Source organism: Apodemus sylvaticus, chromosome 2 (assembly GCF_947179515.1).
Source record: "Apodemus sylvaticus chromosome 2, mApoSyl1.1, whole genome shotgun sequence".
Lineage (NCBI taxonomy): Eukaryota > Metazoa > Chordata > Mammalia > Rodentia > Muridae > Apodemus > Apodemus sylvaticus.
This window is the reverse complement of record NC_067473.1, coordinates 80,117,770-80,188,819: the sequence shown is the minus strand read 5'-3', so window position 1 is coordinate 80,188,819 and position 71,050 is coordinate 80,117,770. Positions and strand designations below refer to the sequence as shown.

General features: G+C 50.6%; 1 protein-coding gene across 4 annotated transcripts; it reads left to right on the top strand.

The window, feature by feature from the left end:
• The first annotated feature begins 27,037 nt into the window (after positions 1-27,037).
• Positions 27,038-70,193, top strand: Crhr2 (corticotropin releasing hormone receptor 2). 4 transcript variants are annotated; one of them, XM_052172541.1, is made up of 13 exons: positions 27,038-27,109; positions 36,301-36,391; positions 42,659-42,784; positions 56,414-56,499; positions 57,950-58,056; positions 58,338-58,455; positions 60,905-61,058; positions 61,451-61,511; positions 62,245-62,317; positions 68,186-68,271; positions 68,452-68,587; positions 69,214-69,255; positions 70,053-70,193. In XM_052172541.1, the coding sequence occupies exons 1-13, from the start codon at positions 27,038-27,040 to the stop codon at positions 70,191-70,193; spliced, it is 1,293 nt and encodes a 430-aa protein (XP_052028501.1). The 4 variants fall into 4 exon arrangements, with proteins under 4 accessions (XP_052028501.1, XP_052028500.1, XP_052028504.1 ...); XM_052172540.1 differs by having other exon boundaries at positions 57,947-58,056; XM_052172544.1 differs by lacking the exons at positions 27,038-27,109; positions 36,301-36,391 and adding an exon at positions 42,433-42,535.
• The last annotated feature ends 857 nt before the right edge of the window (positions 70,194-71,050 follow it).

The window sequence follows — 71,050 nt, the reverse complement described above, 5'->3', positions numbered from 1 at the left end:
CCCCCTCCCTCACCTCCCGCCAAGAATCATATGGCTTTATGCACAGGGGAAAGCCAGGCAAATGGCCGTTTCTGAAGATAGACGTTTAAGTGACTTCAGCTGGCAATAATCACCTTCAGCCTGTTTTAAGAAGGTACACGTCCACCTCCTACCAGCTTGCAGGGTCATTATTTCACCCTCTTTGCCACCTCTACACGACTTTCCCCGCCCTCCCTATGTGTCCCACCCCTGCCGTGTCTCTGTCTTATATTCTGTCTCTTACATGATCCACCCTAATAATGTAAGAATATCTATGCCTCACATTACAAAGATCCCACTGACAAAGAATGCCATCCTCTGAGAGTCCAGAGAAAGAGATCTGGGTGTCGGATTTCCTCACATCTCAGGGACATGTTCCAGAAATTACCAACACTGGTAGGTAAGATTCAGTCCCTTTGGGCTCGACTCCTCTTGACACTGTCCTCTGCCCCTTCCCTGCTGCTCTGCATGGGAAGGACAGACTCTGACGTGAATCTTACCTTCCAACATTCATAGCCAACGTTCAACAAATACTTTTCTTTTTTGCAGGATTCAGATTGAACTTAGGGTATCTTCTATGCTAGGCAAGTGTTTGGCCACTGAATACACCTCCAGCCAACAAGCATATCCTAGATAGATCAATGAGTATGCGAACATGGAGTAGATCCAACACTGGCCAGCAAACCCAAGTCCTCTTGTGTGAGCCTCCTCCATTTCCTAAAGTCCTTGACCTCAAGAGTACATTGGCCCTATAAAAGTCTTTCTTTTGGAGGGGGGAGATATTAGAGACAGGGTTTCTCCGTGTAGCCTTGGCCATCTGAAACTTGCTCTGTAGACAAGGCTGGCCTTGAACTCACAGGGATCTGCCTGTCTCTGCCTTGCAAATGCTGGGATTAAAGGCACATGTCACCAACACCCTGCTCGGCCTTATAATATTCTTGCTCAGTCTAGTCACAAGGAAGTATCAGACTGCTCTTTGGTGGGAGTTTCTCCAGAATAGAGATTACAGCTGAGCGAAAGCATTGGTCATGGCAGAGAAGAGAATACCAAGAAACAACAGCCCCGATTGAAATGGCATGACAACTAGATGTCTGACCTCAGACAAGAGACAAGCTGACAGAAAGTGCACTCTCAGGACAACTGATGAATACAGGACACGCAGATGAGCCAGTGGTAATGCTGGTGTTGCAGTTGTAGTTACTGGCTTTAGTCACTGCCACAAACAGCCTTGCCAACCCTGTCAGCACAGGCCTTGCAATCCCAGCCCTCCTCAGGCAGAGACAGGAGCATAAGAGTTCAAGGACAACTTGGGCTACATAGCAACAACTGTCTAAAAAAGGCACATGTATGCACACAAACACACACACACACACACACACACATACATACAAACACATTTTAGAAACTATTTTAAACCCTGAAGTATCCAAGGTATAAAATACATGACATACAGATCTATATGAGTGTGAGATACACAGAGAGAATGATTGATACTTTCAATATGGCAAAATGATACTGATTGATTAACCTGAGTAAAAGCCAGCTTTTCTACATCTTTTTTTTTTTTCCGAGACAGGGTTTCTCTGTGTAGCCCTTGCTGTCCTGGAACTCAGTCTGTAGACCAGGCTGGCCTCGAACTCAGAAATCCGCCTGCCTCTGCCTCCCAAGTGCTGGGATTACAGGCGTGCACCACCACCGCCCAGCTCGCTTTTCTACATCCTGAAATTATTTTTAAGTGACATTAAACTTAAATAGGTTGCATGTGCATCTGAAACAAAATTCAAAATGTAGAAGAGAGGTTGGGTTGTTGTTCAGTTCAGCGGTAGAGCACTTGCCTTGCATGTTGTGAGACCCTAGGTTCAACCCCCAGCACTGCAGTAAAACAAACAAGAATGGAAGAGCTTTGGACATTCCAAGGTAACCCTTGGTGCCTGGCTCTTGAGTCTCCTTGAGCCCCTCTTGCTCTTCTCCTTTTGTCTGAAGTCTTCCTCAGTCGACCACCCAGGACACAAACTCTCATGCAGAGCAGCAGGGAAGGGGCAGAGGACAGTGTCAAGACTGAGTAGAGTAGAGCCCAAAGGGAGATGACAGACTCCTCCTGCTTCAGAGCCAGCTTCCTTGGGCTTGCCTGGCCTGAGTAGAGGAATAAATTATGCCCCTTTCAGGCACAGGTGAATGGCATTTGCATGGCCCCAGGGCGAGCCTCAGTGGGCGCTGAGGCAACACCTCAGCAGGACTGGTTTTTATCTCTCTCTCTCTCTCTCTCTCTCTCTCTCTCTCTGTTTTGTTTTTTGTTTTTTGGATTTGGTTTTGTTCCCCCTCCCCCCCCCCCCCACAGGGTTTCTCTGTATAGCCCTGGCTATCCTGGAACTCAGTAGACCAGGCTGGCCTCGAACTCAGAAATCCACCTGCCCCTGCCTCCCAGAGTGCTGGGATTACAGGCGTGCACCACCACTGCCCGGCTTAGCAGGACTGGTTTTTATGCGCTGGCCTCAGTCCCCATCTAGCATCACACAAACAAGGTGGTGAGAAAGAGGAGTATGGTTCCTTACACAAAGGGCAGGGCAAGAGCTCGGCACTGAACACAAATGACTGTTGGGGATTGGCTCTAATGCTTTGTCTTAATTCAGCTCCCAAAGGCACACTTTTGGAATCTGCATGTCCAGACGTTGAGGGTCCGTGTCCCTGGTTGATTTTTGATTGATGATTAAAGAGCCAATGGCCAATGACTGGGCAGGGTGAAGGAGGCAGGACTTTTAGAACCCTCCACCCACTCCGCAAGAAATGAACAGAGTCACCTTGATGGGGAAAGAGAGGGATCAGATTTCAGAACTGCAGGAGAGGAATCACCCAGCAATGCAGGTGCAAAGAGAAAGCAGCATAGCCCATAGGAGGGCTGCCCAGAAGGAAACAGGGCAGCAAAGAAAATATGATTTTTAAATTGTTAACTCAGGAATACCAGAGGGGAGTGTGGGCTAGCCTCAGCAAGATTTGCAAGTGCCCATCCATTGAGCTAGTCAAGGCAAAATATAAAGGTTGTGTGTGTTATGTCTTTTCATTCAGGAATCCAGAGAACTCTGGCAGGTGACAAGAAGTGCGATCACCCACAGGGAGCTCAGGGCAGATTAACAATTCACCACTACAAATGGCCACCTCCTTTCTAAGCTTCCAGGAGATTGGATCCTACCTATAAACAACAAGACAACACAGCTCACCTGCCCCATGAGCATGTCCCACAGCCAGGAACTTCAGATAGCACTGGCAGCTATTAAGCTAAGAGACAGTAAAGACACTGAGGTGCAGAGAAATTGCAGGACTGGACATAGCAGAGCTCTGGAATCAGAGGCTGCTCTCTGGCTTCTTTCACATTGGTTGCCATGTGAAAGAAATGGAAAATAGTGGCAGAAACAGCTGGGTCTTTTATTCAGCACAGTAGAGTATACAGGCCCCCATGAATGCTAAGTGCAGATGACTGGGTTTCTAGGAGACACAGGGGTGGAGGGGAGGGAATGAAGTGTCTTGGCAGGTAAGTGTGTGGGGAGATGTGGGGGGGATGTATTGATAAATGGATGGAGGGATAAGTGGGTAGATGGATGGGGGATATTTAGGTACATGGATAGAGGATATGTGGGTATATGAAAGATTGGTAGAGGGGTAAAAGAAAGATGGATGGATGGGTGGTTGGATAGTTAAGCAAAAAGTGGATGGATAAGTGGATGAATGGGTAGATACACAACACTCATCTTCCTATGAAGCTGGCCCATGCAGTACACTGTCATATCTTTGACTAAATGAGAATATTGAGAACATTTATCCATTAATTCAAGATAGTATAAGAGATGGTCTAGAGTACAACCTTAGGATTCAGTCTGCCTGGACTCCTATTCAAATTCCTATTCTATGACTATTCATTACTTTTCTGTTACTGTGATGAAATATCATAGCTAAAGGAAACTTTGTGAAGAAAGGATTTATTTTGGCTTACTGCTCCAAAGAAACAGAGTCCAGCAAGGCAGGGATGTGGCAGGAGCATGAAGACAGCCTTCAGTCAGGAGGCAGAGAGATCACAGAGAAATAAGAAGTGGGGTGAGGATATGAATCCTTACCATACCCCCTCCCCCCACCCACCCACCCCACCCCACCCCCTGTGATGTACTTCCTCTATAAAAGTCTCTGTCTCCTAAAGGCTTTGTAAGCTCACTCAACTACCAACTAGGGACCAAGTGTTCAAATACCTGAGTCTATGGAGGACATTTTTCATTCAAATCACTGCAATTACTTTATAGGTGTGACCTCATAAAAGTTACTAAACTACCCTGAGTCTGAATTTCCTCATGAGAATAATGCACCAACTCAAGAAGTGGCTATAGGATTACAAGTACTTAACACAGTGCTTATCAGAAAGAATTAAAGTTACTAGTAATAACTTCATTTCACGGTTGTTTCTTACACAGTTTTCTTTGTTAATAATAATAATATAACAATGATAACTTCCTCCTCTTAAGTTGCCACATCTCAGTATAAAAGCAAGTGCTCTTACAGTGGCCCTTAAGGTCTCATTTCTTCCTTGCCCTTTCTTATCTCTTCTCCTCTTCCTCCTCCTCCTTCTTCCCCCCCCCCCACCTGATGATGCTATACATAGCTTTGATCCAGGCCAGTCTCTGTCAAGCTTCTCCCCAGAGAACCTCATTTTCATACCTCATTTTCCTTTATCACGAAGATTTGTAAATCTTTGCTCAAATGTCTCCTTCAAGAAAGGCTTCTCCTCCTCTGAAATCGCACCACCCTATGTGTAATAGTTAGCTTTAATTGCCAAGCTGATACAATCTGTAATTACCTGAGCGAATAGTCTTAATAAGGTCTATGTTGAGTTTACATGAGGGCACGCCTATGGGGCATGGCCTTGATTAAGTGAATTGATGTGGGAAGACCCAGCCTACTGTGGGCAGCACCATTCCCTAAGAAAGGGGTCCTGAACTGTATTAGAGAAACTGAGCACAAGCAAACAAACAAACAAATGAGCATGTCTGAACTCATTTCACACTGCTCTTGACTATGGAAGTGATGCCATCAGCTGCTCCAAGCTCCTGACACTGACTTCCCCATAATGATGGCATGGAATTATAAAATGAAATAAACCCTTTCTCTCCTAAATTACTTTTTTGCAGGATATTTTAACACAACACCATTATACTTTAATCTTGCTTCCTTGCATCCTTTTCCCCAACAGCACCTGCCTTTAATGACTCACTGAGTTCTTGACTCACTCAGCTAGATTATCCATTGCCTCCCACAGCAAGGCCTAGGTCTAGGACAGCAATGAGTTTCATGACTTCTAGTCTGTGTACTATGACATCATCTGAGCAGAGCAGACCTTCCACAAAGAATCACCGGTGAATAAATGGTGTGTCACGTGATCATGCTGCCTGGCTCCAAAATTCCAATGATGACGGTTGGGAGGAGAAAGGCATCCAACCAACGGTAGGACCTGGTCACAGGACTGCCCTCCAAAATGGTGTCATGGATACATAAGCCCATAAGCCATAAGGTATTCTTAGGATATACTGAGTGAAGAGGACATTCAAGCTGACCTCACTCAAAGCCCTTTAGAAGAGAAAAGGTCTGGGACCTGCACTGGCAGTCCAGAGCATAACCATCTCAGCCAGACAGCATAGCCCTGTCAAGTGTAGCTTGACTCATTAGAGCCACAGCAAGACATATGTTCCACACCTTGTGGGCACAGAAGCAAGTATCCCTGCCTGCTTGGTTCCATATCAGGCCCCCAAACCTCCAGTTTCCTACCATATGCTGCAAGGAGAACTCAGCAAGGAGGCAGAAAGTCAACAGGCATCATGGAGGCCCTTGGCTGTAGTAATCTTCCCAGGAGCACCGCAGCTCTGCAGGTGAGATGATACTGCTTCTTCCAGCAAGGGGTAGAAGAAAGAAGCTATTTGTCAGGACAAGGCATCTGCAGATCAGCACTGGAAAGCAGCTGGAGCAGAGAGGCAGAGCCTGTCACTGCTCTAGGGAGGCCTAGACAGGAAGTCTCTGGAGTCTGAAGAGCACCGAAACTTGAGACTGGGCTCTCTTCCCTGTCTGTTCAGGGCTTTTGGCAACACCTTCCACGTCTCTGAGCCTCCTTTTCTTCACTAAGGGAGCAACTGGTCCAGACCTGGGCACATTTGGGGTTTGAATTTAGATTCAGAAAAACTTGTGATGGTTGAGAATTTGAGAATTAAGGTGCTTCTCTGGGACAAGCTCACTGAATTCTTAGAAAAGCAAATCAACAAACCATGCTACTACTGAGAGGCAGTGGAACCACTAAGACAGATGGGTTTATGGGGTGCATTCTGGGTCTTTAGAGTGATCTGGGAACCAAGTCTCTCTCTCTCTCTCTCTCTCTCTCTCTCTCTCTCTCTCTCTCTCTCTCTCTCTCTCTCTCTCTCTCTCTCCTCTCTCTCCTCTCTCTCCCTCCACTTCCCTCCCTTCCTCCCTTCCTTCCTTCCTCCTTCCTCCTTCCCCTTCTTTCTCTCTCTTATTCTGTCTCTCTGTCTTTCTGCCTTTCTGTGTCTCTGTCTCTGTCTCTCTGCCCCCAGTGCTCCCACTTCCCAGAATGGAGTTCGAGATTTTGCTCTCCCAAGTGCTTCTGTTGTTGAGCAGGAAGAGAAGGGGGAAGACCAAGAGGGGTCCAGTACTGACCAGCACTGGCCCAGGACGCCAATGCTGGGAGAGGAAACAGGACTTACAGAACATGGTCTAGGGCAAGAGTTCCCAAACTTGCACTCATCAGATGACATTAGGGATGTTTAAAGTGTCACTCCATCCTAGAGGTTCTGACTAGAGACTCTGAAGTGGGCCAGAATGCATAGTTGCTGCTAGTTCCCAGAGTTCTTAGGACCAGGGAGGCCACTCAGCATCCTGGGATGCCTATATCCAAATCTCAACAGAGGGGACTGTACTGGCTACAACTTGACACAGGCTGGAGTTATCACAGAGAAAGGAGCTTCAGTTGGGGAAGTGCCTCCATGAGATCCAGCTGTGGGGCATTTTCTCAATTAGTGATCAAGTGGGGAGGGCCCCTTGTGGATGGTACCACCTTTGGGCTGGTGCTCTTGGGTTCTATAAGAGAGCAGGCTGAGCAAGCCAGGGGAAGCAGGCCAGTAAGAAACATCCCTCCATGGCCTCTGCATCAGCTCCTGCTTCCTGACCTGCTTGAGTTCCAGTCCTGACTTCCTTTGGTGATGAACTGCAACGTGGAAGTATAAGCTCAATAAACCCTTTCCTCCCCAACTTGCTTCTTGGTCATGATGTTTGTGCAGGAATAGAAGCCCTGACTAAGACAGAGAGATTCACGGGTCTACAGGAAGATGCCTGAGAATTCCCAGTCTGTTCCTGTCTTCCTTTGGCTAAAGACGTAGACCCCTCAGTTCCTCCTGCACCATGGCTGCCTGGATGCTGCCATGCTTCTGCCTTGGTGACAATGAACTGAACCTCTGAACCTGTAAGGCAACCCCAATTAAATGTTGTCATTTATAAGACTTGCCTTGATCATGGTGTCTGTTCACAGCAGTAAAACCCTAACTAAGACAATAGGTCTATACAATATAAGCTTCCATTCATTAGACTCGGGCTTACTTTCAACTTCTGTACATTTTTACAGAGAAGTAACCAAAGTACACATGCCAGCATGCCTTCAGACATCCTCTTTGAATGTCTAGCTCCTCTACTTTACCCTTAGGTCTGTCACAAGGCTGACAAGAACAAGCAACATTTACCCCTCCCCCCCCCAACAAGTCAGCTCCCTCCCTTCCCTAGCCACAACCATCAGATCTGGGTGGGCATTAGACCCTGTCCTGGACAAGGGCCAGGGTTGGAGGATTTTCTGGATCATTTCGAAGCAGTGCCTCCGAAAGAGGCTGGTTATTAGGGGCACTGTTTCCCTGTAGTCAGATTCCTGGCTGGAAATTCAGCAATGCTGGGTCTCATTTTAGATCTATACCTAACTAGCCAAGAGGCAAATATTTCTCTTGGAGCCACTTTCCCACTCTGGGAAGAGGGCAGGAAGACTCTCATTCCAACAGAGTCGTCATTGCTGTTCTGAAGACCCGGAAATGCATAGGTCCAAGGACTCAGGCACTAATGGGTGGGCCAGGAGCCATAGTGAGAACTTGAGGTCCCGGGTTAAGCAGGTGCACACAGAAGCCTAATGAGTACATAGGTGGCTGCCATCTCCCCCTTAAATCCACCCTGGCACCTCTGAGCCAAGCCTGCTAACTTGGGATGGAAGCGTCTTTTCCCAGAAGCAGCTATGAATTCCATGACCTTCAGACCTGAGTCACAGGCTTGCAGAAAGAAATGAGCCTGCAGAAATGACCCCGGCAGTGCAGCTGCCCAGTCAGACACATCTAAGCCAGCCTTCCATAGGTACTCACGGGCTAGCAAGATGACACCACAGGGAAATGTGCTCGCTGCCCAACCTGACAGTCTGAGTTCTATCCCTGGGACCCTCCTGTTGGAAGGAGAGAAGTGACTCCCAGAAGCTGTCCTCTGATTTCCACATGCACACACTGGTACTTTGCCAAGCATCACTAGGCTTCCGTTACTTGTGTAAACATCCAAGAAAGGCCAATGCCTTTTCTAGCTCAGACCATCAGGAGCAGCTTCCCGGGGTGACCTCTTCAATCCAGGCATTTCCCTCACTTTCCCACTGGTAGCCATAGCAGCAGCAGACTTAGAGGCTGAACCTGGGCCAGGCATCAACCTGACCACCAAGCCTGAATTACCACATGAAATCTTAATGCCAGCCAACAAAGTCGATAAAGCCCCTACCCAACTGTGGATGTCTCTGCTCGTGATGAGGCTTCATGATGATACCAAAGGAGCACACATGTAGTTAGACACCTTGCTGTGACTTTTGAGGGAGGCTCTTCCACAGCTTGGCTATTGAATGGTATGACGCTGCCTTGGGACACTGGGCAGTAAGTAGCAGGAATCGCAGTTACTGGCCAGCTCCAGGGTCACAGAGGAAACTAGCTACACCACAGCCCATGTTGCTAAGCTAGGCAAGTCTACCTGGTCAGGCATACTGATTTTGCATTTTGACTTGTATCAGGTTTATTTGGACATGATCGCTGTTTTGTGATAGACAACATTACCAGCTCCACTCTACATGAAGGAATTGTGACCCAGAGAACTGAAGTCACCCACTTGAGGTTGAGCTAAAAAGCAGCCAGAATGCTCATCGGCAATATGACTCCAATCTGTTTCTATTGAGACCTACTATGTGCTTGTGACAAAAATCACCACACAGAATCAATATTTGGAAACATGTGTGATGGTATTTATGCTATGTTCAAAACCAATGTCCTCTTTTTCCTCAGAAGCCGTTGTGGGTGGGGGGAATGACACAGGACTATTTGAAGCTCTTTTGTCAATATTCTTTATACCTGCCAAAGAGAACATTCTGCGATCATACAAGGAGAAGCTGTTCTCCGCACAATACCTCCTATTACTGCTGAATCAATGACTCCAGGCTTAGGGCAACAGCATTGTGTCTTTTTTAAGGAAGGAAAAAAGCTGAATCCTTTGAGTCTCCTAAGCCTGCTGATTGGGTTTTCAGTCTATTGTAAGGTGTGGCTCCTCCTGCCCCGTTACAATCCTGCATATTACACAGCTGCTATGGACTCAGTGAAAAGAAAGACAGAGCAGCGCCATTGTGAGGTTCTGAGTCCCTCTTCACGGCATTCAGTAAGCGCAGCAAGGGGGCCAGGTGAGCAGGAGTGCCCTGCAGGGAGGGACCATGCTCTCATTTCATAGCAAGCCCTGGGAAGCAAGATTGCTGCTTCTAATGGCACCAAAGCATGCTGTTTTAAAGTGCTGATTCCTGGCCCACAACTTCTGGGGTTCAACTCCTAGGGCCACTAAACATGGGCTCTGTGACCTTAGGTCCATTGTCTAATCTCTCTGCACTTTCTTCCCTGGGTGGTATGAGGAATATAGAAATGTACGCAGTTCATTCACCATCCAGTGCCAGTGAATCCAGGACCTCTGTGAATACTAAAATCCACAGGACTTAAGGTGCCTCACATAAAATGACATAGTATTGACATAACCCGTGCACATCCGGCTGCATACTTCAAATCGTCTTCGGATTACTTATAAAGGACACGGCGTGTTCTGTAAGTAGTTGATACACCGTTCTGTGAGGGATAATACGAGAATACAAGTCTCGCACATTCAGGACAGATATAGTTTTTGTCATTTTGTTTTTCTGGAGCTGGGGCTCCCTTTGTGGATAGTACTGACCTGGGGCTGGTTGATCCCATGGAGGTAGGACCCACAGACACAGGTGGCTTCATAGCTATAGGGACTGGTGTCATACCAGGAAAAGCCAAGGCTTTGTACACCAGCCATCACTACTCCGACTTCAGATCACTCACTAAGCTGGATGTTCAGAAGTGCAGAAGTCATGGAGCAGTGGGGGATTTTACTTCCCCACTAAACATACCAGTTTCTAAAAATGGTGTTGTGGTGGCCTTCGGGGACACAAAGCAGCAAGATGACTCTCGCTTCTCTCAGCCCAATCACATCCATCCTAAGGATCCCTTGGGATCCATGGCCGACTGTTCCAGGATCATAACCTCTGTTGACCAGCCCAGCTGTTCTCTGATGACAGGGAAGCCAGCGTCTCTGAGAACAGAGCCTTGGCTCCTTTTGTCCCAGAACATCCTTCTTCATGATCCCTTCTTTCCCTGGGCTAAGCTGGGCCTACACAGTGGGATGCATGTGGCTACACTTCATCCCCAGAGCAGCTCCGAGGCTTACTCTCCACCATGCTCAGATACCTGCCAGGGTTCTGCAGACACATAACCATAGCTCCTGAGTGACCCCTGCTCTTGCTCCTGCCCCTGCCCCTGCCCCTGCCCCTGCCCCTGCCCCAGCCCCTGCCTCCACTCCCATCCCCACCCCCACTCCCATCCCCGCCCCCACCCCCGCCCCCGCCCCTGCCCCTGCCCCTGCTCTTGCTTCTCTCTCCCAGCATCCCCTTTCCCACCAGGCACTGGGACTCCTGAGAAGCCAGGTGCTCCCTACTCCAAGTTCAGAATTAGCACACTGATCTTATTTTCCCTGGCATCGCTCACCCTCCAGTTTCCAGCTGGGGTGAGGAACCACCTAGGCCTAAGGCTCAGGAGGCCTGTAGGCCTCTCCCTGATAGCCATTATTAAATGTCTGGCCAAGCCCCACCCACCTGGGAGCTGAGGAAAAACTGCAAGCCAAGTCATAGCCAATCTCCCCTCTAAAGATTTCTTTTTTTTAATCTTTAAACAAAATAATTTATGTTAAAATATATAACATGAACCATTAAATTTTGGGACAAAAAAAAAAACCCCTCTAAAGCACAATGAAAAAAGTAATTGATAGTATTAGCTGTTTCTTTCATTATGATGACCAAGTGGCTGGCAAGAAATTTAAACGAGGGTTATTTGGGTTCACATGGTTCAAGGGCACAGCACAATGGGTGGGCATGGCCCAGTCAGTGATGGTTGGAATTTACAGAGGAAGTTGGTTCATATCTTGGCAAATCTGGAAGTAGAATGCTTTATCAGGAAACACAGAGCTTAGCCCAAAGCAGAGTTCAGGCTAGAAGTGGGTCTGGAAGAAGCAGGGCTTGGTATGCTCCCCAAAGTCCAGCCCCGCTGACTCAACTCTACCGTCATAATTCCTGGGGATTCCATAAGCTCTCTAAACAAAATCATCAGGGAGGGACTAAGCGTTCAAATGCTGGGACTAAGCGTTCAAATGCTGGACCTGTGAGGGCACAGCAGAACACAACTGGAGGGCTCCACAGTCCAGAGTTTATTGATAAACACATGAGCTTAAGTCACACAGAAATTAGCCATACATTCCATCTCCAGCTGGTAACACTAAATGTGAAGTCTCGACTCATAATTCAGACACATAGGTCAATGAAGTGGATAGTCATAGAACCTGGTCATGGGAAGCATTATGTAAAGCTGGGAAAGGATGTGGTATCCTTTTGTTTGTCCAAATATCTAATGAGATGCTGCCGTAAAAGTATTATCTGGATGTGACTTATCATCCCAATCAGTCTTTGAAGTGGAAACTTCTAGTTCTTTGAAAAGTTAGTTAGGCCAAATGATGTTTTGCTGGGGTATGCAAATAAAAGGATATCTTGCTAAAACAACACATGAAAGACTGTTTTCCTGAAGTAGACACAGGGGAAAGGATGTTTGGATATAGCAGACATGTGAAAGGACTCTTGATGAAGAAGTATAAATATGACCCCACAGGCAGTGGGAGATGAGCACTGAGCTTTGGTTTGGTTTGGTTTGCTCCGCCTCACTATTCTTCACTAATGACACACATGCATTGGTTCACCTTACATAGTGTTGTTGAGCTCAACTTGTGATAACTCCATCATTGAGAGAAACTCATGCAAGAACTGATCGTGAGGCCCTGTGGCAGCTTGCCGCTTCTCGGGCCTCACCTCAGGCCGGTTGGCAAGCCTGTAGTTCTTCAGGATTGAACTACATCTGCCTGGTGTCTGCTTGCTGAAATGACTGGACTGTAGCTGCTGGTTCATGCCTGGTGTCTGCCTGCCTAGAGGCCTGGTCTACAGCTGCTGAGTCATATTTGGTGTTTGCTGTGGGACTGAACTGCTGCCCAAGAAGATCAAGCTCGCCTCAAAAGAACTCTTGCTGAACAGGTCCACTTCCCGCATATCCTAATAACTTTTCTCTTCTACCATCTCAGCTGGTTAGTGGACTAAAGGAGAAGTTGAACCCTTATTACAAATAGGTTTTAAAAATTTATGCCTATAAGTCTCTTTTAATAAAGCTGATTACTCTTCTTAATGTGGGTGGACTTCATGCAGTCAGTTATAGGGTTAAGAGCAAGCACTGAGGTTTTTCCCAAAGGAGGAAGAATTGGGTCTCAAGACTTCCACATGGAGGTCCTGCTGTTCATCAGCACTCCTGAACAGCATCTTGCCTGCATATTAGCCCCCCCCCCCACATATGAGCTCTTCTGTCCATCAGCCCAACTCTGCATCATCCACGCCAGTGCTATTAGTCCTGCCCACACATTAGACTTCCTGGTCTGTCTGGCATGTCCTGAAAACCTCAGACTCATGATTGCAAGCACAACTCTTAATGAACTCTGCCCTATCCACAGAGTTCAGACTTGCCATATTCTACAACAGCATGAGTTAATCCTTTGAAACATTTATCCATTCATCTATCTACCCACCTATCTACATACCTACATTCCTACCTATATCATCTATCTATCTATCTATCTATCTATCTATCTATCTATCTATCTATCTCTATAGTTTATCTAGCTATCTAGCTGCCCATCTGTCTATCTACCATCTATTTATCTATAATCTCTCTCTTGCTGGTTCTATTTCTCTAGAGAATTCTAAATCTGTGAAGACCAAATGCCAGGGCTGTTCTGATATCCTTTTGTGAAGCAGAGCTCAAAAGAAAAGACAAAGTGACCATATTGCCACAGTTCCACAATGCCACAGTGGCTCTGTCATTTTGGGGCACCCTGTCTACTTTAATAGCTGTCTCACCAGACATTCCTCGCAGCACTCCCCTCACATGGGAACACATTGCAGAGCCCTCTGTGGCTTGCACAGTGGACAATGTGCAGGCCCTAGAGCCTCAGTCCCCCACCCAGAGTAAGTGAGCCCTGTGCCTGGCAGAGGCAAAGCCATGGACGGCAAAGCCTGTGAGGAGAAATGGAGAATCGAATCAGCAGGAAGAGGACGACAGGTCATAGCTAAGCTTTCTCATAGCAAGAGTGGCTGCGCCTGTTTGCTGCTGAGAAGTTGTGGGCTTCAATGCGCAGACTTATATAAGCTGCTGAGAAGAGATACACATGGGATCAAGAAGCTGACATTCTTCTTGGAGGTGACCATGAGAACACAGACTTCCTGGAATATGTGATGGTCTGACCCTCCCCTGGGAGGCAGGATAGCATGCTCACAACAACTTGAGTTAAATCCCAAAGGACAGCCCCCACCACACTCCAAGAGAGTCAAATGGGAGAAGCTAGGAGAAAGAAACTTCATAAAGCAAGAATGGCAGTCCCCTTACGTGAGCCACATCTTGGAAGGCTGGATGCCCTGTAGGCACAGTGCTCTGTCTACTCAGGCCTTTCTTTGAGCTCTGTCCCTAGCTGACTTCAGTATTGTTGATGCCTTTGCCTGTCTCGGGAAGGTAGGCAAGGTGTGTCAGGATGCATTGGCTCCGATCCTCATAACCTCCATATCCCCTAAGTGTACTTTTCAGGACTTTGTCTTATTTCAAGAATCCTAAGGGCTAGGAGAAGAGGGGAGCAGAATGCAAGGAAGGGATTCCCACTCTTCTTCACTGGCATGAGGCTCAGGTCAAGGGGATGAAGTGCAACTTCCAGCAGCCAGTGGAGCATGGCGATGCTCCATGAACCTAAGAGAGGTCATCACCCAGCCCCTAGGCAGAGTGTGGCCAAGTGAAAACCAGAGGGACGCTGGGAATGGAGGCCCAAGCCTTGAGAGTCCCAAATTCTTCAGTCTCTTCTAGCATCCAGGGTTCTACAAGGCAGGCATTGGACAGATGAGAAACTTGAGATTCCTGTGGGTAGAGCCACTTTCCAAGAGCTCCCGGAAAATAAGCTGTTCAATGAGTTGGAATCCTCCATCCAAGCCTATGCTCGAGGCCAGAGACAAACTTCCCAAGCTGCTGGCCCTGTGGCTCCACCCGTACTCAGTCTTGCTGGCTACCAGAACAGCACACTGGTGTGCCGTGCTAGCTCATATCATCTCAGTACCAGACTGGACAGTTTACGATGGTCACTGACATTTTTTTGGCTCTGGGAACTGGACCGTTGGAGGTTGAGGGACTTTCTCCTGTGTTCACATACAGAGGGCATTGCATGGGAGAAAGCAAGGGAATTTGTAAGCTCAGATCTCTGTTCTTCTCATAAAACCTCCAGCCCCACATGAAGGCCTTTCCTCATGACCTTGTCTAACTCTAATGACTTCCCAAAGGCTGCCCTCCAGATACCACAAACACATACATTCATGGACTGCCTTAGCGGCTATTCCTATTGCTGTGATAGGAAGCTATGACCAAAAGCACCTTAAGGGTTTATTTCATCTTACAGCTTGTATTTCCATCATCTGGACAAGTCAAGATAGGAACCTGGAGGCAGAAACTGATACAGAGGCCTTAGAGAAAGTTACTTACTGGCTTGTTCATCATGGCTTCCTAAGTCTGCTTTCATTTAGCAGCCAGCCCCGCCTGCCGAGGGCTGGTACCACTCTCAGCGAGTTGAGCCTGCCCACATCAATCACCAGTCAAGAAAACAGCCCTGCAGACTTGCCTGCAGGCCAATCCTATGAAGGCATTTTCCCCAATTAAGATGCCTTGTTCCAAGATGACCCTAGCTTGTGTCAAGCTGACATGAAAACTAGCCAGCATAATTAAATTTCCAATGCATGAACTTTGGGGTACAGTCAACCCACAGCATGGTTTTCTACAACTCTCTTCTTGTCTTCCCGCCCAAGGAGAAGGCAGCTTTCCAAACACAGGCAACTCCATCAGAAAAGACGGCTCCCTGCCTTGCCGGGAGGATCCTACCTGCCTGTAGTCTTTAATCAACAACTTTCAGAAGTGCTCCTAAGCCTCTGGGCCTGGCATTTGCCCAGTGGAAACCAAACTGAGGCCCTGGCAGCCACGAGGACTCCCACTTCTACTGATCTGAAGACTCTAGTTCCTGCCCTCCAGAGTCCAAGGCCCAGTAAGTCCCCGCACAGCAAAACAGCCTGGCTCACAAATGCTAGGAGGATAAGCCAGTGAGTGGACTCATGGCCATGGAGGCCCCTTCCAGCTCATGCTCCCCGCAGAGTGCCATCTGGATAAGGATTCAGGGTACCAGCAAAACTAATTTACAAGGTTCGTTAAGAGTCCCCTCGCCTCTAGCTGATCCCAGCCTGGTCACACTCCACCATGTTCCTACAATTCCAAATCCAAGACCTCAGCAAGATCACCTTATATAACTGAGTGCCTTGTGGACTTGGCTCTGCCCACCGCCCACTTCACTCATCTTCTGGGTTGAATGTGTCCCCTCCCCCAGTTTACATGGAGAAGTCTTAACTACCAACACAGGGGGCTCACAGGTAGATTCTCTAGAAGATAAAGACATCACGGAGATGGCATCCTCACAAGAGGTTTGGCGACTTTAATGGGCACTTTATGGCTTGTCTACATGTGAAGACACAAGAGAAACAGTCTACCAATCGAGATGTAGGTCCAGAGCCAGGATCTGCTGGAACCTTCATCTTGACTTCTTAGTTCTAAAACTGAGAGCTAAACGTCTGTGGTTTAATCTCAGTGGTGTTTTGATTTGGTGGACCAAACTGACAAAGGCAGCTGCACCCACCCACCCATCTAGGGGGGATCCTTCTCAGGCAAACCAGTCTTGGCCTGTCCCATTGACCCCAGGAAGCCATCCTTCTATCACAACATCCCTCCCACTGCCCTCCCTCACCTCCAAGGAGCAGAGCCACGCCCCTGCTCCCCACCTTCCTGATCCACTGCCTGGTGGTCACTCTCACTTCTTCTTGTGGTCTTAGTCTGGTAACTTGTGTCCGCACCAAGCTGCAACAGTCAGTGTCTTTTTGCTCTCCCTGCACTCTGCACTTAAGAGGAACTCAATAAAAGAGCTAGTATTAAATGTCAATTGTTGGGAGGCTGGAGAGACGGCTCAGTGGTTAAGAACACTGGCTGCTCTTCCAGAGGTCCTGAGTTCAATTCTCGGCAAGCACATGGTGGCTCACAATCATCTGTAATGGGATTTGACGCCCTCTTCTGGAGTGAATGAAAATAGTGTGTGTGTGTGTGTGTGTGTGTGTGTGTGTGTGTGTGTGTGTGTACTCATATACATAAAGAAATCTTTTTTAAAAATTCCAGTGGTGGCTGTCTTCTACTGTCTAAGCTCTTGCAGGAGTCCAGAAAAGGTGGAAGCAGGGGCTAATGTGTGATGACCTCCTGCAGTCTCTCTGTCCCTCACTATCCCATCCCTTGCCTTGAGATTCCCATGCATTCAGGACTCAGCAAACCTGTGCTAAGCACATGCTCTATTCTAAGCACCCATGGCCATACTTTGTATGCAGTCTTAAGTGTAGTAGTTTCTCGTCTTTGTTGTTTTGAAAAGAAAAAAAGGGATAGCCCTGCGTGCAAGTCAAGTAGGGACCATGTGCCAGTGTGTCCCAACTGACACTATAGCCAATTTAGCATACTTTGTCAGGTTTGCACAACAATGAAGTCACCTTGTCACTCATCTCTGAGTATGATCCCACCATGAAGTAACGTGTGAGCATAAATAACCACCCTTCACATTTCTTAGCGCAGGTTCCACCTTGTTCCTCTTAGTGCCCTCCATGAGACAGAGTCCTTTCTTCTGTATGGGTAGGTGATGGGACTGATGTAGGAAAGGGGGGGGGGAACAAACTGAGCATCACAGCGTCACAACAACCAGTGCAGCAGGGCCAGAGGCAGTCCCCACAGAGAGGGCCCTGAAGGCCCTGGACAGGCCACCTCCTCCCAGAGGCCCATAGTGACCTGCCCTGCACTGCCCTTGGGATCCCTTCCACAGGCTTCTGCCAAGCCCTCCTCCTGGGAGGAGCCTACACATGGAACAAGAGGACAACTGTGAAACCACAAACATGACAACTGGAGTCAGGCTTGAGTGCCACTCAGGACCAGAGTACAAACCCGTCCAGAAAACACAAGCCCTGCAGCTGTTCCCAGGCCTGAAGTCCAAGGCTTCTTTGTGAGCTGGCAAAAACCTCGGCCAAGGCTGAATCGATGCTGCTAATCAAAGACAGTGATTGGTTTATCTTAAAAGACAGATGTTGGCAGAATTGCACCATAACTCATGTTTAGAGCCAGTCTTCCTGAACCAGAGTCTGGGGAAAGAGACAGTAATAGTCTGTGGAATCTTTGGGGAAAAAAATAAAAATAAAAATGAGCAAAATCAGCGCCCATTCTGTCATCATTGCAATAGAATTATGTCTGAAATTTCACAGCAAAACACCTGCATGTGAAGTTAAATTTGTGTGATTCCCACTAGCATAACCACTTCACAGAGCTGTGCATGCCTCCTGGCAGCAGGCAGGGCCAAGGTGAGGAGGACTCCCTCTGTGTGACTCAGGGTCTTCCCCTGCCGTGATGTCTGGTCCTAGAGAAGAGATGAACCAGTGTGGTATTTTAAGGGCAGTTGGGGCTTCTGGCCATCACAGGCCCTGCCTTTCCTAAGCCTCATCACTGAGTGGGGAGGATCATCTGGTGTCTTGCCAGAGCTGCCAACCACCCAGTCTCCCTCCTTCACCTCAGACTCTACCTTCAACTCTAGGCCACCCTGAAGCTGAAGAAGATGTCCTGAACACTGTCCCCCACCCTACCCCCTGCTCCAAGGCGTGTGCAACCCAAAGTCCCGAAAGTCCCCCACCCTGTCCAGTTTTCAAAGTCATCTTTTTCTTTTATAGTCACATGCAACGATCCAGTCATGCCCCTATCTTCTTAACAGAAATCCCACGATATCCTAAAAGCACAGTTTCCAAGGCTTGGGGACAGTGTATCTTAACGTCTTCCTGGAAGCCATTTACACTGGATTCTCTAAGCATTCCTCTGCATTGCTCAGAATTCCCTGCAGGATAAGCAGCTAAAACATATACAAAACTACCCCCAGAGACAGGAAAACTCTTTGGAAAGCTCCCTCACTGGGGCAAAGCAGGAAACCAGAGGCTCAAAAGCCACCCCCCATCCCCCACACTAGCTTTTCTACTCATCTTTGTGTAGAGATCCACACTAATGAATCGACTTAGCAACGCAGCCCCTGGTTCTATGTGAGTGGGCAGAGGAATGTACTCTCTCTGGAGCCCCAAGGCAGGACCTCACCAGGCTAATTCATATCAGCTGTCCATCCCCCTGTTCACCAGTTGTGGATTATGGAGTGAAACCATCTCATTGATCCCAGCCAGTCAGTGCACTGAGAGGGCCACCACAAGCCCTCTGCCAGTCAGATGACATGGCTGGAACATGACATGGACATGCACTTCCACTGAGGAGCATGGGTTCTTGGGAAGTGGGACACCTTTAGAATTTATAATAGCCATGCCCCTCCATAACCCAATTTCATGTCAGATTCACAGTGTTATCTGTGGTGTTAAAATATCACAGGGGAAAAGGTAAGAAACAACTGTCTAAGCTGGGCATAGCATACAACCAGACAGCACTTGGGAGTCTCAGGAGTGTGATATTGAAGCCAGTCTGAGTTGCTTATGTGGAAAGGCTCAGTCTCAAAGAGGGAGGAGGAGGAGGAAGAGGCGGAAGGGGAGGAGGAGGAGGAAGAGGAGGAGGAGAAAAGTAGGAGGAAGAGGGAAGAAGAAGAAAAAAAGTAAAAGAAGATAAAAGAAAACCAAAAAAGGCCCCATCTTGGTCCACTCTCTATTGCTGCAACAGAAAACCTGAGTCTGTGTAATTGATGAAGGATGGAAGTTTGTTTTACTAACAGTTCCACAGTCTGGGAAGTCCTGGCAGTGGCATCTAGGGAGGCCTTCCTGATGCACCAGAGGGCACCACATGATGTGCTACTACAGCAGGCCAGACAGTTCATAACAATGAAGCCACCTCTTCCCAGGCATCCTATGCCACAAATCCACATGTGGCTTAGTCTACAGCTTTCTGACCTGATCACCTCCCAGTCTCTACATTGCCACCTCAGTACCAAGCTCCACACATGAAGTTGGGATGGGGGTACAGTCAAAGGACAGCAGGATCTTTATAAGAATAATCTCAAGAAAAGAGCTGTAGTGGAGACCTTCCAGGAAGGCACCATTCTGGGATAAAACAATATGGAATCCAGCCTCCTAGTTCCTTCCTCTGCTGACCTCTTCCAAGCCTGTGTCACCATGACGATCACAGTGAAGTGCTTCTTCCTGGTTCCCCAAGCTCTCCCAACGCAAGCGACTGAGTATCGAGAAGTCGTCTTTAAAACTGAGGGCTGGTGAAGGTCATTGCTCACTCACATGCACTGACCATGGGCATCTGTCCATCTACCCCTCCTTGCACCTTGCATGTGTCTTTAGTACTGTCCCCTATTCTAACATTTTCTCTCTAGAGCACAGACTTCAGGTCAGCACTCTACCCCTTCCCTAATCTAGTCACTTTTGTTGCTTTCTTTATGAAAAAAGTTGAGAAAATGTGGCTAAGAATAGTCAGGAGAACCTTGAAGGTGCATGGTTGTTTGTTTGCTATTGCTGTGACTTGCTTCATTTTAGCATATTCTACATAGGCCAAACCCAGATCTCTCTGCTCTCTGAACATGTAAATTCCCAAGAACCATTCCCCAGATCAGAAACAAGCATTCACATGCCGTGATATGTAAAGGGGGGTGCTTCCAAGAAACACAAGTATGTGGAGAAGCCATTCACAGTAGCCTCAAAGAAATTAAACACCTCGGAATAAACCTAACCAAAGAAGTGGAGGACCTCTATGAGGAAAACTTAGAACTCTGAAGAAAGAGACTTCATCATGCAACACATGGAAACAAATACAGAGACCTACAGCGGTACATTATACAGAGAGACCTTGGAACACACAACTCTAAAGGAGATGTCTTTATCAAACTCCCCTCAGAGGTCAGGGAACTCTACAGAAAGGAGGCAGAAGGAATGGGGGAAACAAAGGAATCAGGGGACACCAGGAAAACAAGGTCCTCTAAAACAAATTGTCAAAGCTTATATGGACTCCTAGAGGCTGGAGCAGCAATCAGAGGGCCTACCAGGGTCTGCACCAGGTCCTCTGTACATGTACTATATAGCTTTCAGTTTAGTACTTTTAGGGAATGCCTGAATGTATTAATTAGTGGGTCTCTGATTCATGCCTAAACTTGACTGTCCTGGAACTTGCTCTGTAGATTGACCTAGAACTCAGAGATCTGCATGCCTCTGTCTCCTGCGTGCTAGGATTAAAGGTGTGTACCACCGCACCTGGACCTACGCTTTTCTTTACCTGAACCTTGGCTCTGTACCAGGTTGGCCTTGAACTCAGAGATCTGTTTGTCTCTGTATCCTGGGAATAAAGGCCTGCACCACCATTCCTGGACCTAAGCTTTTCAAGGCCACCATCTCTCAAGAAGCCTGTGTCTTCCAGCTGCAATATCTAGATCACTCATATACCTTCCAATTCTGATGTAGTTCATTCCAGATATAGTCAAGTTGACAAACAAAAATAGCCATCTCAATCCATCCCTTCTCAATTTGCACACAATAACATCTTCTTATGCCCAAAAGAAAACAATAATCAGGTCATAAAAGCACCTAACATCGGGCTGGAGGGATGGCTCGGTGGTTAAGAGCACTGACTGCAGTTCTGAAGGTCCTGAGTTCAAACCCCAGCAACCACGTGGTGGTTTACAACCATCTGTAATGAGATCTGGCACCCTCTTCTGGTATATCTAAAGACAGCTACAGTGTACTTAACATATAAACAATAAATAAATCTTAAAAAAAAAAAAAGCACCTAACATGATACAATTATCCCTTGCTCAAGTGAAACCCCATAAGCAACAAGCTTACCTGGATCTTCTCCTGAGGTCAACGTTACTTCAATCTCTCCCTCCCTCTCCCTCCCCCTCTCTCCTCCCTCTTTCTCCCCTCCCCCCTCTTCCCCCCTCTCTCTTTGGTTGTGTAGCCCTGGCTGTCCTGGACCTCACTCTGTAGACCAGGTTGGCCTTGAACTCAGAAATCTGCCTCCCTTTCTCTTCCAAGTTCTGGGATTAAAGGCATGCACCACCACTGCCTGGCTACCTTAATTTCTTTATCTCCTTGAAGGTAGGACTTACCTACATTTTACTTCCTGGTGCCCCTTTAATAGCTGAATCATACATTTTCTATTTTTCCTTTCTCAGCTTCCTCATTTTCATCAGAATGTGCTTCATAAGAGTTTAATTTAGTAACCATACAACAGAATTTATACCAGGCTGTTTTGAGATATCCTTTGCTAAAACAACAAATCTAAATCTCTTCACTTTAGCCTTAGGCAGACTCTTTGGACAAGGGCAAAAGCAGCCACATTCTTCACCAAAACATCCCAAGAAACAGTCTCAAATCCACATACTAACATTCTTCTTCTTTGAAACCTCTTGAGCCAGCTTCCACAGTTGAAATCACCTTCAGCACAAATGTCTTTCATATTCCTACTAGGATGTCCCATTAATCTAATCTTAAAGAATTCCACTTCTTTCCAAATTCAAAGTCCTAAAATTCACATTCCCCCAAACAAAAGCATAGCCAGGCCTATCACAGAAACACCCCACTCCTGGTACCAACTTCTGTCTTAGGGTTTCATTGCTGTGAAGAGACACTTTAACCAAGGTAACTCTTATAAAGGACAACATTACCTGGGGCTGGCTTATGCCAGCAAGCAGAGCAGCATGGGAGGCAAGTGGGTATCTATGGCCAACCTGTGCATTGCACTGGAAGGCAGGACTGTGGGTGGGATGCAGTCTGTCTTCCTCCTACCCACTTGCCTCCATGCCATGCAGTGAAGATGGAGGATGCTACACCGGGGCCCACCAGCCACGTGGCCAGCGTGTAGCAGGACCCACCACAGTGTGCGAGTGTGTGGGTCAAATGGGAGAGAAAGAGAAGTGGTGCAGCTTGAGCATTATGAAGAGACATGAAACTGGAGATTTAAGGGTGGAGATGAGTAGCCTGTTGTGGGTAGACAGCCCTGCCACCTGGAGCCATGGTAAAGTCCCAGGCCAAGTTGTCACTGAGGGCCATATTTGAGTCCATGGCTACACAGTGGGAGGGGTCAGTGTTAATTTTGTGGCTCATTTTAGCTCTAGAGAACATGGGGACATCCTTAGTCTGACAGCTGCTTGGATGCCCAGAACTGTCCCTGTCCCTCACTGGCTGCAGTGCTCTGCTGAGCTGGCCAGGCCCCGTTTCTCACTAGCAGCAGCACGTGGGAGGGTGGGCCCTGAGCCTCGCCCAGGAAGCACAGTGGAGCTGGCCCTGCAGTTGAGGGTGTAGGTGTGCCAGCCCCTAAGGTGTGAGTGTGGGAGACCGGACTGGCATTTATCTGCCAAGGAGTGCAGAGCTGATGGTGGCAGGGGTGCTTGCTGGGCAGCCAGCTCAAGGGGGAGAGTGCTGGAGAGCTGGCCATGTCACTGGGCTGCTGTGAGGTGGCATGGGTGTGGGGAAGATGCTCCCTCCTACCCCTCCCACACCTTCAGTACTCGAGAAAGCTAGCCCTAAGGTTGTGAGAGCAGGAGATCTGACCTGCCTTATGCTGTTGGTGGGTGGCATTGGGTCACCTAGCCAGAGCAGCGCTGGAGAGCTTACCCTGGTGGTATCGATAAAGGACTGACATGCTGACCAGCTCAGCTACTATGCAGGCCCAGATCCGGGACTCTGAGTTGAACCACCCCAAAATGTACACATCATCTGTGAACCTTTGGGACTCCGGAAAGGGCTAGGCCTTTTGATTCAAAGCTTCAGGATCTGTATGGCACAGGACAACCTGGAGGAGTCCTGGGGAGGATCTAATATTGATGGTGTCACCTTTGGGACTCCGGAAAGGGCTAGGCCTTTTGATTCAAAGCTTCAGGATCTGTATGGCACAGGACAACCTGGAGGAGTCCTGGGGAGGATCTAATATTGATGGTGTCACAGAAGCCAGAGATCTCGATCCAGACCAATGACTCAGTGTAATGAACATCTGCAAGTAGGGATGTGTGGACAAACAGACCCTGTGACATTCCACAATTTCCATAAGATGTCTTCTACGATTTGGTGTGTGTGTGTGTGTGTGTGTGTGTGTGTGTGTGTGTTATTTTGCGGGGAGGTTGCAAGGATGAAGGGCAGATATAAGAGAACAGGGAGAATAGCAGGGCTGGGGTACATGATGTGAAATTCACAAAGAATCAATAACAAATTTTAAAAATGACATTATGCAGGTTATGCTTACATATTTAAGGATGTATATGTATGTACATATATGTATGTAACAACAATTATGATTCTAAAGGAGAGCAAGATGAGGTATGTGGTGGGGTTTGGAGGGAGGAAGGAGAAAGGGGAAATGCTGTAATTGTAACCTCAAAAAGATGAGAGAGAGAGAGAGAGAGAGAGAGAGAGAGAGAGAGAGAGGACTTCCAACAGAAAAAAACATAGCCTAGTCCCTTAGGAGCTCTGGAGAATCAATGACACCTCTAGACAAAGGGGCTCTTGTCAGTCAGTGACGCTTGGGCTGTCGCTGGAGGACAAACTGCTGGGTACTTGGGCATTTGATCTGGTTTTAAGAAAAAGGAAATCTAGTTTTTTGAATGCAGTTCTTCAAATAGTGCTCCAGGCTGGGTGTGGACATGCATAAGGAAAGGCAGGAAAGCCAAGACTGCAGCACTTCTAACACTAAATGTTTATGCCCCTCCCCCACATTCATGGATTGGCCCTATTCCAAATGGTTTTGATGTGGGGCCTTTGGGACGTTTTCAGGTTAGTTGAAAATGGCCCCAGGAGAAGATTCTTTCTCTTAGAAGAGCAGACCATGAGGAGACACAGGAAGGCCTTCATCTACAAATCAAGAATTCCCTCCCTGAGACTGACAGTGATGGCAGCCACACCTCAGATTTCCCCTGCATGTGGCCTTGCGTTATGGTGGCCAGGCAAACCAGGCAAACCTCCAGGACGGAGAGTGTGTTGAGGACCAACAACCAGCCTGTCTTCCACTCTCTGGGCCCACACCATCCTTACCTCAGCTAGGCTCTGGCTCAGCTCTAGCCGTCCTGGCCTGGCCCAACTCCTCCTGCCTACTGCTCATCTTGAATCCTCCAGCTGACTGGAGCTCTTCCCTTTTCCTAGGTCCTTCAAAGCCTGCCTGTAGCACTTGGTCCAGAAAGCCTCAAACTCACTGCAGGATGGACGGCCTACCGTGGGGACGGCCCACCGCGGGGACAGCCCAGAGCGCCCGCCCGCAATCCCTCCCTTCATCTCTTCTCTTTTCTAGCTCCCCCTTTCTCTTCACACCACTCCCTCCCTTCCCCTTCCCTCCCCTCCCCTCCCCTCCCCTTCTCTTGCAGGCTGTGGTGTTTGTCCTGAAGACACCCTCTTTGCCCACTGTGAGATAGGCACCAGCCATGCTCCACAAAGCCGACTCAACAAAACTGCATACTCTCCTGCTGGTCCAGTCAACTCTCTCAGTGCCTACAACTCCAATACTCTTGCGCCCTTTCCTTCTTCAAGAGCCCTCTCTGATCAGGACCGTTTGCCTGAGTCCAGTAAAGCCACTTCCTGCCTAGGACTTGGGAAAGATGTTCCCTCCCCTAACCCCTGTCATCTCCAAAATGAACAGGAAATCTGGGCCATTATTCCTTAGCTTTTCCCTTGAAAATTCCCTGTACCAACTGTCTTAGTTGGGTTTTATGGCCATGAAGAGATATTGTGACCAGGGCAACTCTTACAAAGAAAAATATTTAATTGAGGCTGGCTTATCAGTTCAGAGACTTAGCTCATCATCATCATCATCATCATGGGAAACACAGCAGGGTGCAGGGAGACGTGGTGCAGGAGGAGAGAGTCCTACTTGATCTGAAGGTAGCCAGGAGGAGACTGGATTTGTTTCACACTGGGTATAGCTTGAGCATTTTAGACCTCAGAACCCCTCCTCCACAGTAATGTAAGTCCTCTAACAAAGCCACACCTCCTAGTAGTGCCACTCCCCATAGGCCAAGCATTTAAACTCATGAATCTATGGGACCAAGCCCATTCGCACCCCCACACCAACCGTGAGGCCAAGTTTTGTGCCAAAAAGGAGGGAAAGGTGAAGAGGAGATGGGGGGGGGGGGCACACTCGTCCAGGCAGGGAAATCAGAGAACAGTTCCTATTGGTTCCCATTGAGGCCCTGAGTTGAGAGAGATAGAGAGAAGAGGAGGAGGAGGAGAAGGAGGAGGAGGAGGAGGAGGAGCCCAGCAGGAGCAGGGGAGAACATTGCCCAGAGAGATGGAGAAGAGGCCCCGGATTCAGGGCAGAAAGACCAGAGGGAACACAGAGCTTCTGCGTTCTCCATAGCCTCTAGTGTATGGCTGTATCTCCAGGAACCGCCTGTACCTCTTAATCACATTCCTAGAATGCCTTCCCCTCAAAGCCAGGGGACAACCACTGCTTAAGCTTTTAACCCCTGCACAATAGGCACACTTGTAGGAGCAATGCCCCGCCCCGTGTGCTCCCAAGATCTGCACCTGTCACCTCGAGAGCAGGGGTGTTCAGCACCCCTGGTTCTAGGACTCCGGATCAGTATCCCAACTCCAATCCCTGGAGCTCCCCTCCCCCATGTGGTCTCACTGCTTTGGGTGTTGTTGTGATTGTTGTTGTTGTTTTGAAAAAAGACAGAAAATCTGCGCAGTGATTGGCTTACACCCACATCCCCTCTGTCCAGGCCTCTCCCATGTGTCCTCCACCAACTGCAGATCTCAGTGCTGCTCTAGGCGTGAGGGCTGGTTTGAAGACTAACTTGGGTAACTGGGACCTCTCAAACAAGAGGGGAGTTCTGATCCGGGTGGCCTCAGCCAACCCCCATGAATCCCCAGGGCCATCCTGCCTCTCTCTTCGCGACTCCTGGCTCTGAGGAGCTCCAGCCCCAGCCATGCTGGCGGGAAGACCATGCACATTAAGCCCTGCTCTGGGAACTGGAGTTTGTCCCCTGTCCGCCTGCAGAAGTTGCTGCCCAGAGCCAGCTATAAATAACCTGGAGGCGGCCGACTGTGGGGTGGTGTCACTGCTACCCTGGGAGAGGCGGGTGAAGAATGCCCTGGTGCCCAGGGCTTTACCAAGGCTGGTAGGTCGGGCAGGGTAGGACAGGCCTGGGGGAGGGGCAGGACAGACCTCCTTCGGGAGCAGCCGCTTCTGGTCCCCATCCCGAGAGGCAGGATCTGGCGTCCATGGGGACCCCAGGCTCTCTTCCTAGTGCACAGCGTCTCCTCTACCTATTTTCTCTGCTCCCACTGCTCCAGGTAAGTGGCTGGGTGGGTGTGCTGAGGGCATCGGATCGGAACGGGAGCTCCCAGGTCTGTGACAGCAGGAAGGAGGGGGGAGTCATGACTTGGTGGCTGAGGAGCACTGGGGATCCACTTCTCTGAAAATGAGACAGTCTCATACCTAGACGGGGCAGGAAGAGAAGCAAAGGGATAACATCAGTTAGGATAAGAGAGGAAGTCCTGTGAGGACCAGCATGGGGACACCATGAGGACCAGCTGAGTGACACCATCCTGTGCAGGGCCTGTCCTTCATGGTTAGCAATATTCTAACAATTGTCTAGAAAGTCTCTGCTGTTACGCCTCCCCTCCCCCACAGCTCCTTCCAGCACAGCTCGCTTCACCCTTTCCCCATCAGATCTGGAGAGAGCACCCCTCACCCGCCACTGCCTGTCTCCACCTCTACTAACCCCCAGTATCAAATGAGCCATGAGCAGAGAGGGCCTGGAGAAAACCTGCCTCTACTGTTCCACTGGTCCTCACCCAGAAGCAAAGACAGAGAGAGAGAGAGAAAGAGAGAGAGAGAGAGAGAGAGAGAGAGATAGATCTGAGAAAGAGGGTGATCCCCAAAATTAGGCATGGAAGCAATCAGCTACCAACTATCTTTTCATTTTACATATGGGGAAACTGAGGCCCTGAGAGCAAAGTTACCTTCCTAAGACTACACTTCTCATAAAAAAACTACATTCAAATCATCCCAAGAGTAACCTCAGGGACAGCATCTTAAACCTCAGTATCCCCAGATGTGCCAGGACTGATTCATTAGACAGCTATTCCAGACATGCCGTGAATGTCTGCTATCTGAGGCAGGATGGTTTTTGCCAGCTTTGACAGGCTCCTCAAACTTACCCAGCCTCAGTTACCTCATCAGGAAAAGGAAAAGGAAGATACTCCCTCGTCAGGGTCAGCCTGAAGAAGAACGGAGATGACATGTCGAGCCTTGAGGAGCTGTGCTTGCATGGAGAAAACTCTAGTTGTGGTGCCAGGTGTGAGGACATGAGGGCCCTGACCTTGAGGCCCAGCTAGGGCCAGGAGGTGGGTATCAGACTGAGGTAGGGGCCCTGAGACTCAACATCCTTCAGGGCCAGCCAGGCCCATCTCTGCTTTCTCTAAGGTCTCCGGCTGGAGACAGAAATTAGCACCTTGCCCAAAGACACTCAGCATATCAGCATCTGGAGAGTAAATACACCTTGGTCTTTCTGATCCCCAAGCCCAACTTCCTCACCCTGGATCTTCTTGGTAATAGGATTGATTTCTGGGTGCTTGGCCAACTATTCTGAGATTTCAGACCTTGGAGAACTGGGAACTGGAGAGTCAGGCAGCAGCGTGGAAGAAATGTAGCAGGAACATGGCGGCTCACCACCTTCTCATTTATCCAAAGGGGACTTAACGCACAGTTAAAAACACAGCTGTGCAAGCCCACCCTGGGTGTCTGCCCTCGTGGCTTCCCAGGCAGAAAGGGCCCTGGCAGAAAGAGCAGCAAAGAAACAGCCTGTGTTTGTGACCTTTATAAATTGGGTATTGGCAGAAAGAGATAAAAAGGTGTGAGAGACCTCAGCGGCAGGAAGTGGAGGATTCTGGGGGGAGGAAGTCAGATCAGCGGTGTGTATGAAAGGAGGGCTGGGCTGTCAAGGGCCAGGCCTAGGGGCCTTGCCTCTGGAAGAGATCTGCACCCCAAGCACGTAGGGAGACCTCTAAACTGGAGTGGGGCTAGGGTTGGTTTCCAGGAGAGAGGTCCAGAGAGGAGAATAGTTCTCCTCCTGCCTACTCCTGCAGACCCTGGAGTGTGTAGCCAGTCTATGTACTAGGACTTCCAGCTTAGCTTCGAGGGCCTCTGGAGGCCTCAGAGAAACAGAGCATCCTGCATGCCAGGGCGTGTGCTAGTTTCCCAGACTAGTGGTCCAGACAGGGTGAGCACACTAGATGACGTATTGCAAGATCCCTAACTTTTTAAGTAAATCTTCATTTTGGATTTCAAATTTTGTCATTGTGGATGTTCCCTTGACTTCAACCAGTGCAGTCCATGTAAATATTCCAAATTCTGGGAAAACTCCCAAATCTGAAACACTTGTAGTCCTGCAAGCAAGCATGTCAAAACAAAACAGTTCACCTGCCTTTCCTCCGGTCAGCTGCACCTCTGGGGAGGCTCCAGGAGCCCAGTCTCCCCCAGCCAATTCCAGCCCCTCTCCTTGGGATGGAGAAAACTTCTCTTGCTGTCTCAGGACCAACCTCCTACAGTCCCTTGCTGGTTTTCATCCAGAGAAGGCCCAGCAAAGGGAGGAGACATAGAGAAGTCTGGCTGCCTTCAAACAGCTGTAGAAAACCGGACTTTACATAATCCACTCCATCCTCTCACAAAATTGAGTTCCTGGACTTTAACATCACCCTTCTGCATACCCCCCCCCACACACACACACACATACTACCCCTTGCCAAGAGTGCAGTAAACCCAGGGCCATTTCCCAGAAGCTCTGTCATCTAATGCCTTTCCACACAAAATTTAACTCCGTTCGAAGTGTTTTCTAACCTAATCAGCTAATTTAGTCTCTTTGGCTTTGCCATTTTGCCAGTGTTTAAGTATTTTTTTTCTGAAGCAATTTGTCTGCAGGACGCTGCCTACTGAGTTCCGCAGAACTCAGATGTCCTGAATTTGCGGCTCTAGAATAACGGCATGGCCCAGCACCCTCCTCATTTCCTTCATCTGATTGGAACCAGTTTGTTTAGTATGACTATTCAGAATTCTAACTTCTGAAGATGGCATCTTAGATCTAAAGAGTCAGAGGATGGCCTGCTCCGCACCCTGACTTGGGTTTTCTGTGCAGCTGGCCTGGGCAGAGCATGCAGGACTCCAGCTAGGGGCCACGTGGTTTCCTGCTTTTAGCTTCAAGACAACACAAGGAGTCCAGACCTTAGAACCTCCATCTGTCAGATGAGGAGGGGGCGAGAGGTCAGGGCTCATGGCCACTGCTCTAGTGAAGGGCGAGGCCATCTAAAAAAGCAGCTACCTTAACAAAACCTTGATTTGTAATGTCAGGCTAACTTTAAGACATTCAGACAGTTGCTGTCTGTCAGAAGGGTGACCACCACTGGGACACTAAATGAGTTGATTAATACGGACAATGCTTATAGGCCAAGTGACCCATGTTAGGGCTTCCTGCTGGCCAGCTCCCTCTAGACAGAGGCAAGGAACTCCTCCCTCCAACCATCACTTCTGGGGTGGGGCCCAGGAAAGAAAGAGAGACAGGATGAAAGAAAACAAATCTCACCAGCTCTCAGAGAAAAAAAGCAGAGTGAGGAGCCCGGAGACAGCCCCTCCCCCCCACACACATACACAGGGCCTATTTAGGTAGATTTGGGACTTGAAAGGAGATATCAGGGCACCTTAGGAAGAAGGGCTCACCCAAGAGACCACTAAAGCAGAACTACAGGTGTGAAAAGCCTACCAGAGGCTCCAATGTCTTGGGGCCCTACTTTGAGGCACCCCATCCTGTAAGTTATATCTGAGCATTGAAAATCTCCCATTAATGCTGCTGGCCCCCGTGCTCTAGGAAGCAGCAGCCTGTCCAATCAAGTAGATATCCTCAAGAGGAATAGCGCCATTACTGTCCCCAGTCCTGAATCCCAATGGGACCCAGATTTGCTTCACTTGTGGTCCCCTTCCTATTCTCCTCCTGAGTCTCCTCTTTCTCCTCTTTGTCCTACCCTCTTCCTCCTCACTTTTCTGTCATTTATCTCTTACCCTGTCTTCCCCCTGACTCCTAGTCTCTCCTCCCCTCCCCCTTCCTTCCACTCTGCCCTCCCCACCCCTCCTATCCTGCTCCCTCGGTTTCTTTTCTTCTCTTCCCTGACCACCTCCCTGAGCAAGGTGAGTGGACACACTGAATGGGGCAGATAGGGGGAGGAGCTCTCCCTCCCAGGTTCCCTTCCTGACCTTGGACAGCAGAAAGAAGAGGCAGGGAGGGGCTGATTCCTGGTCCAGCCTAAGACCCAAGGTTCATAAATCTGCCAGGCTTAGGCAGAGGCCTAAATTTAGAGAAACTTGTCACCAGACCCAGGAGGAGGAGGTCCAGCCAGACCCCCTGGCTCTTGTGAGGTGGCACCTCTGTGCCTGACTGGCCCCCAGGGCACAAGCTTTGCTTGGATAGGGCCCAGGGAGAGGAAGAACAGCTGGAGCCTTGGCTCTGCCCTCCTGTCTCCTTCCCTGCCAGGGCTTCTTCTGCCTTCTTCAGTAAGGGAACATTCTAGGGGCTAGAGACAGGGAATGGCTAACCTCTTAGGGAACATCAAAGCAAAGGCAATCTGAAGAAGAGCAAAAGTTCAGAGCTGGAGTTCCAAGAACAGGGCTTTTCATCCATCCATCCATCCATCCATCCATCCATCCATCCATCCACCCATCCATCCATCCATCCATCCATCCATCCATCCACCCATCCATCCATCCATCCATCCATCCATCCATCCATCCATCCATCCATCCATCCACCCATCCATCCATCCATCCATCCATCTGATTACTCAGCCAGCAAACATTTGTTGAGTACTTGCTGTGTACCAAGCCACGGTCAGGAACTTTGGACACAGATGTGTACCCTGACCTGCAATGGGACTCCTGTGGTAGGGGTGAGGATGAGGGCAGTTGTCTTGTCCAAGGCTATCCAAGGGTAGTGTAGAAGCCAACGTTGGCCAGTCAGAAGAGAGGATGATGGCCAAAGAAAACAAAGGCTGTTCTCTGCACATTACACAGGTCTCTAGTTTCCCGGAGTCCATCTGGACTTCTGCAATTCCATTCTTCCCTGGCACTGCCTCTAGGGAAGTGGTATAGGCCTCTCAGTGAGGGCTTAGCTGGGCCTCTCGGGAACAGTTGTATATACCCAGGTTCCCAGGCTTCAGCCTGTAGGGAACCCAGACCCCATGACCCTTCTCAGAGTCCAGTACTGGATTAGAAGAGCTCAAGACCTCAAGAAAATATCTGGTCTTGATACCAGTTGACGTAGAAGAAGGGAGAAAGGACACAGCTAAGGGAAGGTGGTGAGTGAGAGGAGGTGGGGTAGAGTGGGGTCGCGGGCTTCACAGCCAAACTACAAGTCTCTCAATGCGTCATGGAGACTGCATTGCACAGACAAGACAGACCATTACTACCAGGTTACTAAGGCAGTCTATCTTAGTCAGTGTTTTCTGTGAAGAGACACCATAAACCAAGGCAACTCTTATAAAGAGAAAGCATTTCATTGGGGGCTTGCTTACAGTTTCAGAGGGTTAGTCCATTATCATCATGTCAGGGAGCGTGGCAGAATACATGTCACTGGAGCAGTAGCTGAGAAAGCTGTCCTGATCCACAGGCAGAGAACAAGAGAACTGGCCTAGCATGGGCTTCTGAAACCTCAAAGCCCACCCTCAGTGACACACTTCTTCCAACAAGGACACATAGTTGAATCATGTCAAAGGGTCCCACTCCTGGTGGTTAAGTGTTCAGATACATGGGACTACAAGGGGCCACTCTTAGTCACACTGCCACACAGTCCCCACCATCTCTACCTGGGACAATGTCTGAAAGTCCCACGCTCCTCACCATGACTCCAGGAGCTCTGAGAGCTACCGCGTTAGAAAGAAAGGACACATCTGCCACTCTGAAGATCACAAGGGTTTCAGGAGCTCTGGGTCAGTAGAGCAGGGACCAAGGCCAAATAGAGACTCCATTCTATACCCCAACATCGCAATGTAAATTTCCCATTTCCCTGATTGGACCTCTGACCCACTGGCTGCACCTGCCTTCTGTGACCCAGATCTCTGTGAGGTCTCCTCACCATCCACTTTGCTCTTATGTGGCTGGTGAGGGGCTTCTGGGTGCCACGTATGGGCTGGTGTCCTGTTGGCCTCTGTAAAACTTGCCTTCACATGCTCACCTAAGACCAGCTTTTCCAAGTGTGACAAGACCAGTCAGTCATACACATAGCTCATCAGGTTCTCTGGGCTGGAATCTTGCCCTGGGCTTTTACCTGCTGTGTGGCCTTGGCTCCTGTGAAGTGAGGTTATTCACAGCTCTCTCAGAAGCTGTGGCAGGGAGCAAATGAGCTGTCTTCTGGTCTCAGTTTAGAGCAGTGCCCAGCACACAGTAAGCATTGCACAAGAAACTGTCTATCTCCCACTGCCTCCTACGCTCTCAACAGCCCCCCAAACCAGGGTCTGCTGACCTGTGTCCTCCTCTCACCAGCCTCCTCCCATCCCCCAACAATGGCCCCAAACCAGGGTCTGCTGGCTGCCTTGAGCCTTTGTTAATTTGTTCCACGGGCTCCTTCCTCTTCTTACTGTTCACCCTGATACCTCCCTACCCATCTCCCCTTTGGATCCAGCTCTCAGTTCATGCTTCCCAGAGCCTTGAATGTCTTGACAAGACAAGACAGTCATTCACTATGTATTCCTGAAGGCTGAGCCTGGTTAGGGAGGCAAAGGTCATGTCTGCAGGAGTCCAGTGTCCACTGAAGAGACCAGAAGACTGGCTTCAGAGAGGTTTGGTAGCTTTGTCAAGGCCATGCTGTACAGAAACAACATCCCCTAGAAGGCTGAATGTGAGGCTGTCTGAAGTTCCTGTCATACTACTCACAATGCTGCCCTGTCCCTACCTACCCACTGTCTCAATGGCCCCCAGGGGTTCTGCTCAAAATAGCTACCCAAAGGGTGTGCTGTGTGCTTGAACTAAGTCCAGTGTAATCAGGTAGATTCTGGGTGGATAGGTGGGTGGGTGGGAGGGTGGAGTAAAAGAAGATTCTTGTCTATGCTAACTTTTGGTCCCATGGAAAGAGGAGTTTGGAGAGCCAGAGCCAGAGCCAGAGCAGGGTCTGTGAAGATTCCAAAGCCCACTCTGACCAGCTCTTCTTGCCCAAGATGGAGCAATGCTCCCCTATACTGAGCACAGTGTGGCAACGGTGCTAGAGCTGGCACAGCCTGGGCCCTGGGGCATCTGAGATGGTGTGAGCTTCCACATCAGCCGAGTCCTGAGAACACTGCCCTCCCCCATGGCAGGCAAGTCACCAAAGTCAAAGAGGAGACATCTGGGCCCACAAATATTGTGGTGGTGTCTCTGAGATGCATCTGAAGTGCACAGTCTGGCTAGCCATGAAGCAAGCCTCCAGGTTTTTACTGTCTTAGTCTGGGGTTCCCTGCAAGCCTGCCTCTCCAGGAAGGACTTGCTAGCTGCTCTCTCTCTCTCTCTCTCTCTCTCTCTCTCTCTCTCTCTCTCTCTCTCTCCCTCTCTCTCTCTCTCCACACACACGCACGCACGCATACACACACGCACATGCACACGCACACACCCCCCCACACGCACACGCACACACACCCCCCTACAATGGGATGACAGAGAGGCCGTGCACCCCTCCCTCACCCACTCTGCTGCCTTCCCACTCATCTCCCTATAGGACTGGGCTCTAAGTCCTGGTGCCCCTTAACCTTGACAAGACAGGACACATATTCATCACGTGGTACTGAAGGCCCAGAGAGGGATGCAGAGGCCATGCCTTCAAGAGCCCAGTGTCCACGAAGACAAGCAATGACGACGCAGCAGAGGGTCTGGCCTGAAGTCTCCCTTAGCCCCTTGGCAAGCAGTCCTTCTACTGAGCAAGCAGGGTCTTCGTGGCATCCAGGAAGCTGGTGTAAAGGGCTCCCAGCAGTGTCCGGAGCCTGTGCACAGAGCCCCTGGCCCCTTAGGTCCTGGAGGCATAAAGCAAGAGCTTCAGGTTGACAGCTCAGGATGTCCCTTAGAGTATGTGTGTTTGTGCACGCACATGCATACACAAATGTCCCTGAGCACCCCAGGCTGCCAGTGAAGTTCCAGTAAGCCACGTGGGCACACAAACTCGGCATCTGAGTGATGGGGTTATTAATCAGCAGCTCCAAGCCAGCAGGTGGAGACCGAGTATTCAGCCTCCAGATCTAGCCCAGAAAGTAGACTAAATGTGATGTCTGAGGGCTTCAGCCTGGGGGACATCCTGGGGCAAATGGACCCAGCTGTCCAGGAAAGAAATCCTGACAAGCAAGAGAAAGACAGCTGCCTGCTAAGGGAGCAAAGCCTTCTGCAGCCTCAGAATCAAAAGTGATAGGGCTGAGAAGAACTCAGAAGCACGCGCGCGCGCGTGCACGTACACACACACACACGTACATGCACACCTGCATGCACTCGCACATGCATGCACACATACATGCACACATATATGTGTGCAAGCACACACACTAGCGTGCACATACATGCTATTGCAGAGTGAGAGAAGCATGGTCTTGGGAGGTGCTATAGGCAAGGGTTAGGATTTTAGAGGGCTTTGCTTTGCTCCAATCCAGCCTTATGTCATTTTCCCCTGCCTTTGCAGATGCTATGCTCCCCACTCAGGCAGGGACTCTTATCAGCTAAGCAAGCAAACTCCTACTCACATGTCAAAACCCATTTCATTATGTTCTTTTCCATGTCACTACACCAGAAAATGCCCCCACCCAGGGCTGACATGCTGATACCTGTTTTATCCACTGTGCTCAGCAATCACTCTGAAGACATTCCTGAAAGACGGGGTCCTAGGTGGCTTTGCCTTTGGGTTAGATTGTACTGTCATCTGCTCCTCAGTGAGTGTCTGAGCTGGCACTGTGGTCCTTTCTCTTTTATTCACTCATTCTTTCATCATCATACAACTCCTCCTCTTACAGGAAGCCCTCCAAGACCTGGTTAGTTATCTCCCCCATGTATTAACCTTATGTCTCTCCAATTTATCTGGGACAGGAAATCTGAACGGCAGCCTGCCTTTCTCATCTCTGCTCTCTCTCTAAGCTTAGGACACATCCACCTTGCCTGGGACACTAAGTTACCACAGGACCTAACACACAGAAGGCCATCTGGAAGTATTTGCTGGGAGTTTTAGTGATAGAGGACAGGGCACTAGACTGGTATATTCCACCCAGTGGGGGAAGAAACCACCTTTTGGGGGCTGAGGGAAGGGGTAGACTCCTGTCTCAAAGGGGTTCCCTCCTTGACCACTTCTCCAGCCTTTGTGGGGCTCCAGAAGAGGCAGGCCCACTGCTTTCCAAGGGGGCATAAGCATCTCCCTGTTGAGCTGTCCCTGTCTCTGCAGGAAAGGTAACAGAAGTAAGGGATGAGAGACATAACTGGGTGCCTGTCTCTGCTCCCCTAGGTGGCCCAACCAGGCCAGGCACCCCAGGACCAGCCCCTGTGGACACTGTTGGAGCAGTACTGCCACAGGACCACAACTCGGAATTTTTCAGGTATGCATACTTGCCCTCCCCAACCCCATTCTGCTGGGACCTGAGGGGAGCCCTGGAGTTTGAGCAAAGCAGCACAGTAGGGCAGCGCACGAAGCCCTGGCTCTAAGGCCCAATTTGGTCTCTTCATTGGGGTCCTTGCATAGCATCCTTCTCCATTAGAACCAGGTCTTGATCAATGACAAGAATTTGTCCAGAAAGCCTCTTCTTGCTCACTGTCCCTGCCTGGACACCTGAAAAAAAAATCTGCTAGACTGGTGTGTTTGGGAGCCCGGTGAGAGGATGACCCTTCTGCTTTCAAACTTGGTCAAAAGGCAAGACTAGCAGAAGGTGTAAAAACATCTCTGGTTGCCGTGGCTACAGGCATCACCCCAGTATGGTCCTGTGAAACAGCAGCCAGGCTCTGGGCGCTGACCCTCTGAGGTTACCAGAAGCTGACTCACACAGTGAGGGGAAGTGCTGCCGAACCCTGAACCCCAAACCCCAAGTTGACAGCTCTAGGGAGACATTCCTAGGGCCCCACCCTCTCTCCCACACTTCCAAAGGGCTGGTCCACAGAAACAGCATGGAAAGAGGACTTGGGAGGGTGAGGGTGTCCTGTGACTCAGAGCCTGCCAGGACTCAAGGGGACAGGAGTGCTGGCCAGCCCTGGTCATCCAAACACAACCCAAGGCAGGCATAAAGGAGTTAAATCCCACCGCCTGCACCTCTGCTGTGGGGCTGTCCAGAACTCAGCTCTCAGAGTCGACCAATCTTGTCCCAGCTCCTCCATGTAGCAGCTGAGGGGCTTTGGATAAGATACCTGTCTATGTGAGTTTCCTAGACTACTGTGACAAAGCACTAGTCTTGGGTGGCTTAATAGATCCAAACTCATCTTCTCCCTATTCTGGAGTCTGGAAGGGCATGGCCAAGGGTTGACTGGGGTTGGTTATTCCAAGGCCTCTCTCTGGCCTTTCCTGTCCTCAGGTCTTCCCTCTGAGAGGGTCTGTCCCACCTCCTCTTGTTGGAAGGCTGCTCATGCTATGGTCTGGGTCTGCTGGACAAATTACAGTCACAATATTTGAATCACCTCTGTAAATACTCCAGACCCAATTAAGACCACATTCTAAAGTATTTGGATTTTGCCATTACAGTGTGAGAATTTGGAGGGGCAGCGCTCAGTCTGTGTCTCTGTTTATTCAGCCATTAGCATTAGGGATAGTTTAAGTCTATCTAAGAGGCACACTTAGGCAGAGGGGACAGACAGCATGGGCCATGCCGAGCAGACATAGACAGAACGAGAGGCCCTTTGCTTCAGGAGTGCCATTCTGTCCTGAACTTTGTCATCAGAGGAAACACTGCTGTTCAAGGATACCCTGGCCTCTCCCTGCTCTCCCTGTCCAGCTCTGTTTGAAAGGTGCCACAGATGCCCCATCCCCAACCTGAATTGGGGGAGAAGGTCCTCCTCTTGGGCACCAGTCCTCCCTGCCTAATTTTTAAGGCCTCTGACTGCTGACAAAATGTACCTGTACTTTTTATACAAAATTTGATTGAAAAAATCTTTTTGATTCATCAGATAAACGCTCATCTCACAACACAACAGTTTCGACAGTGCCTTATGTCCCTTAGGAGCTCAAAGTCCAAACAGCCTCACCTTGCTTATTTATTTATTTGTTTGTTTGTTTGTTTGCTGAGATCTTTTGGCTTCTCATTTTATTTTGTTTTCACCAGAAGCGAGCTGTGATTGTGGCCACAGCTTTCTAACCTGTGCTTCTCTAATAATTGAGAGTGAATGTTTCCTTGTGTCATTAAATATTCATCCAGCGTGCCGCTGGTGTTGCTGCCACGCAGCCACTGTGAGGACACATCATCCCTCATTAGCCACGGCCCTGGGGTGGACACAGGACCTGTTAGGATGCCTGCTGGGCTGCAGAAACTGCTTCCATAGTCCCCACATGGGCACGGTCTCTTCTCTTGTGTCCACTAGTTAGGAGAATGTGGACTGACTGAACGGGGCAAAACAAAGCAAAAGCACGCTCAGTGTCATTTTCAGAGAACCTTAGGTGTGGAAAACTGAAAAAAAGAAAAAAGAGTGGGAGAGTGAGAAATGCAACATTTAAGACGGCACCTCCTCTGGGAAGACGCACGTGTGGATAAATATCAGCACTGCCGCTAAAATCTGTTCAGATCGGATGGCCAGCTCACTATGGTCCCTGCTATACAAAAACCTCCATTAAAGAAAAGACTATAAAAAATAAAGTTAGGGTGTGTGTATGTGGGCTGATGATGACAAGGGACTCTAAATCAAAGACTGTGACCAATTGTGCAGTATGCCCCTGTGGTCCAGATAAGTGAAAAAAATCCACATAGTCAGGAGAGCAATTATAACTTCCAGCAAGCCTTTAATGAAATATTCTATTTTATTCATCACACATGCATTTACATATATTTGAAAAATGCTGGGGAAATATTGGGAGGCACATCATTTATTCTATTCAGAGACTGATATAAGGGTCCAAAAGCATCCAAGGAATCTTTTAAGTAACTTTCCAGTCCAAGATGCATGGATGCTCATACAAAAAGACACTCATGTGTGCACACACAGTTAGAGGGGCATACTACTGTCAGTTAGAGGGGCAAGGAGTCTGCCAGGGAGACAGAACCCTGGGTTTTCCTCAGCCCTATGGCTAGGGAACTTGTTTGGGTTTTTCGGGTTTTGGTTTTGGTTTTTCCCACGTGATGGATACCATCTCTGGAACATTCTAATGGGTGTTGGGGACTCTGGGGAAGGTTAATGAACAGGTTTTCCCACCCATGGAGCCTCGGGTAGGGACAGTTGGCTAAGTTCATGTCTGTAGAGCTTTGGTGAGACCTAGAGCAGCCCCTATAAATAGGGAAGCATCTTGAGCAGTTGTGGCAGAAGAGGTTAGACCACAGCTGCATGCTTGCAGGAAGGGAAAAGAGGTTGCGGGACATTCTAAATGGTGGGCAAAGCATGGTTGAAACCCAGAGGGCTCAACCAGCAACAGAATAAAGATAGGGATGGGTTCACCAAGTGTCTTCTTTATAGCTCCAAAGACACTAGCTCCACCCTGGAGAGTATGTGGAGCTATTCATGGACGTGAGATGACATGACCACAATCAGAAAGTCTTCTCATCTTCCCTGTGAAGGAAATGGGAGGCCAGCTGAGGCCCTGCAGAGTTGAGTACAGCTGCGTGGCTGGGACAGGGAACTGGCTCTTCCTCCTCTGCATCCTCCTGCCCATCCGTACAGTGCATGTGTCGGGTGGGATTCTCACTACAGGTCCTCACTACCTGGTCCCACAGTGTGGATTCATTGTTGAGCCTCAGGACACCATGTCACCTCCTCTGTTCTTAGGCAGAGTTGGGGGAGACATGGCCTGGAGCATTCCTCAATGTCATAGTTTAAGAGAGATGCACCATGCCTCACTATAACTTCCAGAAGAAGATCTCATTGCTTGTCCCCAGCCATCCCTGAACAGACTTCCTGTCTGCACTGTGTTATGGAGGATAGATGCTCACTGAAGCACTGGCTGTCCCTATAAACTTTGTCCACTGGACACTTGCATAGCAGAGCTGTAGCTGAGAGGTGCATAGTTTTGTCTGAGCGTGGCACTCTGACAGTGGAGTCTCTGCGGTGCTCTGTAGGTCTGTTTAATGTGCCTGTGCAGTGGATGTTTCTAAGCGGGCCTGACACGACTCATCACCACCACAGCTGTATCAGTGGTGGCCTGAGAAGAGACTCTGAGTAACAGAAATGCATTCCTCACCCAGGCTCCTCATGGCAACAGGGCACTCCCTGGCTCCTGACGCACCTCTCGGAACCCGCTCTCCGATGTTCCTGGCCCCATCTGTCTGCAATGCACATACTTTCCAGATCCTTGTCCTTCATGCCTAGCCTGGGTCTGGGATAGGATGACTGAAAGCCCCAGAACCTATGTCCCTCTTACCTTTTCCTCTTTACTAAACAAACAGCCTTCACCTTGCTTATATAGAGCTGGATCTAATCTAAGGAAAGTGCTCCTTTAAATTTCTTCTTCATTTACCCATTAGCCAGCATGAAAGTGAGCTGTGAAGCCAGTTGCTTTCCCTATGTAACATCTCGAATCGTGTGTCACGTGTGCCTGTATATATGAGATTATGAAGAATTGGTGCCATATCCTGGGGTCCTAGAGATCTTAGGCATTCATACATTGTGGGTGCACAGTAGCTTTTGGTCCTGACAGTGAACTGGTCATGTTCCAGAGGAAAATCTGTTAAGAAGCAAGTCACCCAGACAGATCCCTATTTTGTAAAAATCTGCATGTAAAGGGGCAGGTCACCAGGCTCGCCGGCTCACCGTTCCCTTACTACTCACCGCCCCCTTACTATGGGATGTGTCTTCTGAGCCAGAGCTCTGATCAGGAATGAAGTCACCCTTTGAGCTTGACTTGGTTTCCTTCTTCTCTGCTATGACAGCATATGAAGGGCCATCCTTTGCTAGTGAAGGAGGCAACATCTCCGTGAAGGACTGATGCAGCCAGTCACGCTCTGACCTAAGGCTCTGCCAAGGGCTGGACCAGGGCCTTAACTGTCCATTCAGGAGGCAGAGGACCGATCTATCTGGAACTCTGCAAGTCTCCCTTCCAGTTGGTAGATCCTGGAGAGAGTCCAGGACTCAGCCTGGTCTTACTGCTCGCTCACTCTTTCGCCCGCTCTGCTTGGGAGTGGCCGCATCTTTAATACAGAGGCTGGGAAGATTGCACTAAGGCAATGTCCTGCTCTTTGCCTTTCTCCATCTGGAGCACTGGCCTCTTCAGGGTGGGTTTGGCCTTCGCTAGAACCTGGTCCCCGATGGACGATGCGGGGGTTGGAGGGGACAGGACTGGTTCTAGAGCCTCTTACACCATAGATGCTCTGGACTGGGGAGGAACTCAGAAAACATGCCACTGATAGAGAAAACCCAGCGAGACTCCTGCCTCAGGCAACATGACAGAAAGGAGAGGCACAGCAGAATCCAGGCAGAGAGACATCCTAGGCAGGTTCCTCAGCCCAGGCCCATCCACCTCACAGGCATGAGTTACAGGCCCACCCAGCACTCTGAGCTGGTAAGGTCCATTCAACTAACCCCGGGGCAAGCGTCACGGGGGGTGGGGTAGGGGTGGGGCATCTCTACAGGGATGCTCACTCCTCCATTCCTGCTGGTGGGGGACACTGACTCTGCTCCCCTCCTCAGACGGCCCTACAGAAGCCAGGAGAAAGAGATTCGTTTTCACCTCTCACTCTTTCGGGTGCCCAGGACACTAAAACCTTCAAATCTTCCAGCTCATTTTAATTAATTTCTTCCTAGATATCCTCATCTCGCCACAGGTGGCAAATCTGCCAGTGTGAAATCTGGTGTTGTCACCGGTTCCTGGCTCCTGCTGAGAGCCATCTTCCCTACTCCATATTTTCTCCATCTCTGTTAGACCCTCTCTGGTGACCTCTCTGCAACCCTCCGGGGCCCCTTCAACCCATTTCTTTCCCTAGGGCACAAATCTGCTGCTGGGCTGACTAGTTGCCCCTATCTATCTCTAACGTCCTCCTTTGGGAGAGTACATTTCTAAGTCGAGAGCAAACCAACTTTGGCTGGCGATAGGTGCAGGAGAGTGGCGTGGATCTCCTGAAGCCCCGAGGCCTGCGACCCTCGATCCTCTGGGGGGTTATTCGGCCTCCCCCAGACCCGTTTATCGCCAGCTCTACGGCCATTCTAGATACTTATAGGATCGAGAGGGCACCGAGGGCCGCATGCCCGACGGGGCTGGAGGCAGAGCCCCGCCCCCGACGCCGCCATTGGTCGTGGTCGAGCAGGCGGCCCCTCAGCTCCGTGAACCCCGTGGCTTCTCTTGGCCAAGGTCCTGGACTCGATCGATCAATTGTGGGCCCCCGAAGCTGCCCGGCTGGCCCCGGGTGGGCGGGGAGGAACCTGGACGCTGCACTCTCTGGCCGCTCCGCGTCGCGCCCGCTCCTTCGCAGCCACGCGGGGCGCGCACTCCCACTCCCTCCGCGCGCGGCTCCGGGGCGCAATGGACGCGGCGCTGCTCCTCAGCCTGCTGGAGGCCAACTGCAGCCTGGCACTGGCCGAAGAGCTGCTCCTGGACGGCTGGGGAGCGCCCCCGGACCCCGAAGGTAGGCAGGAGATGAGAAACCGCACATGGGCTTGCTCTGCGGCGTTCTCCTAGCGCAGGTCTGAGTGGCACCCCGCGCCCGGGCCACCACTCTGAGCCTCTCTGCGCTTCCTCCTGTCTCCAGGTCCCTACTCCTACTGCAACACGACCTTGGACCAGATCGGGACCTGCTGGCCCCAGAGTGCGCCCGGAGCCCTAGTGGAGAGACCGTGCCCCGAGTACTTCAATGGGATCAAGTACAACACGACCCGTGAGTGCTCTCTTGTTTGTTGCCTGCTGGCCTTCCAGAAAGGCGGTTTAGGAAGAGGGGAGGGCACTGGATCCTGAATCGGACACCTACTGAGGGCCTCTGTACCCCGAAGCACTTACTTCAGGGACTCTGAAAATGTGGGGGCACATCTTCTGACCCTAACTCTATGGCACTTCTAACCCAGGTTAGGCAGTGGTTTGCCCAGAGTTCTCATGCCTGGAAAGAGCTGAACAAGAGAGTAGGAAATACTTCCTTCCCTTAGTGGCAAGCTCCCCCTGACTGTTTGATTAGGTGCCTGAAGTGATGTCTTCATTTCTGTTCATCCAATCCTCTAACATCTCTAAGGCGACACGGTATATGGATGCTAAGGCCCCAATCCTGTATCCACGTTGTGACTAAGGAGATCAGACCCTACTACTGGAGATGAGAGATCACGAGGGGATAGGATAACGAGATGAGCTCTTATATTGGGGAACATACTGAGCCTAGACTCCAGGAAGTCCTAGGAGATAGGGTATCATCTTTTTCCCTAACCCCTGGAACTTGCTCACTAGCCTGTGAATCTAGAGCCCTGGGCAGCATTATCTCTGTTCAGCCTCAGGTAACTTGTAGTTTTGGATGAGGTCCACACCTCCACCACCCAGGAAGAATAGCCTGCAGCTTCCTTCCTCCTGGCGAGCCCCGGGAGAACTACGCACTACAGGAAAAAGGAGAGGGAAGCAGGGGGTAGGGTGGAGAGACATTCAGTCTGGGGTTTGTGTCAATATACACCTGTCAATATAAATGGAGCCAGGGCATGGGAGCCAGGACAAAGCTCTGTGAGGTTGTGGGTAGCAAGGGCTCTCCCACCGGACACCCTCACCTGTCCGGCTAGCCCTACATGCTGATGAGACACTGTGGCGACCTGTTTGTCTCCAGCCCTTAGCAGCAGTGTCTGAACTGTGATCTTTCTGCTTCATCAACACATACACATGCATGTCCCAGCTCTCCGAAGGCAAGGAGGCCTTCCTTCACCTTATAGGTGCTGAAAGCAAGGCAACAGTGCCTGCCCTTGGGCCAGGTTATGCTCCCTGGGCTCAAGGAGCAGCCCACTCTGGAAAATCTAGGACTGGATGTTTCTAACAAAAAGAAAAATCTATCGAGATAGCAGAACCACTGATGATGGTTTCCCCCGTCACCTGAGAAATGCCTGCTAAGCGTGCTTAAAACAGAGCTCACTGAGAGGTGGTGGGGATCCCGACCCGGGAGGTATGCAAGAAATGCCTTCGCGATCCCTCCCAGGAGTAACTCAGGTACCGAGTTAGAAATACCGAGGCTAAGGGCCATGCGGGGCAGAGGGGAATGACTGCGCCTGAGGACGCTCAGAGCGAGCTCTTAGCCTGTCTCCTCCAACCAGCCTGAAACTCCACCTGCCAGGCTAGGGCCTGACTCTCTCTTTCAGAGCAGAGCCCAGCAAAACGTCATACAACCAATTGCTGAACCCCTACTACACTCCGGTCACAGCAACTGTACTGTATTGAGGCTGCCCTTGCATTTGCAGTAGACAGAAGAGTACCCAGTGAGTGCCCCGCTTCAGGAAAGTCAGGGGGGTTATGGGAAGAAAGAGAGGGAGGGATATCACACACCAGACCCCTCCTATCAAATCAAAGGAGAAACTGAAAAAAAAAAAAAACGGTCAGGATGCCACTGACGTTGGTAAATGTGGTGGCAATCAATTAGCCCTTGGTGTCTAATGAACAATTTTCTTCATTTGGACCAAAGTGCTGCCTGTACCTTCGCTCCTGGGGAACACTGAGCTGGGGGTGGGGTGCTGGCTCAGAGAGATACCTGGAGCAGGGAGGGTGCAGTTGGTCAGCCCTGGCTGAAATAGGGCTCCTGGCAACAGTGCAAATACCTGAGAGCTCTCCTACCTCAGCCCGGCAGCACCTCTGCTGCCTTCAGCTGGCCTTTCCCTTGGGTTCCTTCTTTAAAGAGAGACACCACTCAGTGAGAAGCCTGAGGGAAGAGTTCCCTAATCTCATCACGTTACAGGCGCCACTTTCCCCTCTCCAGTTCCCGGCTTCTCAGAAGGCAGATAGTGCTTGAGGATGGGAAATGCTCTGTGGGGATCGCAGTGCCTGCAGAGGGGCTTGTGGCCTGTTAACTTCCGCTGAGCACAGAAGACCTGGCACAGAACCTCTAGTGCTAATCGCTGCCAGGTGCCAGAGTCATCAGGAGAGCCTAGTACCCACAATTCCACTCCACTCCCTAAAGACCCACACTCTTTTCAGACCCTGGTTTGCAGAGCTCAGGGCTGGAGCACGGCTACCTAGCTAGCTCTTATGTACCAGGCCAGGCAGGAAGCCATGATCCTTGTGCACCAACCTCAAGGCAACTCCACATCTAGGAGAGTTCAGTTTGCAAGGAGGCTCTGAGAAGGCTCAAGCCTCCAAATCTGGAGGGCAGGTGAGGACTTGGTCCTCTGAGCTGCGCTTATGAGGCAGGCTTGGTTCAGCAGGTGGGTATATGACAGGTAGATGAAGGCGTTCCAGTCCAGAAAGAACCATAGGAGGCCTGTGGATGGGCTGTGCTTAGAGCCTGGGAACTATGGAGTGTTGTAGAATATAATAGGACAAAAGTTAATAAGGTCAGAGAGGGGCATGGAGGACTGGAGAGTCTCAGAACTGCAAAGGGCTTTATTGTAGCTATAGTGGGGACCTCGAGCAAGGTTGTGAATAAAGAGGAGCTAAATTGGGGTCCTCTTGGTCTCGGAGTAGGGGGCATGGAGGAGGAGTAGGAACACTGTGATAGCCCTTCAGTGGAAAAGATGCTTTGGGAGCCGAGGAGGGTTTCCATGTAAGTGGCCTCAGATTCTGGAATTAACAGAGAGGGAGAGGAAATGGCAAAGGAGCAGGAATTGCAGAAAATGGGGGAGGGGTTATCCTGGCTTTGAGGCATTAAGGGGACCTTTAAGGAGAGGCATCCAAGAAGCAGCTGTCAGGGTAGCAACAGCCCAGGAGAACCCCAGGGCACCAGGGTGGAGGTGAGGTATGGGGCAGTTGTGGGAATGTGTGGGAGCAGGTGTCAGCACATCAGCGCTGCCACTGGTCTCCTGCATAGAGTGTCACCAGATGCCACAGCTAACAGTGGCCAAAGGCAAGGGACTCAGGCAGGGTCATGCACTGGAGTCCATGGCAGAACCACCTTAGAGCCTGTGTCCCCTCTACTGCCCCGAGCCATGGCACACCTGTCTCTCCAATTTACTTACCGTGTCTAGAGATGGAGACTTGGGGTTATCCTCATGCTACACACATGGAAACAGAGACTTGAAGACCTAAAGTAATGTGTCTCCTAAAGGAGCAAGGATCTTAAACCTACGCTTCCAGGAAATGGCTGCCTGGCTAATCAGAAGGCCTTTGTAGAAGGGGTCTTGGAGGGTTGGGTGTGGTGATGTGTGTTACTAATCCTAGCCCTTGGGAGACATAGGCAGACATATCTCTGAGTTAGAAGCCAGCGTGGTCTACACAGCATGTTCCAGATATGTCTCCCTAAAACAGGATATTGGAAAGAGGCTGGTGAGAAAGTCCAGTCAGCCCACAAACCTAGGGACCAGAGTTTGATCCATCGAACCCACATAAAGGTGGAAGAAGAGATCAGACTCCAGAGTTGTCCTCTGACTTCCACATGTGTGCTGCGGCCTGTGCACTCCTCACCATGCATGTGCATGTATGCAACACACACACATGAACACACATGTACACACACACACATGCACATACACATGCACACACACATGCGCACACACACATACACACACACACACCACACCACACATAATAACCATAAAATTAGGAAAAGGACATTGGACATAATGAAGCCTATTATTTCATACAATTAATATATACCAATTAAAAACAGGGGGTATGGAGAGCTTTTGGAGTCGCTGAATTAAGGAGCTGGATTTGGGGAACGTAGGACCCAGTGGGAAGAGCCCTGCTTTCCCCGGCTGGCAGATGCCACCGTCCCTGACCACCAGCTGGACAATGCCACTGCTGCTCAGTCTGGAGCTCAGCTGTGGTGGTCTCTGGAGGGAGGGACTTTGGTCTACTTTGCGGGCAGGCAGCCTGGTGAGTAGGGAACGTGGTGATTCCTGCTCGCTTGCTCAAGCTCCGACTGCCAGGAATCCTAAGACTCCAATGAGAGGTGGACTGGTCTCCCCTAGACTTTGCAAGCCTAGGTTCAAATCCTGGGCAGCTAAAACCAACTCGAGCATGTCCGTACATGGTATAGTCCAGGGTGAGGCCCCATCCTTCCTGGGTCTCAAGTTCCCACCTATAGGGAGAAAAGAAGTGGGTTTTCAGCAACAGCTTACTGGGGAGATGACACCTAAATTCATATTACTCCACCCCCCCATTCCCAGACCTCTCTGAGCCTGTGGCTCTTGACCCATATCTCCAAGTATTCTCCTTCATTTCCTCTTCTCCCCTCTTCTTTCCTTTCCCCTCCTTCAATCTCTTTGCCTTCTCTTTCCAACCCCTCCTCCTCCTCATTTCTTATCAATCCCTCCCTACCCCTGATCTCTCTGTCCACAGATGACTTGCGTCTTCCTGCTCTCCCTGTCCGGGCCCCTCCTTCCTTCTCAGCCATGGTCCTGTGGCTTCCTCTGAAGTCTCTCTACTTCCCCGGGATACAATGTAGCCCTTCTTCTTCCAGGAGCACTGGTCTCCACCCTGTTCTCCTGTCCCTGGCAAGAGGGAGCGATGGGGCCAATATGTACTGAGGAATTTGTAAGGCAGGGAGAGAGGGGACATCTGCTTTAACTAACCTAAGGAGAAGACTGAAGCCTTGCTTCCCAGAACCCCATTCTAAAATGGAAACACAACCTAAGTGACCCCCAGAGAGAGAAACCTCCCTCCAGGCTGTGTCCTTGGACAGGAATCCCCTCTTCAGCATCACGAGACAGAGGTGTCAAGAAAAGTTGCAAAGCCCTTGGCTTCAGGCCCCCTAGACTGCTTGTAAACCAAACCTGCACAGCCATCAGAGATTGGGATAAGGGGCATCCGTGCTCTGGGCCACGCCTAGCAGACTTCCTGAAGAGCCTCGACTTGTGGCGTTTGTTGAGGCTGCAGGTCTGGGGGTACAAGGCAGACCATAGTCTCTGGGGCAAGGAGTGACAAGCTGCCAAACCAGGAACTAGGCTGCCTCTGTCTTTGGGGACACATGGTCACCCCCAGACTCCTTCATTTTCCACAAGCAGGAAGTTCCCTATGTGTGAGGACTGTTTTCCTCCTGAAAGAGAGAGAGGGTGGGGTAGGTTCCCCCATCACATGAGCTGTGGAAACATAGTGGGGGAGGAGGGGAGAGAGAGCTGGTATGGAGACTCTGGACAGCAGTACCCACAACCGTTCATATGCCTCTAGGCACCTTGCCCTGCCACTCCAGGGAGGAAAAGACCAGCCACGCTCTAACATCCATTCACTTTGTGTGGAAGGATCCCGGAAGACACGGAAGTCTGTCCTGAGGTGAAAGCAATGATGGCTGCCAGAGCCAGTGGGAGGGTGGAGAGTAAGTTGGGCAGGCTTCCTGGAGGAAGGGTTTCGCTGGCGCTGGAAGAACTGAGGCAGTGATGTGTCATGTAGAGAGAGGGTGTGTGAGCAGGAAAGAGGAGGACCACGGGGGTGCTGATGGCCTTCATTCTTGCAAGACCCAAACATGCTGACTATCCACAGCCCTTCGGTGCAGGACTGGGAATTCTAGAAGGATGCTGCTGGATTGTCAGCATGTGTCATCTGAATCTTTGTCCAAGGTCCCTGGGAACCTTGGCTTGTCCTGTTCCTCTCCAGTTACCACTCCTTGTCTTCCCTCTAACTGCCACCAGCAACCGCAGAAGTCTGGAGCCCAGAAGTCCTCCCTAAGGGAGGACACCTACCCTCCAGCACCCCTAAGAGCCTGCTTCTAGCTCTTAGCAATCGAAGTCAGTCACTTGGTCCCTGCTGACCACCTCCAGCCACGCCCCACAGACAGAAAGGTGGTACCTCTGTAGTACTTGCGGAGGCAGGGAGATGCAAGGAGCCGGTTGAGGTGTAGGAGGCAGCCTCAGTGCAGGGCTAGGGTTCCCTGGTGATCGGCTGCCTCCTGACTTTTTGTCTTAGTTCTCTTTCTGTTATTCATTATATTGACTGTTATAATTTCATTAGCACACGCGCGCGTGCATGCGCGCGCGCGTGTGTATGTGCGTGCGCGTGCGCGTGTGTGTGTCTGTGTGTCTGTGTGTCTGTGTGTGTGTCTGTGTGTCTGTGTGTGTATGTGTGTGTGTGCCTGTGTATGTGTGTATCTGTCTGTCTGTGTGTCTGTGTGTGTCTGTCTGTGTATGTGTGTGTGTCTGTCTGTGTATGTGTGTGTCTGTATGTGTATGTGTATGTCTGTGTGTGTATCTGTGTGTATATGTGTGTGTATGTCTGTGTATGTGTGTGTGTGTCTGTGTGTGTATGTGTGTGTATGTGTATGTCTGTGTGTGTATCTGTGTGTATATGTGTGTGTATGTCTGTGTATGTGTGTGTGTGTCTGTGTGTGTATGTGTGTGTGTCTGTCTGTGCGTGTATGTCTGTGTATGTGTATGTGTCTGTCTGTGTATGTATGTCTGTGTATGTGTGTGTATGTGTGTGTCTGTCTGTGTGTGTATGTCTGTGTGTGTATGTCTGTGTATGTGTGTGTATGTGTGTGTGTCTGTGTGTGTATGTCTGTGTATGTGTGTTTGTATGTGTGTGTGTGTGTGTGTGTGAGAGAGAGAGAGAGAGAGAGAGAGATCGAGAGGAGGGAGGTGGGAGCACGTGCCATAGTGCACGTGTGGAGATCAGGGGACAACTTGATGGGTCAGTTCTTTGCATGGATTCCAGAGATCACGTCAGGTGTGCAGGCTGCCTGAGCGAGTGTCTTTATGCTCTGAGCTGTCTTCCTGCCCCAGTATGTTTTCATAAGCATATGCTAGTAGGCTTTTGCTGTTGTTCTTTGGAGGATATAAATAATTAGGTTCTGTTGTTGCCGTTCCTCCTCTCCGCTGCCCACTCTCCTTCCCCCAGCAACTCCTTCCCAATCCCACGTCGTAGCCATCCTTCCTTGGCTGCCCCAGCTCCCACACCTTCCTCAGCATCTCCTTCTCCTGCTCTCCCATATCACTTTACAGTCTGTGCGCACTCTCATAGTCTCTTATTCACACTCACACAAAAATTCACACTCACACAATAAAAAGGATCGAGTGTGACATTTTTGTCTTTCTGAGGCTGGCTTACCTTATTTAATACAATACTTTCCAGACCCATTCATTCTTCACTGAAGCTGGTTTCATTTCCTTGCTATTGTTGATACCGCATTCTTGGTTATCTTATCTGTGTGAAGAGAAAACACTGACTTCATGAAGTCATGTCAAAGTGGAGAAGGAACAGAGACTGTGTCTCCCTGAGTTCTGCAGGGAACGGTCATCGAGGGGCAGGAAGAGAGGGGAGCGGCAGTGATCTGGGGCCTGGAAGGAGGTGTAGCCCTGTCGTAGGCATGAGGGGGACACCTCACACCTCACACCACAGAGGCTTGTCATTCTGGGATGGGATGGTCTCTCTGCGCGTTATTTTGGATGGAAGCAAACTGTCCATCCCACCTGAGTGTGCCTGATGTCCAGAAGCTACTAGGAGGAGGCAGGCTTTCAAAAGGCTGCTCTGTGGTTGGAGCTGGGGCAGGGCCTTGCAGCCACAGGTCCACCTCAGCCATTACTTTGCAAGAGCCTTCGGTTGCGAATCAAGCCTAACTCTTAACATAATGACCACTCATCTTTCCCCTGGCAAGCATATCCACTACGTTGGGCCTCCATTTCCGTGCTTTAGGAGGGTCTCTTTTCCCTTTCATTTCGTGGTTCCAGAATAGCCTGTCGTTCGGGTTCCCAGCTCATGGCCTTTTAGTCCCTTCTCAGGTTAGCATCATGGCAGGCCAACGTCCTGGAACACAGGCCACTCAGCATTGCTAGGGGTGGCTGGAATGAGAAGCAGAGGCTAGGGCTCTCCGATAGGCTCCTCTCCTGAGGAAGCAGTGAAGTCCACGGTGAAGTGGGTCTCACTCACCCCTCCTCACCTTCATGGACCTGGTGTCACCACCATTAAATTTCTCAGTGTCCCCACAACTTAGTTTCCCTGTTGTCTCCTGTAAGTATAGGCGGCTGTCCCCACATTGCTCTCAGCATGGGATGGTAGAACATTATAAGTAAAAAGCCCCATGGAACTAGGAAGCTTTAGGTCCAGTGTAGACAGTTAAAATGCAGACAGTAGTGTCCACACAGCATAGCAGCAGCGGGCTGGGCATTCTCTGGCCCTAGGCGTCATAGGCAAATGACTGTAGTGAGGCCCTTTCCAACCCAGTGTCTGACTTAGGCACTGGCAGATACCCAGACCTTCAGTCTAACGACCTTCCTGACTAGAACAAGTGTGAACAAGAGAGAACATGCTCAGCTTCCCAGTCTCTCATCACCTAAGGGCTATGACAAGACCAAGCAAGATGTGCAAGGGGTCCAAGATCCAGTCCATTCTAACTGCGATGTAGCAGCATTGGGCTGTACAGGCCACTCTCTTGGGGAGGCACACCTCATCTGGGAGGCTCAGAGAACTTTCTGTTGGCATCATGACTAACTCACAACCACCCAGCTCTGGCTATGCCTCCCCAGTGGTCTCTTCAAATTTAGTCACACCATACATCACCATTTTCCCAGGCCAGGAAGTGAAGGCTAGGCCGGGAGAAGTTGGATAGACTTTCTTCTCCTCAGGCAAGAAAATGAGTCAGTCAAGGCCCAATATTTCAGTAAAGGAATGGTTTTACTGGGCTGGAGAGATGGCTCAGTGGTTAAGAGCACCGGTTGCTCGTCCAAAGGACCTGAGTTCAAATCCCAGCAACCACATGGTGGCTCACAACCATCTGTAATGGGATCTGATGCCCTCTTTCGGTGTGTGTGAAGACAACGGTGTACTCATATAATAAATAAATAAATTAAAATTTAAATAAAGTTAAAAAAAAAAGAAATGGTTTTACCTGGAGCAGATGGACTTCAGGCGATAGAGAGATTGGGGTGCGCTATGTGGTCCCTAAGGCATTTTCTTCTCGGAATGCGCTCACTAGGAGTCTTGCACCCTGCAGAGATGGCACAGTTGGTTGCAGGGAGCTTAGGTGCAGTGGGGAAAGCCCCGCCCCTTTCCGGACAACTGGTTCTGTGGCATCTCAGGAGGATGTGTTCCCCAGGGGAGGCCCAACCCTGGGGAACTTACTTTCCCTTTTTATCCCAAATAAACCAAAAGAGGTGAAGCTTTTTTCCCCTCTTAAATTCTCCAGGAGGTGCCCACTGACTCAGTTTCTAATGTGCTCCCCTCAGAGCAGCAAATACTGTGTCTGGAAAGGAAAAGACACTTCCACAAGGCTTGCCATTTGAGACTGATGTCCCCCCCCCCCCCACCCCAGGACAGAGCCTTGGATTTTAGCGACTGAAGTTCCAGCTGTGGGGTTGGCCTGTCATTGGATGTTTGAGAGATTTAGTTGCTGTGTGTGTGTTGCCTCCTATGTGTGTGCTGCTGTGGGGTGTGGTAGGGTTCCAGCATCTAAGGTTGCCAACTGTCCTTTTGGCTTGCGCTGAGTCTATCACACTTTGAGTTCCCCAGTAACCTAGGCAACATCAGCAGCCTCAGTCCATCCCTGTGTATTCAGCTCTGTTAAGCACTTAAGAAGGGACCAGATGAGAGGGAAGGAAATGCAGGCCTCATCTGGAGATCTCTGCCTGGAGATAAAGGTTCTCACTGTAGGCGGCCTGTGGGTTGGCTGAGAAAGAAGGGCCTTTTAAAACAGTCATCAGCAAGAGAACAATCCTAGCCCCGCATGGACCAGGATGAAGTGAACAGCTGGACCCTTGGGCTAACAGCCAGCAGCTGTGCAAACAGCTAGGGGAGCTGGCCTAGGAGCTCTCCAAGGTCTTCCCACCTACAGAGATGGTGATAGGCTTTGGTTTTGCTGTCCGTGGTGCTGAATGCTCCAAGCCACCGACTGACTTCGGTAAATGTCTAGCCTCGTTCTCCCTACCATCACCTGCCTTCCTTATAAGTCTTTCCAAATAGCCAGTGACAACACCTCTCCTCCTCCCAATACAACCTCACTCACTCTTTCTCCTACATCCAACCCGTCTCTTAAATTATTTCCCCAATAATTTGCTTTACACGGTCCCTATCTCATGAGTGAGAGCTTGAGAGATAAAGGTGGTAATAGAGTATTTAGAAGTAGGGATGCTTGGAACCATTCAGCAAGATGCAAAGGCCCACTTAGTAGACAGAGAGCCTACTGAAGACCACAACTGTATCATTGGGAAGCATTAGGAATGACTTTTTTTTTCTGAGAGGGGAAACCAAAGCAAAAGGGGAAAGACTTGGCCATGATCACCTAACCACCCAGAGACAAAATTAGAAATAGATGCTAGGCTCCCGTCTCCCAGTCAGGCTTCTAAACCACCCAGGGTGAGCCTCAGAACAAGAAACCATCGGCAAAGCTTTGGCACCTATACTGGGGACAGTCTGTTGCTCAATAGGCCAGTGCCACTCTGGGGATCCCCACCTGTAGCATCCAGACCCTAATGCCCCTGGAAGGACACACTGCACACCATCAACATTGATTCTCAGCTGGTGCACCTGTGTTGCTGTGGTAACAGATACCCACCGCACTATAGCCAGCTCCACAGTTCCGGCCTGGACATCTGAACTCAGACTGCGTGCGCCCATCCTCCTGTGGTTTAAGTGGGGTAGGGAGCAGGGATTCTCTGCTCTCCTGTCCAAGGCTGTGCCTGAGGGCTTGGTGCCCTCATTAGTTGTAGCAGACAGCTCCCTCAAAGATCAGACACATCTGTCTTCCAGTCTTCTGGTAGCCAGTGTTGATAGCCAGAAACTCATCCCCAGACAGCATCGGGCCCCAGAGGGAAATCCCCTTCACTCCCACATCCCAGACAATGATTTTAGAGATTTAGCAAATCTAAGTCAGTTCGATGCTGTCTGCATGTCCTCAAAGTCCTGCTCCTAAGGGGCACCCAGTCGCTCCGATACAAACTCTACTTGTCTGCCGCCAGGGAGCTTAAGTCCAGTAGCAAAGGAAAGGACTAGATTCAAAGTGACAGAGCCCACCCTGAATCATTGCAAATGCTCTAAAATAGATTTTTGTTTTTCAGACCACAGATTGTGTGACAATAATGGACCATGAAATCGATTTTGTGGGTCTTGACTAGCGTTTATATATGAAACAAATAGATACATTAGCTCAGAGTAGAGCGGCAAACATTACAGCTGTGGTCAAACTAAATTTTGCATTGTGAAACTGGATCCAAGCGCTCATGCACACACAAGCACGTGTGCTCACACAATAATACGAATATGTATGTGTTAATGGAGCCTGAGGGCAAGAAAAGGTGAAGAGCTGTGTTCCGAGAAGCGAGACTCTCTAGAAGAGACACTCAGAGGGAACGGGACGATGGCTTCAGTTCCACAGTGCTGAGCAGGCCCTGAGGAGGAGGGCATGAGGCTCGGCTGAGGGCGAACAGGAGTTTGTTGGAGGGCAGAGTGTCTCAGGGGCTGAAGCACCAATGACATAGGCATGTACTAGGCCCATTAGATTAGATGCCGGCTGTGGTTGGGGTGCTAGGCAACATGGGGTCCAGGGGTAGAGAAATCTTACTATCATGCCTAGGGAGTTGGACGTCAGTCTCGAGAGCAATAAAGAGACACTGTTCATCTTTTAAAGTATGCATGGCATTTAAACATGGCCAGGACCACCTTTCTTATCAACAAACAGTAAGGGAGGAGTCCCCTCAACATGCCAGGTAAGAAACGTCACAGGATAAAGGAACGGAAGTGTCTTAGGAGTCTGGCTTTTTCTACAGAGGGCATCATCCATTTCCCGTGAAAAGATTTTATTGTATCTTAGGAGTATTTTGCCTGCGTGTATATCATGCATGCTTTTGGTCCCCAGAGAGGTCAGAGCAAGGTTCTAGATCTCCCTGGAACCGGACTTAGGGTGGTTGTGGGCCATCATACGGGTATTAAACATAGAGACTGCAGTCCTCTGCAGTGCTCCTAACCACTGAGCCATCCCTCTCTCATTCTTTCTGATGGGGACTGAGCCCTGGAGGCGCTGGGGTCTCTTGTTGAGAGTAACAACCGTTCCAAGGCACCACTGGCTGATGAGTTGGGCCTGGTGCTGATGGCACTGGAGTCGAAGTTTTCCAAACCCTGAATCTGAGAACTCTATGCGTTCAGAGCACTAGATTAAAGAATAATTGAGCTAATAGAATCTCCCCCGTCGTTTCCTGCTCTTCGACAAGCACTCCTTAATAATCTCTTCTCTTTGAGCTCACTGTCAGCTCAATGGAAGTGAGTTTCTAAGTAACTTAATTTTTTTTTTCAGAACTCACTGCTTCCAAAAAAACAATCTAAAGTTTCCCCTCCGGCCCTATGACTCTGTGCTCTGAGCTATTTGTTTTAATTAGCTTTATATTGTATATTTAACATGAGCCACAATAGAAAACCCACGAACAGCTACCCATTAGCCAGTAAGTAGAGCCCTGGTACAAATCACCCCCTAACAATGGACCAATCGGAATTGTAATCAAAGGGGAGGTGAGCTCGCTGTGAGGCAGAGCAGAGACTGGTGAAAGGCTTTGGGGGATCTCAGGGAGAAGACACCCCCCCCCCCGCGCCTGGAGGGTGTTGGTGTGAGCTATGGAGAGAGCGGTTATGACCTCCAGGCTCATAGCTCAGGTTGAAAGCTGAGTCTGGATAGTTTTGGCCTTCATGTTTCACCCTTGATGAAGCCTCAGCTTCTGTTGACTGGACGTGGCTGCTCCAAAATATCCTGTTGGGCATCACATTCTGCTTTGGTGTGGACACTGGTTCTCCACACACATATACTATGATGCAGTGAGTGACCTGGCAGGCAGTCATAGTTCCCAGGCAGCATCCCCAAATGTCTGTATTACCACAGCCAGGTGGCCTACAGGTCAAAAACACAAAATGCAGAGCCACGCCTCGCCATCTTGGTGTTCTCCATTCTCCCAGTGCCTCAGTCTCCTCCCCTACAGGAAAGGGATCAGAACAAAGACTGAATGACAAGCGAATCTTGTCCATTAGACTCAGCGAGAAGAGCATCTGGTTGGCAAGCGCACGCCAGGTAAGTGGCAGCTAGTGTGGAACTGCAAACGCTGCTGTCGGCGCAGAGTATGAAGCACACTCGGAAAATGATGGAAGAAGGAACAGAAATTGTTTGTTGTGCTAAAAGCAGCCAATCTTCAGCCATAACCCAGGACTCACAATTGGGTCCAGTTTTGTAGCTGAGGAATAAAAGAAAGAAGTTGCACAAAGAACTAGTCAGAGAGCTTGTCTGAAATGGGTTTTAGCGCCTTTCAGCCGCTGCAGAAGATAAAGCCCTATGTGTAATTTTCATATAAATGACTCATATTAGCTTTCAGATACGCATTGTGTTTTCAGGTCCCGGGGAACTAAGGATTGTGGACCTTATCCTGCAGGTACCAGGTACCAGGGAGGGCTTTTGAGGCGTGAACGTGACCTGACTCTCAGTGGTTGGCATCTTCTCTAGGGAATGCCTACAGAGAGTGCCTGGAGAACGGGACCTGGGCCTCGAGGGTCAACTACTCAAACTGCGAACCTATTTTGGATGACAAGGTAAGTGGCCTGCGCCCGCCCCTCATACCCCTGCAAGTCCTCACAGCATTAGAACTCAGGCTGAGCACAAAGGACCTCATGGGCAACAGAGCCAGCCTTGGTGACACCCAGACCCCCTTCTCTGCATCTCCTACCCTCCAGAGAGTCTCCCTCCAAGAGAGCTTGGGCTGGTGGGGTGAAACAGAAAGGGCACCGTGAAGCCAGTGCTGCCTAATGCACTCTGTGAGCACGCTCTTTTCCCTTCTACGGAGCCCTGCTTCCCCATCTGAGAATTAGGCTTCTATCATCCCATGGAGAAACAAATACAGTCTCACCAAGACCATCCCAACAGGAAGCCGGGCCTGCCTGGGCCTTGCCACCCTGCACTGGCTCTTGATCTAGAAATGGATTCAGTACTGTCAAAGATCTAGCCTCCCTTTGCCCCTGGGCTTAGTACTGTGATCCAACCCAGGGCCTCATATATGCTAGGCAAACACTGTCCCTTCAGCTCCACCTCCAACAAGCTGGGCTTCATTGACGCAAAGTAGTATGTCCCAGCTCCATACCAAGGAAGCTCTCAGTTGGCCTGGAGCCCTTCCTCAAATGAAGTCCACGTGTAGAGGACAGAACAGTGGCCTCTTCTGAGAAGTGGAGTCACAAAATGCAAGCCCAGGGGTCCCAGAGACCTCTGGGGAGCATGAGGAGGGCTGTGCACCCTGCCTAGAGAGAAGCTTGCTCCCAGCAAGCCTCTGGCTTCCTCTACGATCTCCTGGCCCTCCCGGCAGAGACACAAGGTGGACTGACTTGCCTCCCTCTTGAGTATCATTCCTGTGTTCTACATCCTCATCGCCATGCTCAGGGACCAGTCCCAACCCACCCCTCCGGATCTCCGATGCGTCACTGCTTCTGAGGCAGGAGGGAAGGCTGGCCCCACAGTACACATCATAGCCAAGTACACAGTCATCTCACCATCAGTTACTCTGCCAGCAGAGGTCTGAGCAGAGGCTAAACCCAGACATGGCACTGTGGAGGATCGAGCTTTTAATCTGCATCTACAACCCTAGGGCATCTCAGAATCGCTCACGTCCAAACGTACCCCTAAAATGTATGCTAGGAGGTCTGGCTACAGTTTCTGTGAGTGTGCATGTGTGTTGTTGAGGATTAAACCCAGGACACTCACTGATCTGCAACTTCAACCTTATTTATTTATTTACTCATTTATTTACTTATTTATTTATAGGCATTAAGCTGTCCAGGTAGGTCCTCCTAATCTCAAGTAGCTGGATGGCAGTCTGTGCCTGCAGGCCTTAGCCATTTATAATAATAGAGTCACCAGCGGGAAGATCTAGATGCCTGAGGATACTTAGAGCCATTTTTGGTCCCAAGGTCAGGGCAGAAGCGGCTGGAGTGCCAGCCCCACTCCCACATAGCCATGTCTCTGTCTTCCCATACCTGTCTGTCTGTCCAGCAGAGGAAGTATGACCTGCATTACCGAATCGCCCTCATTGTCAACTACCTGGGCCACTGTGTTTCCGTGGTGGCTCTGGTGGCCGCTTTCCTGCTTTTCCTAGTGCTGCGGTGAGTCCCCCTCCACCCCGCTTTCTCCTTGTCTTCCTCTTTCCCAGTCATTGTCTCTTCCATCTGGGTCCTGGGAACAGTGTCCCGAAGCGGGTTTAGTCCAGGTCCTAGGGCCATGACCACCAGCCTGCCTGAAGGGGGCAGAGCAAGCCCAGCTGGGACCACCAGCGGGCCTGGGGCTCTGGTTCAGTCCCACCCTCATCCCAGGCAGTATTTTATCCTGCTGGGCCCCAGCCCAAGCCCCAGATGAACCCGGCTGACCCTGACCCGGCCCTCCACAGGAGTATCCGCTGCCTGCGGAATGTGATCCACTGGAACCTTATCACCACCTTCATCCTGAGAAACATCACATGGTTCCTGCTGCAACTCATCGACCACGAAGTGCACGAGGGCAATGAGGTCACTTCCGGGAGCCTCAGACTCGGGGGGGGGGGGTGGAGGTGGGGTCTGGCTGGCTGCCTGTCGTGGTTCCTATCCTATCTCATGTAGTAACCCACCCTGGGGCAGCCTTGGGGGTTGCTCCCAGCTAAAGCTATCACCGCATGCCCCTCCCCTGCCCCGCCCCCTGCCCATCTTACAAATCCAGGTACCTTAGCGCAAAGGAGCTGGCACTAACCTCTATCGAGGGTTGCCTTGCTTAATCTTCAATGTAGGGCTGAAGAGATTAATTTCCCTTCCACAGACATGGAAAGCGAAGCTCAGAGAGGGGAAAGTTACATTGTTGGTGCGGTGTGTCCACTCCACGGCCCCAGATATTAGGTGTCCACCCTGGATTTTTTGTCAACTGTTCCTGCTGAGTGTCCAAGTCACTATAAAACTGAACCTGTGGCATGTCAGAGGTCTTAGTATACAGTCTTTGGCTGGCCTGGCTCTCAACACACATATACACACACACACACATACACACACGCACACGCACACACGCACGCGCAGACAAACACACACAGACAGATACACACACACACACACACACACACACACACGCATGCAAACACACAGAGACAGACAGACACATACACACACACACACACACACACACACACGCATGCAAACACACAGAGACAGACAGACACATACACACACACACACACACACACACACACGCACACACGCACATACGCATGCAGACAAACACACAGAGACAGACAGACACACACACACACACACACACACACACGCACACATGCATGCAGACAAACACACACAGTGACAGACAGACAGACAGACACACACACACACACACACACACATACACTCTGTCTAATTTGATCCTTTCTCAGCCTGGCCTGAAGCCTGCCTCAGGGCTCTGCTTCAGGTCAAGCCCAGTGTAATGAGGTGTCAGGTGAGCGCCAGCCCCAGTCTTGGCTGGCACTACTAATGAGACTGCACTTCACCTGGGAAAAGGCAGCTTTAGTATTGGGGTTCATAGCCTCCACCCACCAAGACTCTAGAACAAAGGAGACAGCAACCAAATGGACCCAGGCCCAGGGCTGGAGCTGTGGGGCTGAGCTATGGGGCAGTGAGCAGCTCAGCCTAGGAGCAGTGCCTGGGGGCCAGATGGGTAAGCCACACAGGGAGGAAGCAGGCTGCCCGGAGCTCCCCTCACCCAGCCGGCTGCTGTCTCCACGTTCTCCACATGCTAACGCTGACCGTAAGAGAACCCTGGGATAAAGCCACAGATAGGGAAGCCCATAGCTGGACCCTGGCTCAGAGGGGTCCTGTGTGACTCTGGGCCAGTGCCTGTCCTCCCTACGTCCATGCAATATGCTTGGGAGTGTCTCCTCACTCAGAGGAACAGGGACAGGTCCAGCTCTGCTGATAGGTCACACAACAGCAGTCCTGAGCACACCCCCCATTCATGTCTTCCTTTCCTCTCACCAATGGACAAGATGGCTACCTTGGGGCTTAGAAAAAAATGCCTGGATTGATTTGTAGAGGCCTCAGAACTAGCAAGAGCCTCCTGACATAAACCAGCAGGTGCGCCTCACACACATACAGACACACACACACACACCACCCACCTCAGCGGCCCCCACCCTGCTCTCTGGCTTGTTTCTCTCACATCGTTTTGTCAGAGTTGTTTTGGTTTTGTTTAGTTTGGTTTGGTTTTTGTTTTTTTGAGACAGGGTTTCTCTGTGTAGCCCTCATTGCCCTGAAACTCACTCTGTAGACCATGATGGCATTAAATCAGAGATCTGCCTGCCTCTGCCTCCAGAGTCCTGGGGTTAAAGGCGTGTGCTACCATTCCTGGCTTGTTTTCTTTCTTTTAAAGTGGAAGTCCAAAGCCTATTTCTAAATGAAACCCAGTCCGACTGTCTGTGTAGCCAAGGGGACATTGAAAACAGTGTTCAGACCGAGCCAGCTGGCAAAACACCAACTATTGTCTTTTTCTAGACTGAAAAGATATATCAGACACAGTGATACAGGGCTGTAATCCCAGCTATTTGGGAAACTGAGAAAGATTTTTATAAGTCCTGAGCAAACCTGCGCTACATAGTGAGTTCATAGCCAGCCTGGGCAATTTAGTGAGACTCTATTAGAAAATAAAACTATTTTCAAATGTCTTACAATCTAGGGTTGTAGGCTGGGCAGCAAAGTGCTTGCCTAGCAGGTGGGGGACCCTGGGTTCCACATAAGCAAAAGGAGGCTGGGGAGGTTGGGGAGGAGAGAAGGTCAGGGGCAGGAGGAAGAGGAGCTGCCCGGAAGTGAGGGTGGAAGGCCGAGCTGCACGACTGGGAGTTGGCGCTTGGAAACCCGTCCATGAGTCCCAAAGTCCGAGGCGCCATGGGTCCCTGTGGGAGCTGCTCTGCTGTCCCAGCAGCCTCTCCCCACCCGTCCCCACCTGCAGGTCTGGTGCCGCTGTATCACCACCATCTTCAACTACTTTGTGGTCACCAACTTCTTCTGGATGTTTGTGGAAGGCTGCTACCTGCACACGGCCATTGTCATGACATACTCCACGGAGCACCTGCGCAAGTGGCTCTTCCTCTTCATTGGATGGTGTGAGGGTTCCTGGGCAGGAGGACCCTTTCCTGGGAAAGGGGCACTGTTGATAAAACCCACCCCCGCTTCACCTTGAGGCTAAGGACTGGAGCCCAACCTGCCTTGCTAGTCCCTTGCAGGTCCCAGCCACTGGCCCCGTGCAGTCCTGACCAATGCCCCAATACAGCTCTGCCCACCACCCCTGCACCATCTCAGGATGCATCTGCTTCCACCATTCTGCCCCTAAACCCTCGGGAAGTCATTCCAGAAAGCCTTCCTCCTACCTAAGGTGACAGGTGGCCTGTAGTCAGAAGACCAGAACCAATCCCAGGGCCCTCGGCTGTCCTGCCTTGACACTACAGAGGGTGTCTGTGCATGAGCCCATCCCCACAGCACGTGTCTCTCCTTTCAGGCATACCCTGCCCTATCATCGTTGCTTGGGCAGTTGGCAAACTCTACTATGAGAATGAGCAGTAAGTGGGACGGGCTGGCCTGGGGGGTTTGAAAGCCCAGGTGACAGCAATTCCCAAGGGGTCATTAGGACAAAAGGTGTTGATTGGGCATTTGAGGGTCACATTTAAAGACCTTAGCTGAGGAAAGCCTCATAAAGACAAAAGGTCCTTGGGAAGTGGAGGGCTGCCTCGGGAGGTCATAAGCTTTCTCTGAGGGGTGTTCAAACTGAGCCCAGAAAACTTTGGATGCTGTGAGATGGCTGTCTGAGACCGGCCTGCACTGGACGGCCTTTGTTGAAAGAGCTAGCTTAGCCCTGCCTTATTTTTGGGTCCCAAAGCATCTCCAGCTGTCAGTGAACCTGCCTAGGCAGTAGGTGCCTTCCCTGGTTAGCAGCTCAGCTCAAAGGCTAAAGACTGAGCCTGGGACAGAAGAAGGTCCCGCACCCACACCTGCAGCTCTGGGCTGTGAGTGTCTGGCACACGGCACAGTGGGCCAGTGAAGGATAGCTCTTCTTGTATTCGCTGCATGACCAGTCTTGGTGCCCTACCCGGGCCCCTACCCCAGGCAAGCCCTGAGACTGGCCACAGAAGACCAGCCCCACCAGATACAACAAAAGACAGGGAAGGGCCTTGCTGGGCCTGGTCAGTGCATGTAGCCAGCTACCTGGAGACTGGGGCTCAGGAGGGGGTCACGCGAGAGACCTAGTTCTGAGTTGCGAATCTGTGTCCCCCTCAGCTGCCCTATCTTTTGCAGGTGCTGGTTTGGCAAGGAACCTGGTGACTTAGTGGACTACATCTACCAGGGTCCCATCATCCTCGTGCTCTTGGTACGTCCTCTGCAGATTAGTGGGCTGGGGCACTAGGAGTCGAGCAAGTGATCCACCCAGGCAGAGGCACCGTCAGAGACCTGGCCTGGGCAACACCCTGCGCCCGTTCTGTTCCGTTCCTGTGCTCTGCCTGTGGCAGCCTGCACAAGGCTCCAGACTTTCTTTGCTATTTTTCCTTAGGTAGAGAAACGGTCTGTCCGGTTGGTTCTAGCGCCTTCCCCGGGTCATATGTTCCTTGTCAGGTCCAATGCTGAGACCGGGAGGTAGGCAAGCTGGTCCAAGTGAGAGGTGAGCCAGCTTCTCTTCAGGGCACCGCTCAGTTCCTCTGCCCCAGGAACAGCCTCTAGGACCCCGCCCACCACCCTCAGGCTGCCAGTAGATTCCAGAATGCAGTGTAATGAGCAATTGTTCCTAGCCCAGATCCCCGCCCTTTGCCAAGTGTATTCACATCTAAGATATAATTGCCTCCACATCTTTAATGCACAACAAGCTTTAATTAAGATGGAGTTTAAGTAGTGGCTGCATTCTGGGGGAGAGGGGGAGGAGCCCATTATATATCATACATTAAAAAACATACAAAAAAGCCCCATAAGAATTTGGCATTTATATAAGATTTATTTTAGGCTTCTATGAGTACCAGCTCTCTTAAAGGGCCATAGAACCCTCCTCTTGCACGTAGCAGGTGCCTCTCGGGTCTGCCTTTGTCTACCATGGCAACGAGTACTGTCTATCTCTTCCGTTCCCTGACACTTGCTCTCCTGTGACTGCCGGAGTCACTGGATCCCATCTTTGGAGTGTCCTTGACGGACATCAGCTGAAGATGACTACCACCCACCCACCTTCAGGGTTCCACTCACTTAGGCAGAGGCTGGTCTTTGTCGGCAGTGAGGGAAGGATTGTCCTTGGACCAGCAGCTGCAGTGACTCACTCCTCAGTGTGAATGAAAAACCTCCCAGCCAGCTGCCAGAAGCTCCGTAAAGGACTGGGGCTTTTGCTAAAGCTGGGACCCAGCCAAGAAAGGCTGGCCTGGATGGGAACCAGAAGGCTTGGGAATGAGCTCCCGCCTGACACTGTTGTCAGGTAGTGAGGAAGTCATCAAGAAGGGAGGAGGCATTTGGGGGTCCAGCTCCCCACTACTCAAGTATACGTACCTCCCTCTGTGACTGCACACCCGCTTCCTTTGGAGCTGGCTGCTTATACTAGCAAAAGTTTCCTGGATCCGAGCTGAGCCCTCCTACGGGTTCTGTTCCCAGCACTTTCAGATGCTCACACATTTGCTACATAGGAGAAATGATCCTGCCCATTGCAGAGACAAACCCAAGGTTCCAGGCACAGTTAGCGGAGCTGAGACCCAGGGACCAGGCTCCTGCTCATTACCCCGCCTGCTTGGTTTGCCTGCCACTCCTGTTCCCTAGAGGGTTGTTGGCATTTATTTCTGGATTCTGTGAGAAGAATCCACTGCCTAGTGGTTATTGAGAAAAAAGGATGTTCGTTCATTTACAACTGACGCATGACTTTAGAACCAGGATTGTCTGTTCACCAATCTTGAAGGCAAGTCTGTGGTTATCTGTGTTGGACAGGTGGGGAACAGAATGTGAGCTTAGTGATTTGCCTAAGGCCACAAAAATGCAGGAGAATTTGAACCCACGCTTAGAGCCAGGAGTTCCCTGGAGGTGGTCTCGGGACCCACAGCAGGGGATTTACAGAGGGCCTAGGCAAGAGAGCAAACTCAGTCAGGGTTACCACGAGGACAAACAGCCTTAGTCTCAACCTGACACCATGGAATAGCTGTGACAAAGGACTTAGACATGTCCCTTTGAAGGTGGGAGAGCCCGTCCCATTTATCTTCCCTGGATGTTGCCTCGGGACTACTAACTCTCCACACCTTCAGCTTCCTGTTTTCATGAGAACCAGCCCTATGATTCTAGAGAAAGCCCCAGGCTGGGAAGTGCTCTGGGGCCCAATGGGCACAGGCTAAACATCAACATCATGAGACACTAAGGTCTGACTGACTGATGCTGACCTCTGAGACTCATGAACGGTGACTCCTTACCCTATGTGCCTCCCAAAGTACCCATAGCTTTGGCCATACCTGTTCCTAATGTAGATGCCTGAGGTTCCAGCCCCCTCCAGCAATATACACTTGTGACATCCAGGGGCCTTGGCTATGCACATCTGGGGCCCTGAATATAGCGTCAGGTGTGCACAGCTGCAGGGAGGGGAAGTGTGCTATCAGAGCTCTCCGCCTGCCCTAGGCAGCTCCCTGTATGTAGTGGTGCATCTATTGAGGACCAGTCTCCAGGGGTGTCCATCCTGAAGGGTCCATGGAGAGCAGACAGATGTGGCCCTGAAGTAGGTGTGGTGCGGAGAACAGCAACATGGGTGACACGAGGAAGAGACAAGTACAAAGCTTGGGATGACCCTGCTCAGAACCAGGAGAGGGCAGGCTAGAGATGTCTCCGAGGCCTGGAGCAACCAGCTTAAGGATGACTGAAACCAAGTCTGAAGCCCATAGAGAGACTCACCAAAGTCACCTAGTCACCTATATTATTGTCTGGTCTTCTTCCCTGCCCCCCACCCCGCCCCTGCTTTGTCTGCTGCCTCCCTCGCAGCCTACAGTGAGACTCTGCTAACAGAGAGGCTCTGGTGAACCAGCAGCAGGACTTACTAAGTCCCTTCTCCAGCAGGCTTCAGAGCCTCACTTCCTGAGGGTGCAGAAGCAGTGCTCTGCCTTGGGTTATGGTGGCAGGCAGGGCTCTTCCTTGTGTCATATGGGACAAATGGCTGTAGCCTCTGGATTTATGGTGTGAGCGTAAGAGAACTCTGGCTGGTTCCATGCTCTCCCACTATAATGTGTGCATGCTTCGTGGGGTCAGTGTGAGGACTAGGGGGCTCAGATATATGCCGGTGCCCTGGACTCTTCCTCGAGACTCAGGTCCTAGAGTGCACAAAGCCTCCAAGGGTCAGACCATCAGTGGGAGGTGAGGGGAGGGGGCCACTGTATGTGAAGGAGTAGCCAGCTTCTGCCTGTCCACATTCCTTAAGCCCTGTTGGAGCAATGTGTGGGGCCTGGGAGAAGGAGGCTGCTGAGGCCAGCTGGCTGCCCTTGGCTGGGCAGATCAGTCTGTTGTACCCGTGCATTTGTAAAGCAGGGCTTGTGGTGGGGCCTGTCAGTTAAAGAGGATGTGGCTTGAGGAATAGCTTAGAATGGTGTGAACACGAGCACTTCATCTTTGAGCTCTGGTCTGGGCAAGGATAGGCCTCCCCGGGCCTGTCCGGTCACAAGATAATACAGCCTGAGATGCTCACACGGTGGGAGTCAAGCCAGGATCTCCACCGTGGTGGGAAGGAAGGTTCTTCTCACACGGAGACTGCCTTGATCCCCAGCACCACCTTCCAGGCCCAGGTCCTCTTTAGGCCCGGTACCCACTTCACTGAGCTCCTGAGGAGAGGCAGACGGAATACAAATGTCTGTGGCACTGAGCCACCAGCGTTGGGGAGGTGGAAAGATAAGACTTCTCCATGGGAGCTTCTAGGGGAGCTAGCCCCACCTGCGTGCTCTAGCTGTCTCAGAATGCAGCCATGTTGGCTAGCTTAAGAACTTTCCAGGATGGGGGGAGTGTCCTGAAAGGGAATTGTTGACGGACTTGGTTATTCCTGTGTGGGCCTTTACCCACTGGAGCTGGTCGTGACTCCCACAAGCAGCCTTACCCTGCTCCCAACAGGGGCTGGCTCCTTCACCTCAAGACCATTCTATTCTCTCCTGGTCTGGTCTCTGACTGGACGCTTTTCATTTTCACAGCTAACACTATCACCAGTTCTCAGCTCGTTTGTTTAGGTGCCATTTCCCTAGACATTTTTGAGTGAGTCTCTATGAAATATGCAGTCCCTTCCCATCAGAAACTAGGCCATAGTCCTCTGTGAACAGATGCTGTGTCTGCCTGTCTACATGCCTTTCTCCGATGCCCCAGCACAGAGGCTGGCATGGAAAGGTAATTGGTTGAGCCAGTTAGACAAGGAATGAGTGTAATGGTTCATGCTTTGTTTTGGGGTGTAGGGTAGAATCTAAGATAGAGTACTGAAGAGTTCAGTGAGGTCTGGAGTGGTCAGAGCGCTCTCTGGGAGAGAGGAAGTTATCTGGGGTGGGGCTGATGTAGATTATAAAGGGTGGGGTGCTGGGAAATGAGACCAAAATGAAAGAGTAGCTTCCAGGCAGGGGTGGCCTGTTAGTGAGAAGACAGGGCAGGGTCTCCTAGACACTCCATATCAGCCACCTTTCCTGCTGCCTCCACAACAGAGAATAGGGCCCTGCGGCCAAGAGGTGCTCAGTGACTGCTGGGTACATAGTGGGTGGGTGGGTGGGTGGATGGATGGATGGATGGGCAAAACCAATGGGTGGAAATTGAATGGAGTGTTTGATGGGAAGATTGTTGGATAGATGGACAACTAGTTGCTAGTCAATGGAGAGACGAAACATTTGGGTAAGTAATTGAATGAGCCAGTTAATGAATTGAATGATGTTCAATCCAAGAAGTATTTACAAAAATTTGGATATCTTTTTTTATTTCTCAGAGACATAAGAAAGACCTGGGAAAAGAACAAGAACTTTGTGTTACCTTAGGCTAGGTGAGCCTTGAGCGACAGCAGGCAGCAGGCCGTGAGCAGCCTCTTGCTTCCTCCGGGCTGTCGGTGGGCTCCCTAGGCCATAGACTATATATGCATGTGAGGGAGCAGTGAGGCAGTAGGGAGGTGGGAGTCTGAGGTCTCCAAGGCCACACATACTGATGTCCCTTACTCCCTGCCACAAATCTACAGTGTGGGAGAATTAGAAGGATTGGCTCAGTCTGTAGAAGCAATGGATTTTTTTTCTAGACAGAGACTGGGGAGCATGTGTGTGTCTCCACACAGACAGGCCAGCAGACATCTTTAGGCTAGTTATGTGTCTCCTAGCCTGTGAACGCTTTCTGGGGAAAGAGTCCCAACAGGCATATACGCAGCCCATTCGTATTTGCGTGCACTTAGCTATACATAAAGAGAAACGCAGGCACGCAGTGTTCCCTGATAGACACATACGCATGGTCACACGGGACCCACTCTGAGACAAGCACGTCTGGACAGTCACACAGGGTGGCATACACAGACGGACAGCACAGCCCCAGGAACCAGATGATCAATTTACCGACTCTTGAGATTCCCCCTTCAGAGAGCAAGAGACACTGGGGAGCCCCAGAGACCCACATAGCAGGAAGCTGACTCAGGAGCCAACAGACCCAGGGCAGTCAGAGGTGGGCGTGTCTTTGACGTTAAGGGAAAACACCAAATGAAGATAAATGAGTCCTTTCCCAGGCCACTGGGCAGCCCATTTATCTTCCTCGCCCGTGGGTGTCTGAAGGCTTAGGAGCACCTAGGGAAAGGAGCAGTGGAGACTAATCGCTCCATCTGGCCTGTGTCCCCCTCCCCCAGGGCAGAGCTGAAAGGACCTTTGACCAACCTAGAGCTGGTGACAGTTTGAGGGCCTCTGAGATCCTCCACCAATAAGTAAGGACCCTGCGACCGAGAGACATAGATCAGAGACCTGGGGTGTGGTTCTGTATATTCTTAGTATAAGGCAGGGGTGGGGGTTCTCAGTAGTGACTCCAGAGGAGTAGTCATGTCTCCCACCCATCTTCTTTACAAGCTGCCTGGGCCATGGGCGGAGAGCAGGCCCTGGAGCCAATGGGTGCCTTCCTGCCCCGCTGGGAAGGAGCAGAAGTTGGGTGACCTAAGCAGGTGCCCAGTGCTGGAGCTTGTGCCTAGGTACCAAGGATTCTTTCTCTCAGCCCACTCCCACTACACACCTTCCCATGCCCGCCCCTTGCTCTCTTCCAGATCAATTTCGTATTTCTGTTCAACATCGTCAGGATACTGATGACAAAGTTACGAGCATCCACCACATCGGAGACAATCCAGTACAGGTGCGGAAATGCCTGGCCACTGGCTCCGGCAGGCACGGGAGAAGCAAGAGGGTCCTCTCACCCTTGGAGTCCCCACCCCTAGAATTGCTCGAGCAAGCAGGGCACCTCATCTTCCTCCCTGAGTGAGTCCTGCCTATAGGTGAGCTCAGGTTTGCCTCACCCTGTCGCTTCCCCATCCAGGAAGGCAGTGAAGGCCACTCTGGTCCTCCTCCCCCTGTTGGGCATCACCTACATGCTCTTCTTTGTCAACCCTGGAGAGGACGACCTGTCACAGATTGTGTTCATCTACTTCAACTCTTTCCTACAGTCCTTCCAGGTAGGCACCACCCCCCTCGCCCCATCCCCCACCCCCACACATCAGTGCTCCTCAGATGCCCTCCTCCTCAGTACCACACATCAGTGCTCATCAGATGCCTCCTCCTGAGTACCACACATCAGTGCTCCTCAGATGCCCCCTCCTCAGTACCATGCACCAGTGCTCCTCAGATGCCCTCCTCCTCAGTACCACCCACCAGTGCTTCTCAGATGCCCTCCTCCTCAGTACCACCCACCAGTGCTCCTCAGATGCCCCCACCCGCGGAAGTGTACCCCGAAGGCCCCGGATGCTAACACTGAGCCGGCATGCTAGGATCGGTCATCTGAGCACTGAAACACAAGCGCTTGTACATCCAGAACCCCACTTGATCCCCGATGCTGACCAGACTGCCCTGGTTGCATCACCCCCCATCCTGGGGTTTAACTGTCTTAGCACTTCTGAGAACACCTAGGACAAGTTCAGGATGTTGTGGCAAGAGATCGCACCAGCCGTAGAGCAGACCCTGGTGTAACTGCACCCTTGTCTGGGCCCAGGACTTCTGAGCCCCAGTCACCCCGTGTCCTCCCACACCGCAGACTGGAATGACCCCTCAACAGATGCTTGACGTCTTCGTCCTTTCTTTCTAGGGTTTCTTTGTGTCTGTTTTCTACTGCTTCTTCAATGGAGAGGTAGGAGACGGGGCCTTTGGGGTGGTCTAGGGGCTCAGGTCTCACACTGCCCTCTCAGGGGACCCAGTCATCGCTGGTTCTTCTCAACTCCATCTGATAGGAGGTGGGGCTAAGACAGAGGGGAAGACAGAGGGAAGCTTTCAGAAAGAATGTGAGGTGACATATTTCATCCAAGCAGTTCTTCATGAACGGCAGAGAAGAAACCGTCAGGGGATGGTGACTGACTGACTGCAGAAAGAAGCTCAGGGCCTGAGTTCAACACCCAAAAGTCATATGGTGGGAGAAGGACGCGACCTCCACATACATGCCGGGTGCTCAGTGGAAACACACACACACACACACACACACTCAGGAAGAAGCTATTGTCTTCTACTACATACAAACAGAAGAGACTCAGCCAGGTGTAAAATGACCAAGCCAGGAGCTGTCCCTTAGGCAATGGTAGAGAAGGCAGGGCAGCATAGGGGGCAGGAGAGGCTTTTTCTGATGAGGAAAAACCTGGGCCTGATGCCTGCTGAGTTGAGGGGCTGACTCACAAAGCCATAGTGCCTAATACATGGTGGCAGGGGAACTGGAACCTTAAGCAGGCCAGTGACCTCTCCAGAAGAGGGAAAGAGAGGATGGGTCCCTGAAGGAAACTGCAGGGTGGACACAGGGTTCAGGGGAGGACCTTAGTCTAGGACCTCACCAGCCCCTTGGAGCGAGGGTAGCAGGCCGAGGGCCATCCCAGACAACTTTCACAGATCTCAAGAAGGGGACAATGGAAGGCAGAGGCAGGTGACTCTCCTTCCCTGCAGGTGCGCTCGGCCCTGAGAAAGCGGTGGCACCGCTGGCAGGACCATCACGCCCTCCGAGTGCCTGTGGCCCGGGCCATGTCCATCCCCACATCGCCCACCAGGATCAGCTTCCACAGCATCAAGCAGACAGCTGCCGTGTGACCCTGTGTTCCCCGCCTGCCCATCACCCCGCCACTGAGGCAGCTTCCTCACCCTGTACAGCCGTCCCCTGGGTCCTCCTTGCTACACTGACCCTTGGGGTGCAGGAGAAGTGGGGGGGGAATGAACTCTCCAGCCTGGCAGGAAAGGAAAGCTATGAAATGAGGGGCTCTGAAGGACCACACATCTCCAAGCAAGAGGGAGCGGAGGGACATCACAGGACCCTCAGAAGGGTGCATCTCACACCATCAAGCCTCTGTGCACCAAGCCTCTTTCGTGGGGCCCTTACTGCAGCACCATTTACATCTGAAGAAGCTGAGGCCCAGAACAGGCAGGGGCCTGGCTACTTGCCCCACCCACAGCACCCACAGTTGGCTCTGCTCCTTGTTTTCCATTTCCACACGTGGGTGAGCCCTCTAAAGGTGAGGGAGACAGGAATGGACTTATCTGGCTTTATCCCGGGGACCTTCTGGCAGAGAAGCCTCCATCTTCGGTACCAGCACTCATCAAGCGACCCCTCTTCTTCTTCCCCAGTCTTCCTATGTGTCTCATATACACGGCGACAGACACAGGGAGAACAGAAGCGCCAGAGGAAGCAGGGTGAGGAGTCCCCCTAATCAGAGTATGTCTGGGAGTGATTGAAACAGTGACATCAGCCAGGCATCTGTGGAGTTGGCCACCTTCAATTCAAGCGACTAGATGTTGGAGAGAGACTGTGAGCCAGTGACAAAGGCAGAATGTCTGCAGGACATTAGCCATGTCCCTCTTATGACCTGAGCCTGAGCATGTCTTCCTGTGGCCTGTGGTAAGCTTGGAGTCTTCAGGTTCAAAGGGCCTGTATCATCCTTGTCATCCCAAAG

What these genes read in the sequence shown, in the direction of transcription:
- Crhr2 (XM_052172540.1), top strand. Translation starts at nt 27,038, where the DNA reads ATGGGGACCCCAGGCTCTCTTCCTAGTGCACAGCGTCTCCTCTACCTA. An exon ending in GATCAAGTACAACACGACCC is followed by an intron (nt 42,785 to 56,413) that starts GTGAGTGCTCTC and finishes CATCTTCTCTAG; the next exon opens with GGAATGCCTACAGAGAGTGC. An exon ending in CTTCCTCTTCATTGGATGGT is followed by an intron (nt 61,059 to 61,450) that starts GTGAGGGTTCCT and finishes CTCTCCTTTCAG; the next exon opens with GCATACCCTGCCCTATCATC.